General features: G+C 38.1%; 3 protein-coding genes across 4 annotated transcripts; 2 read left to right on the plus strand and 1 right to left on the minus strand.

Annotated features, from left to right (window-relative positions):
- Positions 1-13,996: 13,996 nt before the first annotated feature.
- LOC127443955 (SPARC-like protein 1) lies at positions 13,997-35,863 on the minus strand. The gene is made up of 10 exons (XM_051703044.1): positions 35,725-35,863; positions 34,912-34,967; positions 29,020-30,045; positions 24,284-24,386; positions 23,805-23,926; positions 23,300-23,420; positions 18,408-18,544; positions 17,930-18,078; positions 15,543-15,691; positions 13,997-14,510 (listed from the first exon to the last, which is right to left on the minus strand). Exons 2-10 carry the CDS (start codon positions 34,963-34,965, stop codon positions 14,482-14,484), a joined length of 1,890 nt encoding a protein of 629 aa, XP_051559004.1. The 5' UTR covers positions 34,966-34,967; positions 35,725-35,863; the 3' UTR covers positions 13,997-14,481.
- Positions 23,942-49,834, plus strand: scpp1 (secretory calcium-binding phosphoprotein 1). Of its 2 annotated transcripts, XM_051703017.1 has the most exons (12): positions 23,942-24,005; positions 24,231-24,388; positions 31,379-31,605; positions 31,708-31,791; positions 46,070-46,124; positions 46,258-46,305; positions 46,393-46,455; positions 46,636-46,665; positions 46,770-46,805; positions 46,936-46,974; positions 47,861-47,926; positions 48,003-49,834. In XM_051703017.1, exons 5-12 carry the CDS (start codon positions 46,071-46,073, stop codon positions 48,495-48,497), a joined length of 831 nt encoding a protein of 276 aa, XP_051558977.1. In that variant the 5' UTR covers positions 23,942-24,005; positions 24,231-24,388; positions 31,379-31,605; positions 31,708-31,791; position 46,070; the 3' UTR covers positions 48,498-49,834. The 2 variants fall into 2 exon arrangements, with proteins under 2 accessions (XP_051558977.1, XP_051558976.1); XM_051703016.1 differs by lacking the exons at positions 23,942-24,005; positions 24,231-24,388; positions 31,379-31,605; positions 31,708-31,791 and adding an exon at positions 45,665-45,951.
- A 1,849-nt stretch (positions 49,835-51,683) lies between these two features.
- tnip2 (TNFAIP3 interacting protein 2) lies at positions 51,684-56,718 on the plus strand. The gene is made up of 6 exons (XM_051702956.1): positions 51,684-52,418; positions 53,726-54,019; positions 54,220-54,309; positions 54,478-54,756; positions 54,922-55,038; positions 55,256-56,718. Exons 1-6 carry the CDS (start codon positions 52,098-52,100, stop codon positions 55,496-55,498), a joined length of 1,344 nt encoding a protein of 447 aa, XP_051558916.1. The 5' UTR covers positions 51,684-52,097; the 3' UTR covers positions 55,499-56,718.
- The last annotated feature ends 8,384 nt before the right edge of the window (positions 56,719-65,102 follow it).

The following is a 65,102-nucleotide window of genomic DNA, read 5'->3' on the forward strand; positions in this document are numbered from 1 at the left end:
AGAGCGAAAGACCTCTCAGGTAAAACTAGAGGAGGTGGTGTATGTTTTATGATCAACAAATCCTGGTGTGATCAGAGGAACGTACATTCCATCGAGTCTTTCTGTTCTCCTGATCTGGAATTTCTTATGCTTCTGTGTCGACCATTCTGGCTACCGAGGGAATTCACAGCGGTCATTATCACTGCTGTGTACATTCCCCCACAAGCCGACACAGACCGGGCACTCAAGGAACTGTATGGGAGTATAAGTGAGCAGGAAACCGCGCACCCTGAGGCCGCGTTCATTGTGACCGGGGACTTTAATAAAGCCAGTTTAAAATCAGTCGCACCAAAATATCACCAGCACATTAGTTTCAACACACGAGGGGACCGGGTTTTGGACCATTGCTACTCTCCGTTCCGGGATGGCTACAAATCCCTCCCCCGCCCACCATTTGGCAAATCGGACCACTCTTCCATTCTGCTTCTGCCCGCTTACAGGCAGAAATTGAAACAGGAAGCACCCACACTCAGAACGATCCAGTGCTGGTCGGACCAATCAGATTCTACGCTACAAGACTGTTTTGATCGCACGGACTGGGAGATGTTCCGGTCCGCCTCTGATGACGACATCGAGCTTTACGCTGATAGCGTAATGTGTTTCATCAGAACGTGTGTAGAGGAAGTGATTCCGACCAGAACTGTGCGAATCTATCCGAATCAGAAGCCGTGGATCAATAGCGATGTTCGCGCGGCACTTAATTTGCAGACCTCCGCTTTTAATTCCGGGAACACGGAGGAGCATAAACAAGCCAGTTATGTCCTCCGAAAAACTATCAAAACAGCAAAACGCCAGTACAGGAGCAAGATTGAAGGACAGTTTAACACCACCAACTCTAGAAGCATGTGGCAGGGAATTAACATCATCACGGACTTTAAAGGGAATAAAAACTCCGCCATGAACACCGCTGCCTCTCTACCAGATGAGCTAAATACTTTTTATGCTCGTTTCGAGGGAAATAACACCGCCCTCGCGGAGAGAGCTCTCGCGGCCGAAGCTACAGAGGTTAGTTCACTCTCCGTCTCTGTAGCGGATGTAACACGATCCTTCCGACGGGTGAATATCCGCAAAGCCGCGGGTCCAGACGGCATTCCGGGCCGCGTCATCAGAGCGTGCGCGAACCAGCTGGCTGGTGTTTTTACGGACATTTTCAACCTTTCCCTCTCTTTGTCTGTAGTCCCCACATGCTTTAAAACATCCACCATTGTGCCTGTTCCAAAACAATCAAAAACAACTTGTTTAAATGACTGGCGTCCTGTTGCTCTGACCCCCATCATCAGCAAATGCTTTGAGAGACTAATCAGAGATTACATCTGCTCTGTGCTGCCTCCATCACTGGACCCATTGCACCTTACCGCAACAACAGCTCCACTGATGATGCCATTGCATCTACAATACACACTGCTCTCTCCCACCTGGAAAAAAAGAACAACTTATGTGAGAATGTTGTTTGTAGACTACAGCTCAGCATTCAACACCATAGTGCCCTCCAAGCTAGATGAGAAACTCCGGGCTCTGGGCTTAAACAGCTCGCTGTGCAGCTGGATCCTGGACTTCCTGTCAAGCAGACGCCAGGTGGTTAGAATAGGCAGCAACATCTCCTCATCACTGACCCTCAACACTGGAGCCCCGCAGGGCTGTGTTCTCAGCCCACTACTGTATTCCCTGTACACACATGACTGTGTGGCAACACATAGCTCCAATGCCATCATTAAGTTTGCTGATGACACGACGGTGGTAGGTCTGATCACTGACAATGATGAAACAGCCTACAGAGAGGAGGTGCACACTCTGACACACTGGTGTCAGGAGCACAACCTCTCCCTCAACGTCAGTAAGACAAAGGAGCTTGTGGTGGACTTCAGAAGAAAAGACAGAGAACACAGTCCAATCACCATCAATGGAGCACCAGTGGAGAGAGTCAGCAGCTTCAAGTTCCTGGGTGTCCACATCACTGAGGAACTCACATGGTCCGTCCACACTGAAGTCGTTGTGAAGAAGGCTCATCAGCGCCTCTTCTTCCTGAGACGGCTGAGGAAGTTTGGAATGAACCGCCACATCCTCACACGGTTCTACACCTGCACTGTGGAGAGCATCCTGACTGGCTGTATCTCCGCCTGGTACGGCAATAGCACCGCCCACAACCGCAAAGCACTGCAAAGGGTGGTGCGAACTGCCAAACACATCATCGGAGGTGAGCTTCCCTCCCTCCAGGAAATATATACAAGGCAGTGTGAAAAAAGCTCGGAGGATCATCAGAGACACCAGCCACCCGAGCCATGGGCTGTTCTCACTGCTACCATCAGGTAGGCGGTATCGCAGCATCAGGACCCGCACCAGCCGACTCCATGACAGCTTCTTCCCCCAAGCAATCAGACTTCTGAACTCTTGATCTCCCACGATCAAAATACATCAGCCCTGCACTTTATTACTCTTTTATCTCACACCGGACTGTCATAAATTATATTACTGTTATTATATTATGTCTCTCTTAACAATTGACTATCAACCGACAGCCTGAATGTCAATACAGTACAATACTGTACATTCTATATATATATATATATATATATATATATATATATATATATATATATACACTATATATATATATATATATACACTTTTATATATTTTTATTTTTTAATTTTTATTGAATAATGTGTATCTATATAGTATCTATATAGTAAAAAACAAACAAAAAAAAACAGCATATTGTATACTGTACAGTGTATGTTATTATTTGTATATTGTTGAGTGTAATTATGTGTATAACAGATGTTTAAATTGTGTTGTGTTAATTTGATGTTTTAAATTGAGTGTAATTATGTGTTTTAAGTTGAGTGTAATTATGTGTATAACAGATGTTTAAATTGTGTTGTGTTAATTTGATGTTATTGTAAATTGGTATATGTCTCATCACTGTCACGACTGCTATGTTGATCGGAACTGCACCCAAGAATTTCACACACCATTGCACTTGTGTATATGGCTGTGTGACAATAAAGTGATTTGATTTGATTTTTGATTTATTAAAGCCATAGATGTTGGACAAAATAAAAATGTTTTCCTTCGACTGGATAACAGTGATTAACCATCTACCCTCATTAGAATAATGTGACTCAAGTACAGTAATGCTAACGTGGTGGTTAAATAAAATCATAATCCCTGCAGAATAATTAGTACCATGACAATAAAGAACTCTGCCTCCCCATTGATTCGACCAGAAAGTTTCATCTTTAGAGCTTGAGTGCAAAAAAATAGACATCTTTACGTTTCGACTTGCAAAATAAAAATAAAGCTTTGCGTTTAGTTATCTCTTGAATTCCCCTAACATTAAGTGAAAAACATGTTAGCTTCATTGACATGGAAAGAACAGACAATAATACGTAGAACACAATAGAACGTATGAACGTATTAAGCCTACCTTTTATAGGCAAACTAAAACTTCGATCTACATGGTTTAATAAAAGAAAAAAAAAGAACTAAGTGCAACCCTTGTCCCTCCATCCTCAGCAAATCCAAACCTAAAGTTTAGCGTTTAAAGTTAAGTAGAACCCTTAAAAATAAAAGTCTCTTGTGAGGATGGTAAACCCCACACAATGGGGCTCTATGTCATTTAAGAGTTACTTAAATGCTGTCCACTGTGATCTTTTTCCCATCGATGATGGCAGCTGAACCCTGAAACCCTGCACGTTTGCCTTCAAGTCTGGCTTGACTTACAAGTGGCCATAACTTGTTTCGAGCGTCCCTTGCACGCTGTGTCAAGTCCTCAGTTATCCTAATGTTATTTTGCTTGAGAATTTCAGAGTGTTTTGCGTCTGTTCAGATGCGGTCACGGTGCGTGCGGGAGATGAACTGTATAATAACTCGACGAGGTTGAGCAAACCCTTTCTTTCCAAGCCTATGGGCGACGTCAATCGAGGTTTGGAGAACATCAGCGAGGCCAGGTGAAACACAAGCTAATATTTCCATCACGGTCATTTTTAAATTTTCACCCTCCACTTCTGAAATACCAGCAATCCGTAGGTTCCAATGTCTCTTGTATGTCTCTAGTTCGTCCTATTATTCCCAGAGTTGCTTGTTTTCAGTCATTAAGGATACAATTTGATCCTTCATCTTGTTAGAATTGGTGATGGCACAGTCAGCCTTGTCAGAAACCAAATCAATTTTAACTCCGAGTTCATCAATACGGACAGAGTTACAGGACACAGATTTTTCGATCACCAATAGCTTCTCCAAAAAATCGTCCTGTTTTTTCCCCAACCTCTCAATTGCCTCCAAGAGAACTGCATTTGATGGCTCCGTGACTTGATATCACATTTTGGAGTGGCGACTCTTGGTCGGAGTCTCTGGGAAAGCCACTAAATCTTTAGTTGTATCCTCTTCACCAGAAGTCTTTGCGTAGTCATGTGCACGTTTTACTGCTATAACGTCTTCCATTTGCTTTGAAAAGTGCAGGGTAAGGGTCTTGATGAGACAGATTTGTTTTAAGCGAGAGAAGAGGACTCCGTCACTTTCCGCTTAGCAATTAGCAGGCCAATTTTCAAAAAAGTGTAAAATAAAAAGACATCCTCAAGACAAATCACTTAAAACGTAAGGGATCTTCCTGTTCTCAAATTAGGAACATTTAAGAATATGTATGATCAAATGAGGATAAATTTGATCAAGAATTGCACAAAAGAGCTACAAAAGATACGACTTACACCGGTGCCATCTTTGCCCCCGACCTCCGGAGGACTCACCCTTCCAAACGAGATACAGCCCTTGAGTGACGCAATCACGCTTTAAGTGATGTACGTACTTTGAAAGCGAAGAACGTGAGATCATAACTGCCGCTGTCGCCGTTGAGAAAGAGATATTTATGGATTTAAAAACACGAGATGTTCTGCATGTGTGATTGCTTAATTTTTAAACAGGAAAGGAGGACTGATTTGGTAAGTGCTTTTTGCATTGTTATAGCAACATCAGGCGTTTTCTAAATGTAAATTAGGCTGCTTGAGCATTCAGTGTCAGATCAAGTTTTGAAAAGTAGCGCTGCGTTCCATTCAACTCGGAAAGTCGGATTTTACAACTTCCTTCTAGGAAAAGTGCAATGGAATGCATCTTGAAGTCAGAATTACAACTTGTAGGCTTGTGCCGAGATGCAGGGGCATGATGTCACACAAACTTGTCGACACTCAGGGACATATACAAAGTAAGTGATAAACATTCACTTTATTAAGTAATATCGATAAATGAGTTCGTTTCCACATTACATGATATTAAAGCTTGTTTAACAAACGCCTGCAGAAACAGGTGTATAAAACATTATAATCTCTTTTGATAATTGTAAACCTGAAGCACAAATGCTAGCTCTGCAGCCTTTTTTAACAGTTGGGTTGCTAGGAGACATCTCTAATGAGAGTCAAACACCTGCTAAGCTAAGGGGAGCGCTGCAGTTTTGTTTCCTTAAACGTCATCTTCCGAATATCGGGGAATGGAATGCATTTATGGTCGGAGATATCAAGTAGGTATATCCCACATCCAACTTGAATGGAATGTAGCATAACCATGTACACTGACGAAACGAAATGTATTGCAAGCAACATTTAAATCGCAATTATTATTAGATATATTTTTCCAGGTATTATAGACCTCCTTCGTAGATTCATGTGAAAAATTGATTTTTGATGTTCATTTAAAAAAACAGCTATGCTGCAGTTAAAATTAGGCTTGCTTGAGCATTAAGTGTTGTTTCAAGTTCTGGCTTTCCTGCGTGGATGTGTTTTTAAAATGTCAGTTGGTATTATTAGTTGACTGCCACGTGATGTATGTTAGGCATAGCATCTTATTCATTGTGAAATTGTGTTTTCTTAATGGCATGAATCGCACAGAAGGCCTAGACTTAAAATGCACGGCCCACAGCTGATTTAGGTTGATAAATGGTTAGAATTTCATTCACTCAAACAAACAAAATTCATAACAAAATTCCATCAAATTGAATTAAGTTTTATAAAAATTCAATTAATAAAATTGTAATATATTGAGGTTGTATTTATTTAATTTTGTTTAAGATTACTCAATAAAATTTCATGGAATTTTGTTATGATATTCAAATGCATAAAACTTTAATATAGGCACGTTTTTGGAGTGTGCTCTCCAGAGGATCATTTGATTAGACATTTTTAAACAAACATTTTTAGATTTAGCTTTTTGTTATTTTTGTATATATTTGCTATATTTTAAAGTGCTGACATGCCACAGTTTCAGACACATGAACAGGCAAAGGCTAAAGAAGTATCTTCTGGCTGCAGCCTCTGCTTCACAACGGTTACCAGAAAGTGAACATATACATATCATGCACTCTGCTTTAGGTGTTTAGGTTTGTGTGGTTTGTAAGCCCAGAGACTCTTTAGCAGAGACGGGTCACTTCTACTAAAATGAATGGGAGAAATTGGAACGTCCAATGGTCAACAGATGTAGAATATAGCCAATCACCTTTTAGATACAGACATCGCATGTCAATCAACTCAATGTGCAATGTGCATGCGCATTAGCTATACAGGGCAGGAAATTTGTTTTGTTTTTTTACCATAATCTGAGGTAAAGAAGCACAATTTATGATACCAGTGTTGTCAGATTTTACTGCTAATTTGAAATATGTTCTTTGATCGTAATCTTGACCAACCCTTTTGGAGATTTTGGTCTTTCCCCATTCAAGTAGATAGGAGCTGCACTGGCATGCCACTTGTTTACATAGAAAAATAGCTCCCCGGGAGCATTCCAAAGATGGCCGCTGAGTGAACTGACTTGCTAAAAATGTAAATGCAATTTTCAGCAATGTTAAATCTTATGGTAAAGTGGAAATCTGTGCCCCCTTCAAAATTTCAGATGCCTCCTCGGGTAAATTATCCTGGCTCCGACTCTGACAGTACCTATCTGTTATGCAGTACCTATTGAACTTTTAGAAATTTAGAAAAGTATTTCTAAACCTCTTAACTCTTTGGTCCTGCTGACGGGTCCAAAACGGAGCACTATGTTGTGAAATAAATGTACACTTAAAATGTTAAAGTCCCTGGATACAAAAGTCAGGCATATGTGGTTTTGAAAGCTTAGAATCTGAACATTTCATGATAACATCACTTCTGCATTTATGTTACATAAAATAACAAAAATGGCCTGAATACAACCGCATCGCAAATGAGCACCTCCCAGAGGTAATGTCGTAGAAAAATTAATATGAATATAAAAGTCTTTGCAATAGCACTTAAATAGGCAAGTCATAAATCAAATGAAAGCTCTCATTCTCAGGAATGTGAATGTACAGTTTGTTTAGTTGCCCTAATACCACAGTTTGAAAGATTTTCAAAAGAATCACAAAGTGAAATATGTTTTCTGTTAGATATCAAAAACAGACGTCTTTTTATGCGCCGATCACTGCTGCTGTAAGTCCCAAATAGATAATAACTTTATATCTGCTCTTACCTTAGGTAGTTTTCTTCAAAATGAGCCATTTCTTACTTATCTGTGAGCTTGCTTGTGTGAATAATCCAATGTTATATCTTAGATGTCCAGAACAAAATATGCAGTCTAGCAGGAAAAGCATGCTTAACAAACGAAAAATGTGTTATTGACTATCGATGACATTTATTTAATACATCATCGCAAAGGGGAGGATATCAGATTTCTAATCACACCTAGACTGAGCTTCTAGTCCACTCAGAGGCCGAGATATTCCATGAAACAATGGGGGTGGTGCATGAACTGAAAGTCAGACTGAATGTCTATGAATGAGCACATCTGTGAGGGCTGAAATGCATTAGAGCGCCACCTACATTTCAGATCTGCATATTGTAATGGAAGGTGATAGAGGGAAAATAAATTTTCCTAGTACTTGCTGCCATCTATTGGATTAAAATAAGACTTTTTGGAGGGAGATAGATGGAACAGAACCAGAATTACAAGCCAACAAATTTAGGACAAGAAAATAAAAATAACAAGTAATTAAATAGTTATTTATATATATTGTAAAAAATAAACAATATAAACTATGAGTCTTTTTATTATTATTATTTGTGGTGTTTTCTCCACAGTATGTGTGAATAGTGAGCATTTAAATTTGAGTATGAAAAATTGCAGATGGCGGCCCAAAAATGCCCCATAGTTGATCCCTTTTCAGAAATATGCTCTAGTCAAGCTCAGGCACTTAAATCTTATTAAGAATAACTTGATTAGCCTATTTACACAATGGCAAGAAATTTTAATGGATTGGATGCCTGACAAAATGTAAATAAAGAGCTAAAGTTAGCCTGTGAGGGATTGAGAGCATGCTTACAGGAGGGTGTGAACTTGAAGTATATTTTGAAACATTTTGAAACATCTTTTGGAAATTTGATAGTATCATAATTTCTGTAATATTGTAAAGCAAGAAAGAAAAGTTTAATTGTGAGACAAACCAACTAATACCAAGAATTTATCAAATCCACTGCTGATTTTTACTGATGTTTAATTATTAATATTATTACTTACTGATGTTTGTTCTGATGTTTTCCCACCAAAACTTATGTCACTTCCTGGAGGATGAAAGGAAATAGGACATGGAATAACCTATGAAATGATTAACAATTAAGATAATATTCCTAAGAAAACATGTTTCAACTTAAGGATATTTAATTACAGTTAGAGAAAGGAAATAAATGAAGAAACACCTGGAATATTTCTTAATAAATTGGCAGTTTGAATTTTTGAATTCAGTACATATAGCTCCCAGGGACATGGAAAAGTCAGCTCAAACTATTTCAAACTAGGGATATTATTTAAAATTCACCCCTGTGTTAACTTTTGATATTGTGATACAAGAAACCTAATTAATATAATTTTAATATTTAAACATTGTGGTTTTGATATTTTATACAATATATTAAGACATTATACATGAAATGGACATGACGATGTAGAAATTACCCATAACACATCAGCACATACATTGAAATCATAACTGTAGTGATGTGTTTCAAGATGTTGTTTGCACTCGTCCTCTCAATGGATCAATAATTTCATATATTTTTATTTTTCTAATTTCCTGACCTTTTGTGATAAGCCCTTATCTACAATTAATGTTAATTAAATTAAATTAAATTAAATTAAAAGACATGAGGACAAATCATCCACTGTTTGGCCATTGGGGAACATTTATGCACATAATTAATTAATTAATTCAATTATTACAGTATATCTGTTAGCTTTAGCCTACACCAATTACATTTTTTTATTATTTATTTTTTTTAACAAATTTAATTACTGATGTTTTGCTGCCCTCTACTGGAAAAGTGTTAGAAGAGAGGTACTGTCACAAACGCAGCCTACCTCCTTTTAAATTCCTAAACCCTATTTACCCAAAGTAATCGAGTCTTTGATGTTCTTAGATTGAGTTTTTAGAGTATTATCAGGTACAGAGAGAATGTATAAACAAATCACTTTGGGCCATTTGTGAGTGAGAAAAAAAATGGGGTTATTTTTCTTAGATAAACATCTGAGAGATCACAGTGGCTTGTTAAAAAGCAAATAAACTAGAAGTGAATCCTATATTTTTTTTTACTTCAGTTGATTGGAAACAAAATGCAGTAATGTTCAACAGTTTGGCCCAGATCATACAGAAACAAAAGAGTTAATTTAGCCCCAAAGGACTTTTCACCAAGATAAAGGGGAAAAAAGCTACTTGGGAATATTTTCTTCGGATTCTGAGCAATGATAAAATATGGTAAAGTATAAACAACACTTGTATGAATGCCTTGCATTACACAAAATATCAAAGCAGTTACAATTTATTTAAATTAAAGATAACACAAGCACACTTTTCATTCAAACATTTAACAAATAAATAAACATAAATATACAGTATTTCGACACTTCTGGTTGTCAAACCATGGGACATGTTAATGTGATTAAATACATCTGTGGTTGCTCTGCTAGGACAGATGTGTGAACTTCTGAGGAACTGATTCATTAATCCACTAATAATTACCTTCATACCAATTGATTAAAACTAATAGCAAAAACAGCTCCATAAAATGTTGGTTCAGAGAAAAGTCTAGCATAACTTGTATGCAAATGAAACTTGATTTGATCTCATGCAATTAAATTCATATACATTTTATAAGTATAGCTTAAGTGTCAAAATAATTTTTGTGGTCACTGTATGTACAAGTGCTGTTTGAATCCAGTTGACCAGGCCCTGCATCAAATGAAATCTCAGCATGAATATATTCCAGATGTAGTTAAAAAACACATTTACAAAGAATCAAATAGGCAGGCCAGTGAATTGTTCTTCTCCATGATTTAGCTGTTCCCAAGAAAGTAATTTTAGTCTTTGGTTCTTTAATCCAATTATTTATTCATTTGTAATACCATTCAGATGGGGGACTGCAAGCCGACACAGTTTACAGGAACACATCCAAGTCATGAATAAACTATCAAACTTCAAAACTCTCTTGACGACAAAAAATTTATCTTCTGTTTGATGCCATCTTCTCCAGAAACTTGTGTCGCCATGAATCACTACTAATTAATTGGAGAGCAAAACAGCATATTTATTGGGTGGGTGTAGCTTAGTGGCTTGGGCTAAAAAAAAAAAAACTAAAAAAAAAACTGCTCAACAATTTAAAGTATACAAATTTGTGTTGTTATGATGTATTTCTGTATTGAGGCAAAAACCAAGACTACAATATTGTTGTTTTCAGCAGGGGCAAGATCATGAAAAAAAGAATACAAATGAAATAGAGAGTAAAATTAAATTTATGTGGAAATGATAATGTTATAGCAGTATGACTTCCACAACAGTGCAATCAGAACCATATATAGGAAAAACTTTATATAAAATGTTATATTAATAAAATATAATGCACATATTTTTTTGTTGTTGTTGTTCCATTGGACTTCCATTGTTTACCTCCCCCCAGCACCCTTCCAGCACCAGATGATCTTGATGTTAGTCTGTTTTATACAACCCGACAGAGATGGAGGCTGTGGCTATGTCTACATTAATCCGGATCCATTTGAAAACTGGGTTTTCATTTCAAAACGCTCTCCGTCCACACTAGCGTTTTCAAGCGTTTTCCAAAAGTTGCTCATCCACACTGAAACGTCTGAAAATGCTTACGTCCTTATACTGCGCATGAGTAAAACGTAAGACGCTTCGACATGCGTAATTTCCGTCAGGCGTTTATTTACTTTCCGCCTCTTTGAAACGTTGCGGCAATGTCGAGGAAAGGCACCGAGTTTTTTAAATGGACGGACAATGAGGTGGAGTTGTTGCTGCGGGTAACGCTAGACTATAAAGTTGCAAAAGCGAGTGAAAATGTAGACTGGGAATCATGCCAAAACAAATACGGCGAAATATTGGACCGCTTCAAAGAGCACTATCCTTCTGATGATGCAGCTTACCCCTACAGTAAGGACGATCTCACAAAATTTATTACACATAAAACTTATTATACATGACTGCATCACATGACTGAAAATGCGTCATCGATTTCGGATGTCTCCATTTTCAGTCCACACTACAACGCGAAAGCGGCGTTTTCAAATTTATCCACTTTGGAGTGCGTTTTCAAAAAGCTCTGTTTTCACGAACAAAAACGCCGTCTCAGTGTGGACGGAAGGCCAAAACGGAGTGAAAAAGATGCGTTTTCAAACGAAAACGTATTAGTGTGGACAAGGCCTGCGCATGCAAAATCTGTAATTAAACTGTTGAAATGCAACTCTCTTATTCTGTGTGGTGGGAAAAACTACTGTTTTGAAGATACTAACAGCACTGCTCAGACGTTAAGTGCTTAGAAGTAAATAAAATAATTAGTGAATTTATATTTTCCAAAGATTCCCCTGAAATTCAGGCAACCATGTATTGCTTAATTTATTCCTGATTGGTCATGTGGTTTTTTTCATCGTAAGAAATGAAAAAAAAAAATAGATCATTTTGAGAGTGTAAAACTAGTCTACTGTATACATATATTTAGAGCTTATATATGTATTAGTAATTTAAGAATGCCCAAGCCCATAGCATTGGTTTTCTGCAAAAAAAAAAAAAAAACAGATTCAATAAATCATATTTTTGGTGTTTTATTGCATGAAAACTGGCTCTCCTGCATTTGTTGTGTGGACTTTTCAGCTTTTTTGTTTTATTGGTCTCAGTACAACTCTAATCCTAACAGACAGCCTATAAAAGAGAAAACTATGATGATATTTTACAAGGTTTATTAGCATCACTGTTTTTGGTCACAAGGAACATTGCCCTACAAAAGCATTACGCTGGTACATCTTTAGTTTGTTCCTGCTTACTTTATAATCTCATCTTCGAGGTTAGTAATTACTGTTAGACAATGGTGTGCAATTTCTCAGTTTTAACTTATTTAAGTAAGTTTGTCATCAGTTTTGTCTCTTTTTTTTTTTTAACTAGAAAACTCTATGATATAAATTTATCACTGTCCTTAAATGATAAAGCACTGTCTAATACATTTTGAGGCATTCACTCTGAGCAGAGAAGACACCTGTGTTTGTTACATTTCATACATAATCATTCTCAGCAGTCACATGGTCATTGAATTGTAATGCACAATGAGTCATGCAATCTTGACAGCAGATGACACTGTAATTTAATGACTTCCTAAGGTTCTTTCTACATTTTCTACATTCTAAGTTTTTTGTTTTGATTACAGTGGTCATACCCCACACATTTCCTTTTCTGTCTGCCAACAAAAGCAAACATACAGGAATAGTTTTCACATTTATTATTTTGTATACTTACATTTTACAACTATAGTGAGTAAGCATTGTAAGTGTGTATAACATAAAACTTTCAAGGCTTGTGATAGAGGACATAAAAATTGTAATGCATATTGAAAGGGAACTTTAATAGAGGTGTTAATAAAACCATTACAAGTGTTTTAACAAGGAATTAATGTTTAAAACTCCTTAAACTCGGCAGGTCCAAAGGGGGACTCTATATCGTGAATTATGATTACGCTTAAAATATTAAAATGTTAGAGTTCCGAATACATACGTCCGGCATATGTGGTATTATTTGAAAGCTTAGAATCTGAACTTTTCATAGAGCACCATCACTTTTGCATTTATCTTACATAAAATAACAAAATAAGGGCTGAAAACATCCACATGGTAAATAAGCGCCACCTAGAGGAAATGTAGTAGAATATTAGTATGAATATAAAAGTCATTCACATGGACAAGTCATATCAAATGAAAGCTCTCATTCTCAGGACCGTGAATATATAGTTTATTTTGCTGCCCTAAAACCACAGTTCGAAAGATTTTCAAAAGAATCACAGAGTAAAATATGTTTTCTGTAAGACATCAACTACAAATGTCTCATTTATGCGCCGATCACTGCTTCTGTAAGTAGCCAAAAAACGTTATATCTGCTTTTAACTTAGGCAGCTTTCTAAAAAATAAATAAAAAAAAGAGCAATTTTTGGTGGTTAAATAATCCAATGTTATAGATATATATACACACAAAGGGGATGATCTCAGCTATCTAATGACACCTAGATTGAACTTCTAGTCTACTCAGAGACCGAGATATTCAATGAAATAATGGGGATGGTGCACGAACTGAAAATCAGACTGAATGTCTATGGACGAGCACATCTGTGAGGGCTGAAATGCATTAGAGTGCCACCTACATTTTGCATATTGTGATGGAAGGTGAGAAAAGAACAATTATTTTTCCTAGTACTTGCTACAATCTAGTGAAATTAAATAAGATTTTTTTAATGTGAGATAGAGTGATCAGAACCAGAATTACATGCTTACAAATTTAGGACAAATTATGCAATTAGTCATTTGCAATTAGTCCACAGTACGTGTGAAAGGTGAGCTTTTAAATTTGAGTGTGAAAAATTGCAGGCAGCAGTTCAAAAATGCACCAGAGTTTAATGGGTTAAAATTTATTTTATATGGTCATAAAAATGTGTGTGTATAAAAACAAATCTTTAAATCTCCTGATTTATTCATTAAAACTATTATAGCAACATAATTTATAATACATATATACTAATAAATAGGCAACAAGCACATAAAAGAGTGCCACTTTTTATTCATGACATTTTCTAATATTTTATCAAATGTAAATTCTGTTTTATTTTTATTCACTATGTAGACTCCTCACTGGAATGCATACAAACACTCAAACTAAAACTAACGTTTTTATGGTCATTTAAACAGTGTAAATTATCAACTATAATTACTGTTTCTGTAATTTTTTTCTGTAACCATTTGCTAAACATATAATGCATAAAATAAAAAATAAAGGTTTTTAGACAAACTTGTCCTTCATCTTGATCATTACACATTAAAGAAAACAGTAACATCTCAGTTAATAAATCTCCAGTTATACTTTTCCTTGAAGTAGACAGCCAATGCACTTGTTTAGGCACTCAATGATGTTCAAAACAGCAGATTGGTATCCATATCCTCTGTAGGAATTAAAGAATGGATAGAGTTGAAATTCCATTAAGGTTTTTCATATACACTCACTGAGCACTTTATTAGGAACACCTGTACACCTAATTATTCATGCGATTACCTAATCAGCCAATCATGTGGCAGCAGTGCAATGCATAAAATCTTATAGATATGGGTCAGGACCTTCAGTTCATGCTCACATCAACCATCAGAATGAGGAAAAAAATGTGCTCTCAGTGATTTCGACCGTGGCATGATTGTTGATGACAGACGGGCTGGTTTGAGTATTTCTGTAACTGCTGATCTCCTGGGATTTTCACATACAAGACTCTCTATAGTTTACTCAGAATGGTGCCAAAAAGGTATTAGGGAGGCCAGCAGGGCGTGCTCACCCTGCGGTCTGTGTGAGTCCCAGTGCCTCAGTACAGTGACGGGGACTCTATACTGTAAAAAGGCACCGTCCTTCAGATAAGATGTTAAACGGAGGTCCTGTCTCTCTGTCGTCATTAAAAATCCCAGGGCACTTCTCGTAAAGAGTAGGGGTGAAACACACCGGTGTCACACCCCTACTCTTTACGAGAAGTGCCCTGGGATTTTTAATGACGACAGAGAGTCAGGACCTCCGTTTAACATCTTATCTGAAGGACGGTGCCTTTTTACAAAGTCCTGGTCAAATTCCCCCCATTGGCCCTTCTCAATCATGGCCTCATAATAATACCCATCAGTTAATTGGCTCTATAACGCTACTCTCTCCTCTCCACCAATAGCTGGTGTGTGGTGAGTGTACTGTAACATTCATTCATTCAAAAACAAAAAAACATCCAGTGAGAGGCAGTTCTGTGGACGGAAATGCCTTGTTGGTGAGAGAGGTCAACAGAGAATGGCCAGAGTGGTTCGAGCTGACAGAAAGGCTATGGTAACTAAGATAACCACTCTGTACAGTTGTGATGAGCAGAATAGCATCTCAGAATGCACAAAACATCGAACCTTGAGGCAGATGGGCTTCCTTGAAAGATATATAAGGGTAAGTCTATGACTCTTACCTTCCTTAATTCCAAAGCAGCTGCACCACTCCCTGAAAGAGACCTGCTTGTCTTTGTCAGCATCACACTTCTGGAAAAAAGCTGAGGTGCAATGTTCCATGGGTACTAGGGGAACTCGCAGAGGAGCCAGCTCAGAGTGAGAGAGGAACCTGTAACAATGTTCCCACAAATAAATATCCACTGATGAAAAATTATCTTTAATGTTATGATTTAACTGTACAGCTGGAGATCAAGTTTCCATTTGCCAGTCCTATGAGAGTAAAATTAGCTAACACAGGTAGAAAATATAATCTTGTAATGCACATTTGAGGGAAACGGAAAATATATTTGAACCACAATGTTCATGTTAACTACATTTTAAAGCAAAGACTGATTGTTTCTCCTGTCCCAAGAGACATCATGCAAAGGCAAAACACAGTAACTACAGTTACAAGTGAAAATGAGTCTCTAAAACCCGGTGAGATATGTCCTGTTACAGACAAGACAGAACTATGCTCAGATTCATGTAAATATCTAATCAGTGTAACATTTTGCTGAACTAACTGATAAGCTGTAGTTTTCAGTGTTGGTGTAGTTACTCCACGTTGCCTTTGTAGGGCAGTATAAGCACACTGTTAGTAGGCTGATTTCCTTGAAAAGTGTAAATATTCTGTTGCTTTGTGGCACTTTCAACATTGCTCTGGAGTGCATTTCCCGTACAATGAGGTAGCTCACTGCTTAACCACCATTGTACGATGCATCGTTGGAGAAATTAACTAGCTAGTCATGACTGTTTCCTGAATCCGTATTAACTATGTTACACATCCATCATTCGAACCACGTTGGTTCAACAGTATAGAGCTGACATTAATAATGTTATGCAGGGGTGGAGTAATAACTTCAGCAAATATTAAATTATAAAAGCTCAATTACTTGTACACCAGATAGCCGTTTAATGCAAGAAAGCTGCTGAAGACAGGAAAGCTACATGCACTGTGTAGATACATAAACTGCAATAGGTGGGTTTCTCTCTGCATCAAACTTCAGGTTTTCCCCAAAGCACTTGAGCACATATACACATGCACACTCTTCAAAAACATATAAACGACACTTATGCATCAACATGGACACATAAGCTGTGTTCTCCGACAAAAACCATGTGCGATAAAGTGCTTTCTCTTAACTGCCTTTTCAGAACTGTGCTTTTCAGCAAAATCCTGGAATAAGCTGTTTTCTTATGTGAATTAAAGATATATATGGAATACAATATATAAAAGCCTCAGTGAAGTCAAATGATGTCCACACAGCAAACTAACACACAGCCGTCCACTTCTAACCTCATGTGGACGGCTATAGTTCCAACCACACATCTTTGCGTTGCTGTTTGCGAGTTTTCGTTGGAACAATGGTTTTGGGAAACACCAAATCGTTGAACTTTGTTGGTAACGATGGAACTTGCAGCCATAGTTTGCTAATGATGATTTTGAGAAACGCACACCAGTTTGTGTGAGTGGCCCGGAATTGCAACTTTGTTTCAACCGATAGCGTGAGCTTGACGTCGGCACAACTTGGGGAAACCTATGTGGAAACGGATTATTTTTGCAATTTTATTTGGTGCCAGTTGTGGAAGAAATTACGCACTGCATCTTTAAATCCTTTGTCAAATATACAAACCACAGAGCTTGTCTTCAGCAGGAGAATATATTGGAACCAAGTCTGTCTTTTACTGGAAATGTCACTCAACCACATCCTTACACCATCTAAAAATATTACTGAAACTCCTCTATACGTAAGTCATAGTTAGAATAGTCTAAGCCTCAGACAAACCGCCCCACAAACCGCCCCTGGACCATTGAATGACCGTCTGATGTAGACTGTGCACAAAAATGTCAAGCAAAAATCATAAGATCGGACTGACTGGCTGGCTTTAGGAAACATCCAAGATTCAGGATGAACGTCCTCCAGTTTACAAGATACCAGGCTGCTAATTATCACTTTTCAGGTAGAACTAGCTTTGTCAAAGTTTGAGACATTGAATCTATGAAAGATATTCTGAATTTTGTTTGAAGCACCTACAGTAGTAGCAAGTAAACTAGATATCCATCTATATTAATAGTTTCTACTCAAAACTAGAGTCAAACTGTGTATTTCCCAAGGTTAGGAGGATGGTATCATCAGTTTCAGTTTTACAGAATGAGCTGATAGACCAGATTTTATGCCAGTAGTCAAAAGTGTGGTTCTGTAAGATTAGAGTTTGAAGGACATTTGCCAACAAGGTAGGTGACAAGAGAATCAGTTGGCTTTACTGACAGATATTTGGGATTTTCATATGAACCCTTTTTATATAAACTGAAGGAGGAATATGGCAAGAAGGAGAAATTGGTGCTGACAAAAAGCGCCAACAGTACCTGTCTGAAGGATGCTGGTCCATCTGTGCAAATTGCCAGTGCACTGGATAGATGTACATGTTGTAGTTCTTCTCAAAGTCCTGCAGTAGAAGCTCAATGGAGTGATCGCCTCCATGAAGAAGCCTCTCACTCTCATAGATCTTCTGAACCTGTGGCCAGAGCATTTATTTACCAAAAAAAAATAACAATTAACATGTCTACCAGTGTTTAGAGATTATCAAGAGCTATTTTCTACTACCTGAAGGAACCATCTGAAAAATGGAGCTTGAACCAACTTAAAGTTGTTTGCAGGCCTTAGCTAGTTTAAGCTGCTCTATCTGATCCCCAGCCTGACAAGTGCCCAAAACCACCTAAAACCAGTAAAACAAACCAGCCTCACCAGCTTGGCAAGAGCTGAGTGGAATAAATCTACTGTTTGTCTCTTTCAGATAGCCATCTATATGAAATGTTGTTTTTGCAATATCTCTGAGAGACATACCCTGATTCTTTGTTTGGCTGTGAGAAAGCCAGGGGACATGAAGTCGTGTTCATAAAGCTGCAGAAGTACATTCTTCAGCCAATCCCGCATGCGCAGAGGAAACTGGATCAGCTCTGACTCTTGGCATGGAGCAATAACTGCCAGAAAAAATGAACCCAAAATAAATATTCGCTCATGTACCTGATTGGATGTTAAAACATCATTCAGCAAATGCTTTTGTGATCTTTATGATTTAGAACAGTGGTTCTCAACTGGTGGGTAAAGACCCAGAAATGGGTCTGTTTTGATAGGGTCATGGACAGAAGGGAAAAACCATGTTACAGTAAATCTTAATAATAAAATGCAGCATATAAATCAAATATTTACAATTGCATAATAAACAGATTTTTAAAAAGGAGGAGAAAACATTTCCTTTGTTGTTGTTGTTGTCAAAGGCTGCACGTCCAATCAAAATCTACAGTGTTTGACTGTAAATTCCTGGCAGAAGCTAGCCGAATTAGGCAGATGCCAACATGGACAGGTTGCAGGGGTGTGTCCAGATGGGTGGTCTGAGGTGGCCCTGGCCACACCTAGAATTTGATTGGCCACCCTATGTGCCATCCCAAATTCTAAACTGTGACTGGTCAATTCCCAAGTCAGAGGCAGTGCTTTTATAAATCTAGGTAAAGCCTTGTTGGTTAAATCGGAGTGAGGAGAAGTATCAATAAATGATAGTTAATTGTGTGGACTCTGCGTACAGTAATACGAAAATAAATATGGCTTGAGCAAGTACTGTAGATCACGCCTACAAAATAAGGTGAGGACCATTTCACTATAAACGATGGTTCCATTCACTACAAACACTGTACAACAAACTCTATGATAATTTTTCCTGTCACCAGTGCTTGGAGTAAACAGGCCAGTACTCTCTTCCCTCCCAACTAGGCAAAAACTGTAATGCTGTAATCTTCTGCATATTTCATCTTATTCTGGCCAAGAATCGTTCATTCAGATATGATTTGTCTGACTGACATGTTATACTAATCACACTCCACTTTCTTACATTATATTTTGGGGTGTGTATAACATCGGTGTGCATCAGAAGTAGTCTGTCAAACATGCAGGGTTATCTCATTTACTTACAACTATCAAAGTTCCCTTTCGTAGGAACTCGAGCTGCGTAATTGCATTGGGACACACCCTGAGTGTCACGTGGTTTGATGCCCTTATACAATCATGCCAACTGGCTGATGGCACTTAAATGACGCCCCTAGGGAGCTACGTCATGGTCTACATAAAGGTGCTCACTTTCGCGCCATCGAGATTTTCTGTTCTTCAGTGCATGATTTTGTTTAAGCCCATGTTTGTTCCAGCGACTCACATTGAAGCGAGGATTATTAATCCTCCCTTTTGAGTGGCGAACATGTAAGGACACTGTTTATACAGTGTAAATTTCAGAGCAATTTTAATGTGTTTTTTTCCAAACATTACATGGGTCCGACAGGTACAGCTGTGCTTTTTGAGGCTCACAATTTCTCACCATGAGGCATTATCCCCACTTGTTCCAGTTCCACAGCCTCCAGATTTGGATCTTGGGTTCGTCCTCGTGTTTGTAGCCCTCCCCGACCAACCATACAACTCAAGTATGGTTTTCAACTCTGGTCTCTCTCCTGGAGAAAGTTCCTTGGGAGATTCCAGTCAGAACAGACATGTTATCTCAAGCTTGGAGCAGCATTTGGCACCCCTGGCCAGACTTGTGGAAGTTATGGGTATGGCCCCTCATCGGGGCGCTCTTTTGAATGATGGGTTATCCCCACTGTGGTTGATACCATTCTGAATGCTAGAGCTCCATCAACTAGGAAGCTTTATATGTTCAAGTGGCTATTTTTGCTTCTTGGTGTACAGCACGAGGTGAAAATCCAGTTCACTGCCCTGTCAGTACAGTGTTGGATTTTTTTGCAAGAGCATTTTGGGGCCGGGGTTTCCCCCGGCAATGCTTAAAGTCTATGTTTCCGCTATAGCGGCTGAGCATGCAAGACATTCTCTTGTCTCTCATTTTCATCCCGTCGGCGTTCCTTTATGGGATTTATCTGTTGTTTTAGAGGCGCTCTCGGGTGCTCCGTTTGAGCCCTTGGCAACAGTCGCTGATAAGTTTTGGACTCTTAAAATGGCCCTGCTAGTAGCATTGGCATCGTTTAAAAAGGGTTGGTGATTTGCATGCCCTGTCGATCAATCCCTTATGTATGGATTTTGCGCCAGTGTGTTCAAGAGTGGTGTTAAGACCTTGTCTGAGCTATTTATCCAAGGTCATTTCTACATAATTTTGCTCACAGACTATTAATTTTCAGGCTTTGTATCCTCCCCCATTTTAGTCGAAAGAGCATGAAAGACTGCATATGCTTTGCCCAGTTCAGGCGCTGTGAGTTTTTATGTCAAGTTTCATCCAGTGGCATCAGCAGCAACAGTAGAGCGATGGGCTTTGTTCCATATTTCTGCACATTTTGCAGTTGAACTATTGTGTACCCTACGGGCAGGACCTTAGATCCTTTGAAGCAATTAAGTTCAATGTGTGAGCTGCACACCATTGGTGAGGTAGTAATAAATAATAAAAAACTATTTAAACATATCTAGACTATTTTATGTGCATAAAACAATAAAAACATTACATGAACAAACAGTAATGAACCTGAAATCAACAGCAATGACATTACTAGGTGAAAGCTAACAGGTCAAAACACATTTACTTTTAACCCTTACTTCTTAGTAATAGTCCATCACTTATTTCTTAGCTGAGGTGCATATCTTACTGTTGTAATGTAAAACGAGCACATGCTCAAAATGTTCATCTGTGAGACCATTGCATTTCAGTTATTTTTATTTTCATTTTTTTTGGATTTTTCCCCTTTTTCTCCCAATTTGGAATGCCCAATTCCCAATTGCCCAATGTGCTTTTTTTTTTTAAGTCCTCATGGTCACGTAGTGATTCGCCTCAGTCCGGGTGGCAGAGGAAATCCCAGCTGCCTCTCCGTCTGAGACCATCAACCCACGCATCTTATCTGGCATTGCCACGGAGACATAGCGTGTGTGGAGGCTTCACGCCATCCACTGCAGCAACCATGCTCAACTCACCACAAGCCCCACCGAGAACGAACTACATTATAGCGACCATGAGGAGTTTACCCCATGTGACTCTACCCTCCCTAGCAACCGGGCCAATTTGGTTGCTTAGGAGAGTCACTCAGCATGCCCTGGGATTCGAAATAACGAGCTAGCAAACTCCAGGGGTGGTAGCCAGCGTATTTTACCAGTGAGCTACCCAGGCCCCCGTAAGAATATGATAAATTATTAACAATTTACTGATGCTGCCTTGTAAATATATAATCATGTAATCTATAAAAGGTAATTGATTTTTGTAATCTGATTATGTATTCCAGATTACATGTAATCCATTACTACCCAGCACTGTTGATAGTATTACGTCACGCCGAGTATCTTAATCACTCCAAAACTCCACAAAACTGTAAAGAACTACCATGTGTTCAATGTTATGTAATGCCCTGTTCTTAAAGAGACATTAACCATATTAGCAGTGTCCATAGTATTTATGTCATTTTAAGAGACACAACATATATTAAAATTATATTGAAAAAAATTAAATGCTATTTGGAATCTTCCGTGTTTTTCAGTATTAACATTTGCTAACAATTAATCAGCTATTTAACAAAATCACATTCGACTATTGAGATTCTGGAAAATGTACATATTATTATTATTATTATTAAAATTATTAATATTATTATTATTATCATCAGGGATACTGAGTTACACTTCATGCTACCCTTGAATGAGTCTGCCTGACATGGGCCATACAAAAAAGTCTGGACACGCCACTAACAGTTTATATGACATGCTGTCATCCTTAAAAATCATTACCAAAACTATGCAAGAGAAAAAAATAACCTAGACTACATTAAATACGGCTTTATTGGCATAGTGGATAAACATAGATTGTGCTGGCCGTTATGTGTTTTATTATTGACTTAATACATATAATTAATAAAAAATAACACATTTTGGGGCCTGGGTAGCTCAGCAAGTAAAGATGCTGACTACTACACCTGGAGTCGTAAGTTCGAATCCAGGGCATGCTGTGTGAATCCAGTCAGGCTTCCTAAGCAACCAGTTGGCCCGGTTGCTAGGGTGGGTAGAGTCACGTTGGGTTAACCTCCTCGTGGTCGCTATAATGTGGTTCTCACTCTTGGTGGGGCACGTGGTGAGTTATGCGTGGATGCCGCGGAGAATAGCGTGAGCCTCCACACGGCTAGGTTTCCGCAGTAACGCGCTCAACAAGCCACGTGATAAGATGCGCGGATTGTCTGTCTCAGACGCAGAGGCAGCTGAGATTCATCCTCACCACCCGGATTGAGGCGAGTCACTATGCCACCATGAGGTCCTAGAGCGTATTGGGAATTGGGCATACCAAATTGGGGAGAAAAGAGAATAAAAAAAAAATAATAATAAAAAAAAAAAAAAAAAGAACAAATTTTGAGGATTTTTATTTTGTGTGTGTGTGGTTTTTTTTTTTTTTTTTACATTTTCTACAATAACCAAATTTTGTACTTTGTTCAAGGTTGCTACTTGAAGCAAAACCAATTGAGAACTACTGATTTAAAATGTATATCAGTACACTAAATCCAATAAAGTCTGTTATCAGATATTTGTACACAAATATGATGTTTAAATAGCACACAATGCTTTGCTTTCTAGATGAGACACTCTTTCACAGACATCGCAGCAATGCACTTGTTCTTAAAGGTTTGCTAAAAGTATTAGCCACAAATGGCATCATGGCTAGCTAAATTTAGCCTCGCGTATGCTATCTGTAAAATAAGCATGTAAGAAGTGTTTCCTATATTTGCAGGATCCAGTGTAGTCCAGGTGAAGTCTTTGGCCCTTTTTGGTGCACTCAAGGATACACTTGGTGGCAAAGAGCTGACAGGATGTGTCATATGTCTTATTGTCAGTTCCACACACCTGCAATAAACAATTCACAATACCAATAGGTTATTATTAGCAGATTGTTTTATCCAATACAATTCATCTTACTATAAATATCTATTAATTAAAGGCTTGATCATTAATGGAACAAATACAGCTTTATGTAACATAAAACCTGGGCTTGCAACAATGGCATATTGCCAGTTTCAATTTAGAATCTGTACTTTGAAGTGCTGCCTGACCAGACTGGGTTAATGGCCTTGTTCTGGCACATAACTGTTATAGTTACAAGAATGAGTGGGATTTTCCTGTTCATAAAAAAAAAAAAAGATTTGTTCAAAGGGTTTTAAATCAGTACCAGCAGAAATTACAGCAGTTTTATTGTTCTCAGTTAAGTGTAGCTTCAGTGACAATACTTACACGTTCAAACTCATTTACACTGGGAGGACATGCTGACGGCTCCTGACAAACACAGCTGGGCTTGTTCTCATCATTCATTTGGCATGATTTGCCTCTTTTACAACGGAGGTTCTCACATGGGTCTGGATAAAACAATGACAGTGTGCTTGGTGTGATAAACAGTCATATTCTGTCCGACTACAGATACTCAGCAGTTTTACTGTAAGTACTATATCTTCAATTCAAACATCTATGACTTACTGCTTTAAAGGCTATAAAATAGATATATAATAAAGATTAAATCCTGTAACCACCCTTTTAAAAGTGCTAACATTCCTTTGGCTCTGTTGGTTTGGACAGAGTATAAACCAGGGGCTACGGTTCTCACTGACTTGTTAAGCCGGGTTGTTTTAACAGTCTATGTTAAATAAAAACTCTGCTCAGCAGATTCCTAAAAAGAACTCGGGGCTGTGGAGACACAGGGCTGAAACAACACTCACCGGCTGGCACCTCCTGTCCACTGGGTTGATGGATGGGTCTAATGTCAGGGTAAAGATCCATTGTGGCCCTGATCTGTAATGGATTCATCCCCAACAAGCGAGCCTGTAAAGAGGCAAAACCAATACTTATCATTCTTTGCTAATGAGTTCTTTCTGTTGATTCATGATCCACTCTGAAATGATACTTTTATCAGTTTTTAAAATAACTTGCATTAATATTTTACATTATTTGTTTTACTTTCAATGTTTAAATCCCCTTGAGTTGAAAACAAATAATTCCTTTGAATGCTTTTACTATAAACTCTTTATACATATTAAATAGCTTTTAAACTACTATTGCCTGTTCAAATCTTACAGCCTGATTGTGTTTATCTAGAACATTTGCACCCATTTTATGGGGCCATAACTACCATAGACACTGAGGGGGACGCATACAGTACTAACCAGTTTGGGTTCATCAATGGTAGATTCTTTAACCCTTTAAACTCTTGTGCATTTTTGGGCTGCCTCCTGCAATTTTTTCACACTCAAATTTAAAAGCTCATATTCACACATACTGAGGACTAATTGCAAAAAGGTCACATTTTTCAGAAACCCCCCCAAATAAAAATAAATAAATTAAAAACTCAGATAAGAAAAGTCTTATTTCATTCAAGCACTAGAAAAAAATATTTTTCTCTATCACATTCCATCACAATATACAGATCTGAAATGTAGGTGGTGCTCTTATGTCGTGTTTCCCAACCTTTTTTCTGCCACGGCACACTTTTTACGACTAAAAAAATTCTACGGCACACCACTATCCCACATAGGCTAACCATCATCAATATTATTCCTTTTCAAGAACTTGTCCATGTTTTCTGTCCGTCTTAGTAGTGTGTTTACTTGTAATGTTTGAAATTCGGCTATACAAAAAAACAAAAAAAAACACAGGTCACATAAGTAGGCTACGCTGTGTGAGGTCACAGGTGGCAAGAGCGCTAAATGGGTAATGAAAAAACGTCCTGGTTACTTTCGTAACCTCTGTTCCCTGATGGAGGGAACGAGACGTTGTGTCGATGTAGTGACACTAGGGGTCACCCTTAACAGGTTATATGACATGCTGTCATCCTTAAAAATCATTATCAAAACTTTGCAAGAGAAAAAAATAATCTAGACTACATTAAATATGGCTTCATTGGCATAGCGGATAAACATAGATTGTGCTGGCCGCTGTGTGTTTTATTATTGACTTAATACATATAATTAATAAAAAATAACACATTTTGGGGCCTGGGTAGCTCAGCAAGTAAAGATGCTAACTACCACACCTGGAGTTGCAAGCTCGAATCCAGGGCATGCTGAGTGACTCCAGTCAGGCTTCCTAAGCAACCAATTGGCCCGGTTGCTAGGGTGGGTAGAGTCACGTTGGGTTAACCTCCTTGTGGTCGCTATAATGTGGTTCTCACTCTTGGTGGGGCATGTGGTGAGTTATGCATGGATTCCGCGGAGAATAGCATGAGCCTCCACACGGCTAGGTCTCTGTGGTAACGCGCTCAATAAGCCACGTGATAAGATGCGCGGACTGTCTGTCTCAAACGTGGAGACAACTGAGATTCATCCTCCGCCACCCGGATTGAGGCGAGTCACTATGCCACCATGAGGTCCTAGAGCGTATTGGGAATTGGGCATACCAAATTGGGGAGAAAATGTGATAAAATAAAAAAATAAAAATAAATAAAATATAACACATTTTGAGGATTTTTGTTTTAATTTATTTATTTTTTTCCTACAATAACCAAATTTAGTACTTTGTTCAAGGTTGCTACTTGAAGCAAAACCAATTGAGAACTACTGATTTAAAATGTATATCAGTGTAGTCCAGGTGAAGTCTCTGGCCCTTTTTGGTTCCCTCAAGGCTACACTTGTCCATGTTTTCTGTCTGTCTTAGTAGCATGTTTACTTGTAATGTTTTAAATTCGTCTATGCAAAAAAACAAAACAAAAAAACACAGGTCACATAGGTAGGCTACGATGTGCGAGGTCACAGGTGGCAAGAGCGCTAAATGGGTAATGAAAAACGTCCTGGTTACTTTCGTAACCTCCATTCCCTGAGGGAGGGAACGAGATGTTGTGCCCCTCCTGCCACAACACTGAACTACTCACTGAAATGGCCGGGACTTTGACTCGGCTCCTCAGCACAAAACCTGAATGAGTGGTTGCAAGCCAGCTCCTTTTATACCTGTATGTCCGGGGGAGTGGCATGCAAATTCCACTCGTCAATTCCCATTGGCCTTTTCTCAAAGATCAGAGGTGTTTGGGGCTCCCAAGGACGGCCCCTAGTGTCACTACATCGACACAACCTCGAGTGAGTGACAATTAGGGAACAACAAATTTGCTTCTTTTCTAATTTGTAGATTTGTTCTTGCAATGCCACAACAAATTACAGGGCTGCAAACTCATGAGGGGCGAAAAAGTTAAGACAATCACTGGTCCAAGAACATTTTTGCTGGGGATATTTTTTTTTAAGAATAAGCTAAAAACACCAATTCCAGCTATTTTAGTGATTCAAGTTTATTCAAGTTTACAATTGTCCAGAATTAGCTGCAAAATAAAGAGTATTTTGGTGAGGCTTGCTTCTGTTTCACAAATTTGTTCAATTTTATTAACTGATTAGTTCAGGGACCCCTTTTGGAAATGTCACTAGGTGGCGACAAATGAGCGTCTTATGTGCTATGAGTAAGTCAGTGAATCATTTTGAGTCATTTATGACCGAAATCTACCAAGAGACTTTATAGTGTTCAAGCATTAAAAGAACAAAGAAGATCTATAGTCTTCCTTCAGTCTGATCATTATTTTTCATCCAAAAAGACAACAATAATAGTCTAATAATAGTGAGTTTCAATTACGTCCTTACCTTCTCCTTTATTAAAACTTGCATGGCTACAAATCTACTGACTTCAGTATAAGAATTATAAACACAAAGCAGATCTACGGTTTCATTTTCATATAGTAGCCTATTTAAACTGCTGAGCATGACTTTTATCAGAAAAGACCACAATAATAGACAAATAATAATAATTTTGAGTTTCAATAATGTTCTTCATTGTGAAGTGCATTTCACATGAGTTGAGTCAAGGCATCATCGCTCCATTCAGCGCCAGCATCAAGCACCGCACTGCCCTCCACATGACTAGAGTTGCAGAAAGTGTCACAGAGGGGCTATTTTACGAGTTTGCCACATAAAAACAATAAACATTATTTGAACAATAAACACTGAAAACGTATTTGGAAGAGAGAAAAATGGTTGCAGTTGCTTTGATAGCAGAAAGTAATAAAAGGACTTGTTTATGTTTAGGTCTAAGCATTTTCTTGGTGAATTTTAATTAGTTCAATAACTGGGGTCTCTGGTATTCGTAAACGATAAGGTAATATTTAATTAAAATAAATTATGAGACATTCAATGTCTCTTCACAAATTTGGACAGTTTTTAAATATTTCTTGTTGCTTAGTACTCTCAAAGACATTATTGGTGAAGCAAAAATGTGTGTGTGAAAAACACTTTGGTGTAAAGTGGCGTCAATTCATAGACTTCAATATATTCTGCAGCGCTGACGCGAGTCATGTGAAAGACCCTTAATGCCTATAAACATCAGTCACTTTTGCACATTAATCATTGCTCTTCACAATCACAAAAGTGACCGATTATGGTTTCAAATTTCTCCGAATGGTGAGGAGATTGGATCCCTGAAATTATTTTTTTTTTCATGCATTTATTTATTTTGTGGAATTTTATAATTTTCCACGGCACACCTGACAGTCCTTCACGGCACACTATTGTGCTGCAGTGGTTGGGAAACACTGCTCTAATGCATTTCAGCCCTCACAGATGTGCTCGTCCATAGACATTCAGTATAATTTTCAGTTCATGCACCTCCTTCGTTGTTTCATTGAATATATTAGCCTCTGAGTGGAGTAGAAGCTCAATCTATGTGTCATTAGAAAGCTGAGATCCTCCCCTTGGCGATGTTATATAACATTTTACATAATTTAATATCAATAGTCGAAAACATATTTTTTTGATGATTTGTTTAGCATGCTTTTCCTGCTGGATAGCTTATTTTGTTCTGGACATCCAAGATATAACATTGGATTATTCATCCAAGCAAACTCACAGACAATTAAAAATTGGCTCATTTTGTAGAAAACTGGAAAGGAAAGAGTAGGTATAAAGTTTTTGGCTACTTGGGGCTTACAACAGCAATGATCGGCACATAAAAATGTTTTGTATTTGATGACTTACAGAAATCATATTTCTCTTTGTGATTCTTTTGAAAATATTTCAAAATCTGGTATTAGGGCAACAAAATCAACTGTACATTCACATTTCTGAGAATGAGTGCTTTCATTTGATATATGACTTGTCCATTTAGGTGCCATGTGAAAGACTTTTATTTTAATCTAAATATTTCTACACCATTACCACTAGGGGGCGCTAATTTGCGACGCAAATGTTTTGAGGCCTTATTTTGTTATTTTATCAGTTCAGATTCTAAGCTTTCAAATGATAACTCATATGTTTGACTTATGTATACGTGGACTTCTGTAGTGATATAGCTCCCCCCTTTGGTTTGTTACAGTTTAAGGGGTTAACTGTTATGATTGAGCCCCTCAGTCCTGAAAATTTGGTTAAAATCTTTTCTAAAAGGTTTTACAATGATAATTATAACAAAATTTATGTGTGATGCACTTTCGTACCCCTTTCCCATTCTTCCTTTTGGATTTTTGTGCAGTATTTTCAGTGGGTTCCACCTCTTTCTCTGGATCTCTCCTTTGATCATGTTCCTCAGTTTCCTCCATTGCATTGGCCTGGTCACTTTGCATCTTCTCCACCTGCTGGTTCTTTTGCTGCTTCTTGGCTTTGCCCTTTCCATGGCTTGTACTCTCATTCTTCTGTTTCTTCTTCTCTTTCCTTGCCTTCTCACTACTAGAAAGAATAGCAGTCTCAGATTCAATGCTGTTCTTCTCATCCTGTTGATCATTCTTCACATTTTTGTTGGGTTTTTTGTCGCCCAGATTACTTTTGACATCATCAGAGCCTTGAAGTGGCTCTTTCAGCTCATCTTGGGTTTGTTCTTTTTCTGCTGGCAATTCCTGCTCAGACTTTTCCTCTAGAATGTCCTCTTTGGAGTCTTCAGAGTCTTTGTTGGATTGCTGAGAATCATAATCTTCCATGGCTGTGGGGATCACATCTTCTACTGTTTCCTCCACCTCTTTCTCCAGAATGTTGGTGATTGAAGCTTTAGCCTCCTCGAGCTTGATAGTCAGTGGCTTTGAGGCATCACGGTCAGCAGCATAGTCCAAGTCCATTGGTATCTCTGCCTCAGTACTGCCGTCAATCACCTTTCCATCCTCGTCCTTGTTCTCACCACCCCTATTCTCTGCTCCATCTCCTTCCTCATCTTCCTTACTCTCCTCCTCTGTCTCCTTCACATCTTTCTTATCTCCTGCATTGTCTTCTTCATTCTCCTCAACAGGTTCGTCTGCCTCCTCAGAGTCCTGCAGGAGCTGAGTCATTGCCGCTTCACTCAGGAGCACAGGGGTATTCTTCTCACCTCCCTCTGAATCTTCTAGTACTTCTGCCCCTGTTTGCTTGAGCGCCACATGGCTCTCGTTCTCCTCGCTCGAGTCCTCATCCACTGGGTCCTGAGTACTGGACTCGAAAGGCAGATACGTGGGCAGAACTGCATCTTTACTCTTGTGAAGCTTCACTGACTTCACTGACTTGTTGTGCAAAGGAAAATAATTGTAAAGATGTACTTTATTTTACAATGACAAAGTTATATTTAGAAAGTTAACTAAGGAAGAGTAACTAAGAAATTTGAGTAACAGATAACAGATTGACCATTTTCTTGAGACAATTCAACAAATTTTATATTGTAACATGCCTTGGATCACTTGAAGTACATATGAAATTATAGCCTGATCTCATTATTATTCATAAGTATTTGTTTGTAACAAAATGTACATTTTTGTATGTTTGAACAGATGCTGAAACGTACACTGTAAACCCTAAAGTTGTAATTACTGGAAATATCAAGTTGTCTTAATTAAGTTTTACTTGAAATGTCAGGTTTTGGGCTCATAACTAAAATATTTAAGTTCATTGAACTTATTTATCTTAAAAATCCATAGACTTAAGATTTTAAGCATCAATAAGTCAAACTTTGGTGTACAAAATTGAGGCTATAGGGAATACCTATAATGATTTGTGCTTTAATTATTTAATTTTGTTTCCTTGGTCAAAGGGAAGTTATGAGGGCATTTAAATAGTTGTAATTAAGAATATAGAGGTTTTAGCTCTTTGTAGTATTATTTATGTTGTTTTATTGCAAATGGTTGTTTTCACCATTAGTGTGATCAGTGTCCTATTTGGTCAAGTTGGACCCTGTTGACCTTAATTTTCTTTGTACATGTGCAGTTAATGTGAAGGTATATTCATTTCTTTGGATAATTAAGTATATTTAATGACTGACCTAGAAACAGTTATGATCTTTAATTGAGCTGTGCTATAGTTTGATCTAAAATTGAATTAAGTCAATTAAAATGATTAACAAAAGTAAAAACAATAATATTTAAATAGAAAATCTGAATTAACTTGCTTCTAGTTTCCTTAACCAAAATAGTTAAGTTCATTCTATATGAACACCAAGTTAATTGAACTTAATTATATATGTTTTGGGGACACCATTACTCAATTCAATTGTGGAATGAGTTTACTCAGTCAAATGAATAGTCAACTTATTTGGATTTTTTAATTTTATTTTTTAATTCGAAGTGTAAAATCCAACCTTTAAGAATGACCTGCTGTTCTGGAGTTTGGATGTGTTTGGAGAAATGCTGATTTTTTCCATGTGGCTTACTTTGTACCTTGACGAGAATGTTTAAAAGGAGAGTAAAAAACAGCAATTTTTGCTTACCCTGCTAAAAAGACCAGTTTATGCATGAATTTTCATGTTGGTCTAAGCTGTTTTTGTGTGTGTGTGTGTGTGTGTGTGTGTGTGTGTGTGTGTGTGTGTGTGTGTGTGTGTGTGTGTGTGTGTGTGTGTGTTTCTAGTTTGGTGTAGGTCTTGCTGGTGGACCATCATAGCTATGCTTCTCACCAGCAAAACTTAGCTGGTGAAGCTGGTCGACCATACATGTCTTGCGGGTTAACCTAGTTAAAACACCTGATGGGGACACCAACATCATCCACAATACAACTTGCAGTATGCTGATGATCAGCCATGCTGGTCTTTTCAGCAGGGTTGATTTCAAATGTGGCTTTCATCTCACTAGTTCCAGGTAAAAAAATAAGTAGGACAGCACCCTGATTGAGATCTACGTTCAAAATGACAACTTTCCAATACAGGCTGACGTTCAGTACTTTGTATTTACACTCTACAGAATCAACTTCTGAGTGAAGGGAGAATTACCCAGACAACAATCTTGCTTCAGCTGGATATCAGTCTTCTCCACACTGAGCTGCAGGTTGGTCAACTCCATACAATTACATTGCTGCTCATGTAATCTCCCTTCAACCTATTTCTTTTCTTCTTTTTTTTAGGTTTTCTATGTTTCACCACTCATAAAGCTGTAATTTCCTAGATGAATGCTACAATTTTGTCAGTGGAGTCATGCATTGTCTTTTTAACTGTACCTCTATAGCCTGATCAGCAACTATGTTGAGAGTCCAGAATTTGCATTACATTCTCATTGCATGGGAAAACATGCCTTGTTATTTAAGAGAGTCATTTAGTAGTTTTAAATCTACCCAATTACCTCCACACCAGCCATGGGACTGTGGCATTGATTTACTGCCCAGCACAACTCCATCTGAGAGTAAGCAAATATTCCTTTTGGAAACGTACGCGTCACATTACCAGAGAGCACGAGGATGTGCTACGCGAACATGGTAGTGCAGCAAAAGGTGAGCTAATAGGCTATACTACCATTCGATATTAAATTAATAGATAAGTAAGGTATCTTGTTGTTTTGCCATCATGTCAGTGCAGCTGCCAGCTAGATGCAGGCCTGGTTCTGCAGGGTTGCGAACGTTAGAGCACCCTCAATTGAATAAGGAAGCTTAATAATACTGTATATTGGCAAAGCATTTTTCCTTAAATCCCGGCGAACACACAAAAAATCCCTGCATCAAAACCAATAAACGTATGATCTTGCGGATCAGTGTGTCCTAATTTGCAGGCGGAGCATTCTGCTTTCATACCTCCACTGTACAATTGAGCATTTGATTGTTAAAGATTTCCACTCTCACATAGAGAATTTCATAGCGGAATTATCTCATTTAATCGACCACCTGTTCTAGATTAGTGGTTGCGGATAACACCTTCGACATCGCTTGCTGCATTCATGCGCAGAGAAAAAAGCTATAAATGATTTTACATTAGGAAAAAAAATTTTTTTTCTTAAACGAAGGCAGTGTAATTTGTGAATTAAATAATTTTTATTTGTTTTGGGATCATTAAGCATGATTTCATCTAATATATATAGGACAAAATACCAATATTTTGCATTTGTTAAATCCATGGTTAAACCCTGCTTTACATATAAAGAGTGCATGCACAAGACATGATCGTTTGATGCATATAAAGTCCAGATTCACTTTATGCTGCTTTAAAAATATCAAGGAAAAACAAAGGGGGCACATGGTATCTACTAATATAATAGCTAATTATTATATAAATAACCACAGTCCCTTAGATTGCATACAATTCCAACATATAAAATTGAAGGGAATAGGCTATTAATCAGGCAACAATACTGAAAAAGTGAAAAACATTCACTGCTCTTTTCTGGATAACTTAATATGCCCTTTAAAACTAAACACAAAATTAGGATGAGAAATTGCACATTTTAATTTACAGACCCAAAGTCTGATAGCATTAAATCAGAAACCTATTAATGTATCAAATCTACAATATAATCATTCCGTGGAGACAACTGTAGGACAATTATGAATTTCACTTTTACCTGCAATATTTTTCCTGGTACCAATCCATGTTTTCATCATTGCCATAAATGACCCAAACAAACTTTAAAGTTGAAAGATTGTGGTTTTCTGGTCGGTTGTATCACTCAGATCCAGTTTAAACTGAAAAGCGCAAATTTGCGCAAATGCGAGTTTCCGTGCCAACACACATATGTTTTATCACTTGCAGAGGCATGTTTGATGACTTGTTTAAAGTAAATAAAGGTAATTAGATCTGAAAACAAATGTTATGGCATTATTTTGAAGATGTTCAATGACATATGTGCTAACAGAGAAATATTTGACCTATTACAAATGATAACGAAGGTCTGGTAGACCCGATTATTTAACAGCCATTGTAAACCAGTCCAAAATAAACAGCAAGAATTTATATAGGGTACTAAAACACAGCAAGACAATCACATAATTTCAGACGTGTACATTACTAAGCATTTGATAATTTAATAAATGTTGGCCTATAGTCTATATTTCACAGGGGCACCTCAGCCCATGTGGTCAAAGGGGCAATTGCTCGGGCCACTGTATAGCGACCCTCTGTGTACGTGCTTGGAACCAAGTATACTACAGAGAAATTTAATGTCGGAGCGGGATTTGAGCAAATGCTTTTTTACCGGTGAGCATGTGCAGTACTTGAGCAGAGCATCTGTTTGGGCCATGAGCGGTTGAGTGGAGCGCACACACATGGAGCGGGTTACCGCTCCGCTTTGCTCACATGCTCAGGTATGGGAAGCATTTTATTAACTGCTAAGCTTGTGAGTTCCTTATCTTTTGTGAGTTGCTTTGTCTGTCAGCTAAATATCATTGGCAAAACAAAAGTTTACACCAAGAAAGTGGAATATGTCTAACATTTCAAAGAAGTTAACAGGAGTTGGAGAATTGGCATTATAATATTATCTGGCTGCATATGCACAGAACTCTATTATCAATTGGTATACACCTATCTAGTGTATACTTGGTATTTCTGGAGTGGAGCCATGGATGAGAGCAACCTGAAAGGTGGATTCCATTTGGCTTGATACTTCAGAAGTTACAAGCTGACAGACAGAGTGGGCAGGTGACATTCCTTGAAACTAACCACTCCTTGAAAATGTTGATAAAGTTAACCCTATTTTTTAATGGATCATTAGACTGATTAATCCAGACATCACATGTTACAATAGGTTTCAACTCAGATTTCTTGTGTGCTTAAACAGTTTCCAGATTCCTCTGTATTCCGGATTTCTGGTAGCTTTAGATTTATTTGGTCCAGTATAAAAGTTGAAGGACACTTTTTGAATTCCTGGTATACATCTTTCTTAATGCTAGTTCTTTTGGAATATGTTCTTAGACATGTCTTTTGTGTTGGTGTTTGGCCTGATTTACTTTGACTTTTGACTTGATGTTGTGGCTTTTGTATGAAATAATTTTAAGGGATGATTTTCAATAGCGTTTTTGAATGAAACTGCTCAATTGAGGACTTTAAGACATTTAAGATATCCAGACATTACAGCATAATTTCCTTTAAAGCTGCTTTGAAATGATGAGTATTGTGAAAAGCACTATACAAAAAAACTTTACTTGACTTATAAAAACATTTCTGAATGTTTGTATATTTTACTTACATTTGCAGCCAGTGCTGTGGCCAAAAGGCAGAATAGAATCAGGTGTTTCTTCATTTCTAGAAAAAGATCAACAACAAAAAAAAAATTTCAATATGAATCAGAAATGTACATATTTGACATAATTCTCAGGATGTCACAAGCATCATATTTGTTCTGTCTTAAAACATCTAATTCACTGAAAATCTAAAACAGTCTCAATCCATGAAGATGCCATCTTTTCTTCCATATTCTTACTGTCTAAAAAAATTCTGCTTTACTGCCTTACAAGCCATTCTCACTGAGAGTTCAGAGTTCTCCATTTGTATGCTGGACATACTTCTGCCATGACACCCCAGAACAAATCAGCTGCCTCAGTTGTCATGGCAACAGGGCCTGAGAGATGAGTCCCACTCAAAAGTCACATTCAAAATCCGGAGGTGCAAAGCAAACATCAGAGCGTACCAGACTGGAAAAAGAGTTGACTAAGTACACAATTTTTTTGCCTCCTGCACAGAGACAAAATACCCTTTATAAGCCTTGTTGATGTGGACATTGGCTCTTTTGCTGAGGTGCCCAGACATGAAGATATTCCATGACTGAAGATGATAATGACAAATTTTTTTTAATTATTTTATTGAATTCCACATTTTTAAATTTCCAGCAATTAGAAAAAGCAAAACAAATGAAAACGAATTTTCATTGATCATTATTATTCATGATCATTATTATCAGCATTGCATTAAATTATTATTCTGTAAGTAATGTAAACAAATCCTAGAACAATCATCCAATTATCTCAATTAACTATGCATTGGAATAAATATTGAGACTTACCTGAGCTGTGAAGTTGCAAATGAAAAGGGGAGGAATCTTTAAATGTCCAGTGGCAGAGAGTCACCGAGAGGCAGTCAGTCAAAGCACCTCTCACTCCCTAATGCCTCCCTCTCAGCAACTGAAGTACATCAGATGCCCTTCGTCTGGAATGGGGCACACAAAGAGAAATAACCAACTGAAGCTATAGTGGGGATGGGATGAGGATCATAACTATGCAGAATGACACTGCAGCAATTTTACCTAGCTTAAACATTAAGGGAAAAAAAATAAATAAATAAATAAATAAATATATATATATATATATATATATATATATATATATATATATATATATATATATATATATATATATATATATATATATATACATTTGCATTTTGTTTGGGGGGGAGAGACCATACTTTGTCCTTTATTCCAGCATGGCAGATTTTTGACAGACATTGACAGACAATTAAAACTAACAGCAGGTATTTAAAGCCACCTCTAGATGGTGCTCACTTCTTATTTAACTATGTATCTTTGCCAACCTGCTCACCTGTTCACCCTGTCATCACATTATTTTGATAATGATTGGTTTGGATTTTGAATTGTTGAATTGTGCAGTGTTCCACCTATTTCTGTTGTCACTGAGCATCAGCAGCTTATCAAAATACAAATATTTATCTTAATATTTTTTTCTGATCAAATGTTATTAGATTACTTCAGACATTTAAAACCTTGAATGCTTGCTCAGTCACACTGTACTCCAGAAATCAGCCTAGCATGCTCTAAATCAGTCTTAAATAACTTGAAATCAATCTGAACTATTCTGGAAATCAAACTCAAACATTACTGATGATTCCCTAGCCCTGAACTAGTTGGAAATTCCAATATCAAGAAATCTGTTCTCTTTAAAACACAACTATTCCCAAGCACTTCCCTGATCCCTGACAGATGGTGGATAAAAGTCCATTGCCCTACAAAGACAAAATACAGTAACTATGCCCACACTGAAACTGAGAAAATGGCTTTAACCTTGTGTGACCCTGCGTCCACATGCGTGGACATTGTATTTTGGCTTCGCTATATGCAACGCATAATTTCATTTAATTTAAACCAGCTGATCTCAGTTCAGGACACTCTGGTCTGTCAGTAAAGGGTTAAACTTTCGACGTATAGAGTCATGTGACAAAACAACATGGCAGCAATCACAGCGGAGTTTGTCTTTGGGAAAACCATAACTACATCTGGTAAGAAACCTAATTACATTACATTGAAACCTGTTTGACTCAAAAGATTAGAGTCTCTAGTTTCATCCGATATGCAATTTAAAAAATTTGAGCAATTTATCACGAAACACCACACTTATTAACACAGTGTACACTATTGTGGACAATAGCACTAAGTTTTCATTAGAAATTGTATTTTTACTGTGCATTTTCACATTGAGAAAAAAAATGTTGCTTTCAGAGGCTTTATATGGAGTTAGGGTGAAAATAAAATGCATTTCGAACTGTCCTGAGACCAGTGCAGACAGACAGCACACTGGAGGTTAAGTCATTCACTAATAGGGAGCAAGGGAGCATCCTATAGCTTTCCTATGAAGCCAAGTGCATTCAATTCAAACTTCAGATCAAAAGTGCAGTTTCAGGCTGCAGATGATGTTTGAACCACTAAACATCATTGACAGATGGAGACAGAGCCATCCTTAGGGCGGTGCAACTGGTTTGAATATTAATCATTGAGATTTTGTTGCCAATGCAGAAAAAAACATTGTAATGCAAAAGTAAAATCAAGTCAAATAATTTGGTAACACTTTCTATGAAGCCCATAATAATGAATTTTTTTTTTATTTTTTTATTATTCTTGGGTGTTTTTAAACCCAAGAAGATTAGCTACATGTGTGATTAACATTAAATAGTTTCTGATATATTTTAACCTTGTAGCTTTACAAGTATTTGTTTACTGAATATAACTTCCAGCATGACTTGTAATGTCATTTAAGCACTAAAAAACATCTTCTGGATGTTTATAAGACATTGCTTTTGTCACTTTACTTAAAGTATACCTATTATATATATTTATATATATATATATATAAAATAGGTATACTTTTTTGTGGCCGAATCACAGCAGTGCTGATTTAGGGCCATATAGCACTCTTGCTCATGTGATATTGCGCATTCACAACAGTTCAATGAACAAGTAAATTGTTAAAAATTAGGAAAAACTGAGTACGGTCGCAAAAACTGCATTTATGCATGAAACTACTTTCTTATGCGACGGATCAGAATCTGCCATTGCTGGTTCAAACCAAATGATGCGTCCAAGCCCCTCAAAAACATCACTTTAGAACTACTAGTATCACAGCTTGGGCTGTTTCTAACATTTTATTGGAGAAACAAGGATGTGTTTGTGTGTGTGTGTGTGTGTGTGTGTGTGTGTGTGTGTGTGTGTGTGTGTGTGTGTGTGTGTGTGAGAGAGAGAGAGAGTGAGTGAGAGAGAGGGATGGAGCATGTGCGATCACCTGTTGATGATGCTGTAGTCTGTTAGTCAGCTTTCTGAAGATAATGCCATTTTGGTGAAATGCATCCTATTTTCTCAGTGGAAAAATAGCCGTCCAAGTGGGGGTATTCCTCTATGTTTCACGGTAGCCAGTGCGCAAATTTTTTTACTATAGAAACCGCAATCTCTTCTGCCATTTTGTCCTGTCCAGTGTGGAAACTCCGCTAAGAGGTAAGCGCCTTGAGTTTGAGTAATTAATCAGTCTGTTGTGTCTCTCAGCTTAATGCTGAAGTTGTTAGTTTAAAGCTGTTTAAAGCTATTTCCTAGCTTTAGTAATGTAGTAGTAATAAGAGCGATCACAGAGTGCTGTTGAATAGAATCACTGAGTGACACTGACTCACTTCACGTCACCAACTGGCTCATTTTACACACAAAAATTGTCTTTTGCCTCCACCTGCTGGCTAAAATATGTAATATCACAAAATTAAATGTAAAGAGAGAGATGGCTTTTAACACATCAGCACTGCTCTTACACTTTAGTTTAGAATGGCACGAACACAAGCGGAGTGATACACACAGTGAAACATCTGAGTGCTGATGGTGTGAGACCATCAGCACTCATGGAATGTCTCTTGTCCAATCAGATTCGAGGACCGGAACTAACTGTTGTGTGTGTATATATATATATATATATATATATATATATATATGTATATGTGTACAGTTGAAGTCAGAAGTTTACATACACTTAGTCTGAAGTCATTAAATCTCTTTTTTTTAACCATTCCACAGATTTAATATTAGCAAACTATAGTTTTGGCAAGTCGATTAGGACAACTACTTTGTGCATGACTCGAGTCATTTTTCCAACAATTGTTTACAGACAAATTGTTTCACTTTTAATTGACTATATCACAATTCCAGTGGGTCAGAAGTTTACATACACTAAGTTAATTGTGCCTTTAAGCAGCTTGGAAAATTCCAGAAAATGATGTCAAGCCTTTAGACAATTAGACAATTAACTTCTGATAGGAGGTGTACTGAATTGGAGGTGTACCTGTGGATGTATTTTAAGGCCTACCTTCAAACTCAGTGCCTCTTTGCTTGACATCATGGGAAAATCAAAAGAAATCAGCCAAGACCTAAGAAAAAAAAATGTGGACCTCCACAAGTCTGGTTCATCCTTGGAAGCAATTTCCAAACGCCTGAAGGTACCATGTTCATCTTTACAAACAATAGTATGCAAGTATAAACACCATGGGACCACGCAGCCATCATACTGCTCAGGAAGGAGACACATTCTATCTCGTAGAGATGAACATAGTTTGGTGCAAAAAGTGCAAATCAATCCCAGAACAACAGCAAAGGACCTTGTGAAGATACTGGAGGAAACAGGCAGACAAGTATGTATATCCACAGGAAAACTAGTCCTATATCGACATAACCTGAAAGGCTGCTCAGCAAGGAAGAAGCCAATGCTCCACAACTGCCATAAAAAAGCCAGACTACAGTTTGCAAGTGCACATGGGAACAAAGATCTTACTTTTTGGAGAAATTTCTTCTGTTCTGATGAAACAAAAATTTAACTTTTTGGCCATAATGACCATCGTTATGTTTGGAGGAAAAAGGGTGAAGCTTGCAAGCCGAAGAACACCATCCCAACTGTGAAGCATGGGGGTGGCAGCATCATATTGTGGGGGTGCTTTGCTGCAGGAGGGACTGATGCATTTCACAAAATAGATGGAATCATGAGGAAGGAAAATTATGTGTATATATTGAAACAACATCTCAAGACATCAGCCATGAAGTTAAAGCTTGGTCGCAAATGGGTCTTCCAAATGGACAATGACCACAAGCATACCTCCAAAGTTGTGGCAAAATGGCTTAAGGACATCAAATTCAAGGTATTGGAGTGGCCGTCACAAAGCCCTGACCTCAGTCTGATAGAACATTTGTGGGCAGAACTGAAAAAGCATGCGTGAGCAAGGAGTCCTACAAACCTGACTCAGTTACACAAGTTCTGTTTGGAGGAATGGGCCAAAATTCCAGCAACTTATTGTGAGAAGCTTGTGGAAAGCTACCCAAAACGTTTGACGCAAGTTAAACAATTTAAAGGCAATGCTACCAAATACTTACAAATTGTGTGTAAACTTCTGACCCACTGGATATGTGATGAAAGAAATAAAAGCTGAAATAAATAATTATGTCTATTATTCTGACATTTCACATTCTTAAAATAAATTAGTGATCCTAACTGACCTAAGACAGGGAGTTTAAATGTATTTGGCTAAGGTGTATGTAAACTTCTGACTTAAACTATATATATATATATATATATATATATATATATATATATATATATATATATATATATATATATATATTACAAATATATACAATACATTACAATTTCTGCAGATAAAATTAAATATTGCTTGTGTTATAATGCATTATACTCTAAGGTATAAATAGGTTGTTATTATAATGTATTATAATTGTGGTTACAATTATTTATGAGAATTTATAACATATTATAAGTTGTATTATGAGACATTACTAGTGCATAATAATGCCTTTACAATGCACTATAAATATGGGCTTCATAGAAAGTGTTAACAATCATTTTTATTTGTGCTATTTTTATTTGTTTTTTGTATTCCAAATCAGCTTTACAGAAAATCAGCTGTGATGTCTGTAATGTCTCAAAAACATGAATATCAAAACTTCTGGAAACATAATAAAGTCAAGCCATTTTTATTTGTATAGCGCTTTTCACAACACACATCATTTCAAAGCAGCTTTAGAGTAAACAATGCATAAAAAAAAAAAATGAAACTGAAATATCTATAATGTCTTACAGAGATCATTGTGTAGTTTGATTAAATATGATTGTAAAATGTGTATAGAAAATAAAAAAATAAAAATAATAATTGTATTTAGAACCCCTGTGAGCAAGCTGAAGGCGACTGTGGCAAGGAACACAAAACTCCATAAGATGCTGATTAATGGAGAAAAATAACTTTGGGAGAAACCAGGCTCGTTGTAGGGGCCAGTTCCCCTCTGGCTAAACAACATGAATATAATGCCAATATTAGTTATTTATGTGCAGTATAAGTCATGGTTTAAGATTAGTAAACTAAGTAAGTGTTAAGGTCCAGTGTTTTAAAAAAAGAAAAAGAAATACAAATAAAATATTTTTTTAAGATCTTTAAGATTAATGACTAATGTCTTTGAAGTCCATCCTGGATTAACTGCAGAAGTTCACATAGATGCATTGTTCTTTGTTAATTGGCTGATGAAGGCTTTTGTTGGCAATTAAATGATAGTCTGTGTATTCCATTTCAAGAGTGTAGTCCATCAATAGACAAAGGTGATGCAGGAAGAGATAAATGATGAGATGCATCACAGTTCAACCTGCAGGGCAAGTCCAAGGTTCAGGCAGTGGAATATGAAGTATCCGATGTCTTACAGTTGGAGCTGGCATCAGTTCATCCTCTGAAGCCAAAAAACTGAAGTGATGTCTAGCTAGCACCGGCTGTATTTTGTCGTCATCTCTCAGTGACACGTAGCAGTGGAGTCCGACAGGAACAGAGCTGGATCTAGTAGGCTCTGGTAACCTCGGGATATGAATTGTTGAGACATGGGAAAAAAATAGAATAATATTAGCATAGATTCCATTCAATTTTATGCAGAGTATAGATCATGATGGATGTTTCTGGCTCCGGCAGACCAACTAAAGCAGCCTAATTGTGAGTTGATGGATAAATTAGATGTATGCCTGGCTAAATAGATATGTCTTTAGTCTAGACTTAAACTAAGTGAGTGTGTCTGCAACCCGAACACTGTTAGGGAGACTATTCCATAATTTAGGAGCCAAATATGAAAAGGATCTACCTCCTTTTGTGGATTTTGATATTCTTGGAATTATTAACTAGCCAGAATTTTGTGATCATAATGAACGTGACGGAATATAGCGTGTTAGAAGGTCACTTAAGTACTGTGGAGCTAGACCATTCAAAGCTTTCTATGTAGTTAACAGAATTTTAAAATTAATATGAAATTTAACAGGTAGCCAATATAAAACCGATAAAATTGGGATAATATGATCATATTTCTTGATTCTAGTCAGCACTCTGGCAGCTGCATTTTGAACCAATTGAAGTTTATTTATTGAACTTGCTGGACATCCTCCCAGTAATGCATTACAATAATCCAGTTATTTTAATGATTTTTTTTTTTTGGCATCAGCAACAGAGAGCATGTGTCGTAATTTAGCAATATTTCTCAAGTGAAACAATGCTGTTCTACAAACATTGGTAATTTGATTTTCAAAGGAAAGATTCAAAAATCACTTTCAAATTTGAAACATAGTTTGGTAAGACATAGGGCTTTAGCCTGTTGTGTTGTGTCTATCCCACAGCACTGTGTATTTATTTCATAATAAGTGTGAAATATGATTTTTTTTTTGCACTTTGCAAAAAAAGTGTTTGCACTTCTTTATCTCTGTGTTAATAACAGATTGAGTCATTTTGAAGATTTCATAGTAAAGTCTCAAGTGTTAGCTTTCTAAAGATACCTTGATTATGTGTGTAATCAGAGGGACTCATGAGCAATAAACCTTTTATTTGGGGTATGTCATTTACCCCGTCCCTCACCAAAGTGGGGGCGCAAGGTAACAGGTTAATACGCAGTTTGATAACTGCCATTTTAAAGTTTCTTTGGACCTAAGGATAGCGAGTAGTTAATAATATTAAGAAGAGGTTCTGAGATTATTGGGAATACCTCTTTTAAGAGCTTAGTTGGTATTGGATCTAACATATATGTTGTGACTAGATTTTTTGATCAGTTTTGTTAGCTCTTCATGAACTATGACAGCGAAGGATTGAAGTTACTCGTGAGCAAAATTATGAGATACTGTTTTCTGAGGTGCTGTGACAGTTGATTGCATATTCCCAATTTTATTTCTGATTATTTACATTTTATCAGTAAAGAAATTCATGAAGTCATTACTATTGTGCTGTGACGGAATATCTGGTTCAGTCGATGCATTATTCCTAACCAATTTATCCACAGTACTGAATAAACACCTAGGATTGTTGTGGTTATTTTCTATGAGTTTGCTAAAATATGCTGACCTGGCATCTTTTAGTGCCTGTCTGTAGCTCCAGACACTATCCTTCCATGCACCGCGAAATACCTCTAATTTTGTATTCTTCCACTTGCGCTCCATTTTCTGAGCTGCTCTCTTGAGAGCATGAGTGTGATCATTGTACCACGGTGCGAGGCTTTTTTCTTTAATTTCCTTTAATCGAAGGAGGGCGACACTATCACGAGTGCTAGAGAAGACTGTATTTATATTTTCTGTTATTTCATCAAGTTCTTCTAGACATTTTGGTTTACTGAGTATGTGAGACTATTCTGGAAGATTATTAGTGAAGCTATCTTTAGTGGTTGAAAGAATAGTTCTACCTGAATGATAGCGTGGTGTAGATTGAGTGACATTAGCTGATCGCAGCAAACAAAAGACGAGGTAATGATCTGAGATGTCATCGCTCTGCGGTAGAATTTCTATAGTATCAACATCAACTCCATGTGACAGAATTAAATCTAGCGTATGATTATGGCGATGAGTTGGTCCTGTCACATTTTGTCTGACTCCAAGAGAGTTGAGACTGTCAATAAATGCTAATCTCAATGTGTCATTTTCATTATCTATGTGAATGTTGAAGTCACCAACAATTAAAGCTCTATCTACATTAACTACTAGACCAGATAGAAAATTTGCAAAATCACCAAGGAAACCAGAGTATGGCCCGGGTGATCTATATACAGTAGCAAGCACAAAAGACGACAGAGATTTTTTTTTTATTTATATCTGACGGTGTCATATTAAGCATTATTAGTTCAAAAGACTTAAACCTGTCCTCTGAGTAACACCAAAAACTTCACTATAAACTGTAGCAACACCTCCTCCTCGACCCTTCAGACAAGGCTCATGTTTATAACAATAACCTGGGGGAGCAGATTCATTTAAACTAATATATTCATCTGGTTTAAGCCAGGTTTCAGTCAAACAGAGTGCATCCAAACTATGATCTGTAATAATATCATTTACAATTAGTGCTTTGGTTGAAAGAGATCTAATGTTTAGTAGCCCTACCTTTATATGATGTTTATCTTCAAAATGTTGTTTTTTTTTTTTTTTTTTTTTTTTTTCAAGTTTGACCTTAATAAAAAATTGTCTAAATTATTTAGTGAAAGTTTTGTGTTTGGTAGTTTGGGGAACAGACACAGTCTCTATGTGATATCTAGGTGATACAGTCTCTATGTGTTGTAGTTTATGTGACCTATGTGATGTCTAAATTTGATGTTTAAAAAATCTGAATTTCTATAGCTTGGTGTTATTTAAAATTTCACAACTTAGTCCCACTGTCCACATATGAGGATATATATTTTTAGGAAAACTATTTGCTCTACATTTTTTTTTTTTTTTTTCCAATATTTATTAGGTGCTACTAGTTAACAAATCAAAAAAGGAAATGGAAAATGCATACAGCAGTCATGCTTGGGTCTCAGGAGGTTAAAGTGTTTTGAGTTTTTTTCTCTGAATCATAGTTGATCAAAAGCCATAGGAAAGATCACAATCTAAGAGACAGGATTTCGGTCTTAACTTAATTTTGACAAAAAAACAAAAAACAAAACAAACATTTTATTTTGCCTTTGCAGGGCTATGCAGTGTAAGTGTTATTTTTTATGTATATATGAATTGCTTCTAACTCTCAGATCACAGATCTCCTTTCTCTCACTCAACTTTCTCATATCTACCCTAAGTATCCACATCCACCCTTTCTCAGGAAATCTTATTATAAATTCAAGCAAATTCCACTTTAAATTGCTAGAGCCGAAAATTCACGTTAACCACTGTGCATTGTTTTATATTTCCTCTACTCAGTTATCAGTAAACATCTTGGTGTGCCGTTTTTGGCTACGCTGTGATGATTACGAGTCTGATTATGAGGAATGTTTGTAAAATGGAAATATTCCTCTCTCCACCAACACCAAAAAGAAAAAAGAAAAAAACATAAGCACTCCAAAAATGGAGCACAGGAAATTGTGGTATTATTCATTGGTATAGGGATATTTATGTAGGAATAGAATGTTATACAAAAATATCAGTACAACATTGCTTGTTTTAGACAATATATATATATATGCATATGTTGATTGTCCGCTATAAACCTATAATATTTTACAGTAATAAGATGTATACTGCTTGTGTACTGGGGAAAAACGGAAGATTGGAATGCTCTCATATGGACTTCCTGTCCCAGTGTGGGATCAGACAGACTCTTACTCAGTATTTAGAGGCCACACACCCTATAGTTTAGCATCCTAAAATAGACACGTACAGGAGAGGAAGTTCGGGTTAGTGCACACTAGTGTGTGTCAATGCATATTGTAAACATTCTTAGTGTGGCACTCTTATTTTCTTGTTTATATTCCCGCTTCAGTTAACATGCCCCCGCAGCCGTCTGAGTGTGGAGGCACGAGTAGAGTGTTGGCGAGCAGGAAGTGATGCTGTTACCTTAATGAAGAGTCAGGTTGATAAATAGCTCGTTCTCCAGACATACCGTACCATTAAATCCAGCCTTTAGCTTTAACTATAAACACAGTACTCTCTGTTCATTTAGTGGATTACTTCTACTTTCTTCGACTTTATTTTTACACTGAGAGAAAAGAAAGGTAAGGTTTTCAAACCTAGCCCATACATTTTTATTTAGAAACAGAAATGTTAAAACTTAAGAAAAAAAATACTCTGAACACTATTTTATACACTTAAACTCAAATTTCTTTATTTTAGAATGAAACCTGCCATATTGATTCTGTTCCTGTTGGGAGCAGTCTGTGCTAATCCAGTGAGTATACTAGAGTGAACAACCTAAATAAACTTAAATAACAATCAGTTCAGTGGTGATCTGCAGAATATTGTTGTGCATTACAAAAAGGAAATGACTTTTTCTGACTTTCTTGTGTTATTTTCTTGTGTAGATCTTGCATAAAATGGCTATGGAGATGATTAAACATGCATCCAACTCTGTAAGTTTAAGCTTAACTTTAACTTCAATAAATACCTGTTTGTATTAACTTTTAAGAGTTTTCTTACGATCTTTTTATATTCCACAGTCAGAAAGTTCCTCAATATCTGAATCTTCTGAACAGAGCAATACCTCGGAACCTTCCAAAGAGGTATGCTTTCAGGAAATCTCAGTCAAATTCCATGTCACATGTATGCAAAAATGAACTTAGATGTGTATCTAGAGGCAGAAAAAAAAACAAAATACTGTACATGTTTTCGTAGTGTATTCATACAGAAACTACTACACTTTGCCAAAATGATTTCAAACCTGTACTTTTTTTTTAAAACAGAAGTCCAAGGAAAATACATCTGACAGCAATGTAAGTAGAAACATTTGAACTTAACAAATCTTATTAGAACACATTTTTAAAAAAAGGACTTATAAGGACATGGAATCACTTTTATTTTTTGATTTTCTTGATAGAGCTCAGAATCACTTGAATCTGAATCAGCTGAACTGGTAAACTAACAATTAATGTTTACATTCAAATATTATCTTTTCACAAATTTGCAAAATCACAGAACAGGTGAATCTAACTGAAAATGTTGTACCATATTTTATATATATATATATATTTCTCTGATTCAAGATCCCTAAAGAGAACCAAAGGCACTCTGTAGAAAGTCTGGTAAGTTTTTACCCCTAATATATAACAAAATACATGCTACATCAAGCCTATATATTTCAGAGATTTTTTTTTCCCTATACTTAAAAAGTGAAAATGTGCAGCTCATATCTGATCTGATCCTTAAAAATTATTTTTGATGGTGCAACCTAATGTAGTCATGTTGATTCAGCCATAATTATTATTTTTCATACTTAAAAAAACCCCAGCTTTATGGTTATATTTAATAATATTTATACATACATACACTCACTGAGCACTTTATGAGGAACACCTGTACAGCTACTTATTCATGCAATTATCTAATCAGCCAATCATGTGGCAGCAGTGCATAAAATCATGCAGATATGGGTCAGGAGCTTCAGTTAATGTTCACATCAACCATCAGAATGTGGAAAAAAAAAAATTTGATCTCAGTGACCGTGGAATGATTGTGTCATGATTGTTGGTGCCAGACGGGCTGGTTTGAGTGCTTCTGTAACTGCTGATCTCCTGGGATTTTCACACACAACAGTCTCTAGAGTTTACTCAGAATGGTGCAAAAAACAAATATTGTTCCTAATAAAGTGCTATGTGAGTGTATGTTTATTAAATATATGGTTGTATATTATTGTTACCAAATGAAGCCAATTTTTTATGTTATCTGTATATGTTCAGTATACACTGAAAAAAAAAGTTAAATTAACAAAATGTGCTTTACGTGGTAACATCTCAATTTTATCCACGTCGAAAAATATTATTTAAAATTATTATATCAATCTGACTGTATTACTGTAGGTTACATAAACAAAACTAATTTTAAGGGTTAAATAATGTAGAAATAGCTCCTTGAGGTAACAAGTATCCTATTTTTACAGTGTATTTGTTCTGTTATTATCTTTACCTATAGACTGGAATAAGTGAGACTGCAGTGACATCAGATAACACTCAAAGCAGTAAAGAAAAATTTCGTAGGGTAAGGAACAACAAAAGTGCATACAGCAATGTATCTCAGGAATAACGACTAATATGCATATGATAAATTCATACAGGGCTGGATATACACTCTCAAATGGGTCCATGCAAACTACACCAGCAAAGTGCCAGCAACCAGTCAACTAGATGAGGATGACCAAACGGATGATGTACAATCCACTGACAACACAGACAAGTCTACTAGTGCTGTATCAAAGAAAAGTGAAAGCAGTGAATCAAGTGAGAGCCAGGAAACGGTTGCTCTGAGCAGCAATGGCACCAAGGAAGAGGATAACAGTGCCAACACAAGTGAAAGCACTGAACACAGTTTCACTGTTGATGGTGCTGAATTTAGTTCCAGCAATAGCAGCAGCAGCAGCAGCAGCAGTAGCAGTGAAAGCAATGAGACCAGTAACAGTGCAGTGGATGACAACAGTCACTCAACTGAGTGTCTACCTGGGACTGACAGCAAAGGATGTGACAGTGAGGAAAACTTTCCCCAGGATATCGGTGATGATGGTGCCACTGACCCTTTCAATGGTTTCCTAATGCCCGATGAAACTGAGCCCTAGCAGCAGTTTAAAAAACATACATTTATATGACTCAATGCTCTGATATCTGCAAGTGGAAATCCCAGGAACATATTAGAATGGGAATGTGTTTTTAAACATTAAAGGGCAGGTATTTAAGTACATTTTTGGCTATTCTAATATAAACAGGTCAATATAGCCTAGAGTACTATAGTGTGTGTGTATATATATATATATACACACACACACACTAAAGTATTTTAGCTTTAAATTACCTCAGTCTACATCTTTATCAACTTTCAGGAATATTTACATGTATTTACAATACAAGTTAAGCTCGATTGACAGCATTTGTAGCACAGTGTTGATTACCACAAAATAAAGAAGCAAAAATCGAGGTTACAGAGAGGCACTTACAATGGAAGTGAATGGGGCCAGTCAAAAGCATTAAAATACTCACTGTTTCAAAAGTACATCCACAAGCTGCAAATAATATGTGTGTTAACTTGATTTTAGTGTGATAATATCACTTACTAACATTTTCTATGTAAAGTTATAGCCAGTTTTACAACTTAGTTGCCATGATGACGTTACAATGTAAACCCTAAAACAGATGTAAAATTTATGATTTAAACAACTTTACAGCTCAAATAATACACACGTTTTAACAGAAGAATTAATTTAAATGCTTTTATAAAATTATATGCATCACATTTCTGCCTTTTAAATTCTCCAATAATTGGCCCCAATCACTTCCATTGCAAGTGCCTCACTGTAATCTCGATCTTTGCTTTTTTTTTTTAAAGAAATTATTTTAAAGAATTTCTTTTTTTTTTTTTTTTTGGTAATCAACATTATATCACAAATGCTGTTGATTGAGCTTAACTTGTATTGAACCCAGCACATGTCTTTAAAATATACTGTACTCTATAAAACATTTATTTTATTTCATACTGAACAGATTTTTTTTTGTATACTATGCTTTTTATCATGTTGATTCTTAAGCCTGGTATTGTGTGCAGTATTTGTATTTATAGATTTTGTGGTCAGTTATTTATAATGTTGGTGTAAACCATTTTCAAATAAAGTAAATAAAGAAGCAATGGGCTGCATGAGTACTGTTTTTCCCAATGTGTTCACATAGCATTCGTAGCGCTAAAACGTACTGTGTGTTCCTAAGATCACGTTTCTAAAATGATGGGAAAGCCCTGCTATTGCAAGTTTGCAACAGAAGAGTAATTAGCAGTTTTTTTGCCTATAATTTCACAGATAGAATTGATACCTTTGTAGAAGCATGTCTACACAAAAGCATGCATAAAAGGCTGAAATAGTAGTTAAATAACAGCAGGCTATGCAAAAGCACTTTTTAACAGTGAGCTGATTTTAAAGAGTATTGCATAATCACTGCATGAAGTGTTGATTGACGTTTTATTTTATTTTTTCCGACGTCAAGATTTTTTTGCTAAAATGTATATGTATGTTAATTACATTTTTAATCACCTTTTTATTCACTAGTTTTAAATGGTCCTACAGTGACAAATGCATTTTTAAGAGTACACATATTCTTTGAAGTCTCTTAATTAATGAAGCTGCAGGCATAATTATTATAAAATATTTAAAATGTTGTTTAAAATAGTTTTAGATGGTGCACACCACACCATGGGTGGGACATGGCAATATGTTTATAATTGGCTTGTACAGTAAGCACACCATTTCTATCAAACCCATGTCATTGCTGATCTGATACCACAAGATGGTGGCAAACTTTAGAGAAAAGTGGTGGAGTTTCCCTGTGCAGAACATCATAAACTCACATAAACATTGCATGCTGAGCGGGACTTTCTGCTGTTTCATATGTGCTGTTTTTGGCAGAGGGATAAAGACACCTTACACTAAGAATGAGGGTTTAGACGTAAGTTTGTTAATTACTGTATAATTAAAATGACTGTTTTATGGTGCAATCTTCATTTAACAAAGAAGGCACCACTGGCATTCATTGTCTAGACAATCGACATAATGTGATCTAAGATAATGACATGGCATTATGTGGCTATTATGGAAATTGTATAAAACAATGAAAGGTATCTCTAATAGACAATAACAAGAAGAGATGGTCTGAGATGAAAACTTTAATAATAATTACTTACATTTATATAGTGCTTTTCTAGACACTCAAAGCACTCTACATAGAGTAGAGGGAATCTCCTCAACAACCACCAGTGTGCAGCATCCACCTGGATGATGTGACGGCAGCCATATTGCGCCAGTACGGTACGCTCATCACACACCAGCTTTTGGTGGAGAGGAGAGTAGAGTGATGTAGCCAATTCAGGGATGGGGAATATTAGGAGGCCATGATAGATAAGGGCCAATGGGGGGAATTTCTCCAGAACACCGTGGTACACCCCTTCTCTTTACGAGAAGTGCCCTGGGATTTTTAATGACCAGAGAGTCAGGACATCAGTTTAACATCTCATCCAAAAGGTGGCGCTTTTTTTTTTTTTTACAGTATAGTGGCTCTGTCAATAGACTAGGGCGTTATGACCCACACAGACTGCAGGGTGAGCACCCCCTGCTGGCCTCCCTAACACCTCTTCCTGCAGCAACCACAGTTCTCTTCAAGAGGTTTCCCATCCGTGTACTGGCCATGACCACCCCTGCTTAGCTTTAATAGGCAACCAGGAAAGAGCCACAGGGTGATACAGCTGCTAGCTAAAGCAATGGAATTCATTATATAGACTTCAGTGTATCACGTGTAAAGCAGCATACAGTATATGGGGTAAAGAAAGAAGAAAGAATTTAATATGATAGATTTTCCTGTTTTTGTATTGTATTGTATTGTATTGTATGTATGTATGTATGTATATGTATGTATTTATTTATTTATTTATTTATTTATTATGCATTTTTCTTAATTTACAGACACCTTTAAAGTAGTCATTGCAGCAGCTAACCACATGGTAACATAAAATGTTACAGTATGATGACAAAAACTAAATAAATAAATTAAGCAACATCTTAAAAGCTATAAAACGCCTTTACTTTTCAGATTTGGGCGTTATTTTCTTAACACATGCCTGTAGACTATCTATAAACCTTGCTAATAATGCCAGTGAGCCAAGTTCAACAGTTGCTCTGTTTACATGCTCTACAGACAGACATATGAATAGAGTAATAATTTTGACTGACGTGTGTGCATTTACACTGAAAACCAGCGAGAAGCGACAGCTTCTTTGATTTTAATGGGTGCGTTCTTGTTTGTCGCGTCGCGTCACTGGCAGTGTAGAGGAAGGGAGACAGAACTATCAAGTATGTAAAATGACAGCTAAAACACACATTACTCGACAATTAATAGTAATAGATGATGCCAAAAAAGGGGCTCTAAACTATTTTTCGACATTTATGTGGAGTACGTGGGAAAATATACCCTATTTGAGATGGGGGAAGTCCCCTCGAGGAAATCCCCTCTTCATAAAATAATTTCGAATTGAGTGTGGCTGTCACATAGGCTGAAGCTCTACGTCTTTAGTGTACGGCAGACGCATGTGTTGACACTCAAACCTTTTTACAACTTATGGGAAAATAGTACTTTATGTGCGGCGGTTGTGTTTTTTGTTTTAACGCAAAAGCGGATTATTCGGTATGGATGAGATAAAGCGGGAGAACGAGGCGCTGAGGGCGAAGTTACGCAGCTGCTCTACACTCAACACATTTTATCACGAAACACAACAAGAAATTACTCATTTAAATCAGATTGTTTCCTCCAAAGATGGAATTATTGCCGATTTGAGGGCAAGACTGGCAAAGTATGAGAAAACTGTGGTTATAGATGGAGAAGAACCGTATATTGTTGGACCGTCGAAATCTCTCATCGAGAGTTTGTGTAAGGAAATTTGCAAATTAAAGCAAAAACTCAAGGATTCACAGGCGGACGCTGCCCAGAAACAGGAAACCAGTAACACAGTAAGTAAAATCATTTTGTGATTTTCTTTTCCTACTCCTCTGCAGTCATCTAACCAACACACCATCTGTTAATTGTCTTTTTTCCAGCACAATTTATCTACATCACGCAGTGTTCTGACTGTTAAACGAAGAGCTAAACGCAGCGCAATTTATGGAACAACGCAAGTGGCTCGAGTCGCGTCTGTAACCGTTAACGTTGTTTTTAAAGTGGTCGTTAACATCGAACACGTCCTTGCCCTAAAAAAAAACGACGCAGCGACACGAATAGAGCATCTCGAGACGCGTTTTAAAAAGTTGATATTCTTTTCAACTTGACATGGCTCCTGCGTGATACGCAACTATGTATATAATCTATATAATAAATTAATAAATAAAACAAGACGCGCCGTAACGGTCAAAGACGTCCGTAAATAGACTATGCACAGTAGCGCCATCTTTGATTTTTGACGGGAATGAAAATGAGGCTGCGTGGGACAGACTTACCATCTATTTAATAACATGCACTGTGTTAAGCTTTCCACAACTAATGTTATCTGGAGTTTTTTGTCTACTGAAATTTCTTGAAAATATGTGTTTATGATGTCTCGTCAGCGGAACCATCCGAAAACACTTTAAACAACGGTACAACCCATTGAGACTTTACGTCTATCCCGCACAGCCTCCTGTTCATTCCTGTCAAAAATCAAAGATGGCGCTGCTGCCTTCATGTGCTATCGGAATTATCGTAAATATGAGTTTCCCCACTAGAATGTTGCACATGTATGACCCTTCATGTTGTAATTATGACTGGGAAACTCAGAGATAATGTTGATACCATAGTTTCTGAGATGGGAAGAGTAAACTTTCAACAGAAAGTACGGAAGAGTACAGTTTCTCTAGTGAATGACTTTTCATTTTTCTAAATACAGCTAATTGTTAGCGCTAATCATAGTCATAGTAATTTTGTACTAGTAATTACCACTTCAGAAGTGGGAAGTAGGATAATTCTGATAGCACATGAAGGAAGCATAAGGTCTATAGCATTTACATAGAAAAACAACAGCTTGTAGAGATGCAAACACAAGTTTGGTGTGAAAGGCCCCCAAAGCATTGTAAAGTTTATATTATTTGTAAAATACTTTAGTTTACTGTCTTTTTTCCATTGTAAGTAAATGATGGGTCATTCATACATGGATGCTTTAGTATTGAACGCTGATGAAACTACACTACATTTGTTGCCCTCGTTCGCCTGAACTGTGGGGAAATGGCCATGAAGGAGTCTTTCTCTAGAGTGCTGTGAGTCTAACCTGACTGTTCGCTTATTCTAGGAGATCCAGAGATTGCAAGAAAAGTTAAAGGAGAAGGGTCAAGAGCTGGAGATGATCAGGAAGAGACCCGAACAGGAGAAGGAGAGGGAGATCCAGCTACTGCGCTCCACCCTGGCTGACAGGGACAGGGCACAGGCCACCAGGGCAGTCCTCTGCAACTCTCTTGCTGAAGAAGCCACGCAGTTGAGGGCCCAGCTGGGGGCCACAGTACAGGTGTGCCAGGAGCTTTTGAATCGGTTGGAGAAAGAGAAAAGCAAGACTGTCACGACGGATCAGAGAGCTCAGGTTCATGAGGTGCGTCAGGGAAATGCAACATACCCATTTTCGCTATTGAAAGCTACCTTCCAGCACCCAAACTCTAAATTTAACTGCACTGTTTGGAATGGAACAGTATAAATCGACAGATACGACGCACACCAGGATCACCATGTATACACTTAGCAATTGATTTTTTACAATTATGTTTGACCTTGCTCTTTTTGTATCTTCACCAGACAACAGATTCCTCAGAGGTTTCCCATCTAAATGTCATTATCAGCAAGTTACAAGAGGAGAACGACCAGCTAAAAAAGAGAGTTGCATATGTAAGGACCACATGATGGAATTGTTATTTGATCACCAACTGACAATTGTTGTACCTGTGTCATACACAGAAAAAGTTACTCTGTAGCTTTTACGCAAAGTAACAAAAAGTGGAACTTGGAAAATGCCCTCTCATATTCTGCTTCACATTTTAATTCCATTCTTCTCAGGTGGAAAGTTTAAACTCAAAGTGGCAGAAGTATGACTCCAGTAGAGAGGAGTATGTGAGGGGGTTGTGTCAGAAGTTGAAAGAATCCAATGGCCTGGCATCTGCAGGTCCCACCATGACCCAGACTCCAACAGCGGGCAGTGCGGCTCTGATCCAGCAGGAGATAGCACAACTAAATGGCCTCATGGAGGAGAAGATGATTGAATGTGAGAGACTCAGCAGAGAGAGGGACGACAATTCAAGAAGAGACCAGGAGCGCATTCAGATGCTTGAGCAACAGGTCTTTATCAGTTTTCCACATGCACTTTTTGATGCACCAACCAGCTGAACTCGTAATTCATTTAAACAGGAAGTTATTGTATTTTCATTACAATAAAGATGAGATGTATTTTTGTTTGCCTTTCTGCACATTAACCAAATGCCATAATTGTTTGCTCTCTCACAGGTTCTGGCGTATATTGAGGACTTTAAATCGGAGAGAGCAGACAGAGAGAGAGCTCAAGGAAAAATTCTGGTCCTTCAAGACCAAGTTGGGCGACTCCAGCTGCAAATACGCACACAGGCAAGTCTGCATATTTCTACTAAATAACTCAACCATTGTGAGTTTCTCGAATCATTGCAGCGACTACAACTCCAGTAGCACACACTGTAAAAAATGTTTTGTCAGGTAACGTTAAAAAATATAATCTAAATTAACTGGTTCTATTCAAGTAAAAAAGTATTATTTACTACGACTAAACCAGTCTTTTAATAACGTGCATTGTTTCTTTGTCCCACAGAGCGTCCAAGAAGCTTCTTCCTCACGACGACTCCACATGGGCTTAAAAAAAGCTCCCCACCGACAGACCGACACCTCCGAACCTCTAAGGAACAGTCCCCCAGAAACAAGCTCAAAAAGAACTATCAGTAACTCGGCACCGCAGGGAGCCGCTGAACTGCAGTGCCCTCGTTGTCTTACTACGTACGATGACGAACACGTGACCGAATACCTAAACCACTGGGACGAGTGTGCCAAGCTGTGAGTCTCTGACACCTCACTGACTTTTCACAGGGCACAACAAGCACTGAGGACTGAATCACTACAAACTCACTGACTACGGAGTGTGTGGCAGAAAGGGTGTTGATGAAGGCAGAGGCATGTTGAAACAGGATGGATTCGGAGGAAAAGCTTTGTTTCATTTCATCGTTTCTTTTTGCTGGGCTTTTCGGTTGTCGACTTGGTTGATGTTAAGTTTGGTTGTGACACAGTGCTCATGATATGACTTAGGGTTGGTCATTCCTAGTTCAAGGGCTTAATCACATGGCTGTCATTGAATTCAAATGGTTTGTTTGTTAATTAATGATAATTGCTAAAGTATTCAATCTCAGACTGCTCACATCAAAATGGCAAGCATGTATGGTTAATAAGTTGGTGAGTTTCCCCATTTGTTTGGTGTCACAATTTGTCTAAGAGTCTTTTGTTTGCGTTAAATCAAATTTTTGCTTAATACTGTATGGCAGGTCTGTGTAAAATCCAAACGGATCATAAAATTGGTATCATATACCTCATTGATATGTATTCGGTTTATCAACTGGTTTGCACTTTTTGCTGTTTTAATTATTGCCAAATTCAAATGATAAAAGCACATATCTATTATATTTAATACATAAGCTTCTTTATTAGTAGACTTTAAAATATCATTTATACAATTTATTGTCATGGTGCTAGATGTAAAATGTAATGTAATGTTTGTATATATTTTTTTCTCTTGTTATTTGTAGGCTGGTTATATTGTTATTATTTGACTTGGGTTTGAATTAACATCAAATAATTAAATTTTTTACCAGGAAAAACAGAGCAGCACACACTATGAATAATCTGTTGATATCTGATCTCTTCATATTCATGACCATTTTTTTTTTCATGATATAAATATGTTATTACAAATAATAGGCTAAATGGTTCAACATGTGATTGCTTTCTCAGACTTCAAGGCACCTTTTGACTGTAAGGTACTTGTCAAAAGTACCCTCCCCCTCCTCTCTGCAGTTGAAAACATTCTAGTTTTAAGTATGAGAGGAAGTTCCCTACATCCTGGTAAACTGAGACGAGAAATCTTTGTTGTGTTTGACAAAATGGCCTTCAATTGCAGTGCATTTGAACAGTTTTAAGGGGTTTGAACCACTGAAATATCAAACTGAGACATTTAAATGTTATAAGAACAAAAGGATTTATTTTTGTAATAAAATCATATTTGCTAGAGGCCCTTTCTTTTCAATATATGTGATCATTTGACAAGTTGTGTCTGTGAGTTTGTTTGTACATGAAGTGCACTTGGCTAGAGGTAATTATTAGTTGGAATTAAGGAAACCAGACACTGAAATAGCTGTGTGATAATGCTGGTAAAATCATGAGGCATAGTTTGTCATAAAGCATTTAAACTGAAGTCCAATGGGATTTGAAAGAGTGTGTGTAGTGTACAAGTGTTGGAAAGCCCCTTCCCAAACAGAACTGAAAGGACAGGCTGTATATACTACAGCAAATTCTCAGCTGTCCTGAGGCCTGGAAGTGAATAGCACACTAGAGAAGCAGGCGATTGTAGGGTAGATGGATATAGCAGTGCTGGCTATTTAAAGGGGAGGAGGCTATAGCCCTATTCGGACGGGGTTAAATTTATATGGGGACGTGGGGTTATGTAATAATTACCAGAGCATCTCAGTAATTTTAATCCAATGCGAATCGGTCACGTCATTAATATTTACAGACCTTTTACGGACTGTGCGTTCCCGGGCTGGTAAAAATTACAGCATGTTTTACCTACTATAAAACGGCCTGTAAAAATAACATCTGGTAATATTAATCCAGTACAAATTGACATGTTAGTAAAAAGCCCATAAATTTGCACTTCCTAGCCATTCAGCCCTTTAAATATCACTGTTTCTTAAGTCCTTAAAGAGCCTGAAGTGGATGTTGATAAAGGTAACCAGAAAATGCAAGACACGCTTCACAAATTCAGTTCCCTTTCGATTCAGTTCACTTGACAATGCGAGAATCGCTATGGGGAATTCCTTCTGATGAATTAGTTGAAGCCCTTGTACAATAATGGCAATCCTGAGATTGGCAATGGTGTTTGAGTCCCACCCCTTTAGGCGCGCAGTTGGCCTATATAAGCGTGTGTGCGAACAGTTTGTTCAGAATTTTCTTACTTCAAGACAGCGACATCATCTCTCGTCTTGAAAGCCCTCCTTGCTTCGCCATCAAGATACACTTCTTCAGCGGATGGGATCTTCTCTGCAGACATGGACAGGATGACTCATTGCCTGTACCACTCAACGCAGGCAGTGAGAAGAATCACCCCTCCCCTGCAGTGTTCCAGCGAAGATTCTCTTCGCCATCAAAAATGCTTCTCGGTGAATGGACGTTCTTAACTGGCGAGACACCCCCGCTTCCCGCAGCGTTCCAGCAGGAGATATTGTATCCTTTTCATATATACGTATTAATATGTTGATGCACCACATAAAGAGCCGTTTGCATGCAACACGTCTTTTTCAAGATGTCGTTCCACAAGTGTTCTGCATGCGAGCAGTACATCCCGCCGTCAGATGAACATGAGAGCTGCGTTTGCTGCCTGCGTTTGCCAAAGCGGCTCACATAGAGACAGACTGCCCTCACTGCGAGAACATGAGTCTCCGGATGCTCCTCTCAAGGATCGCCCTCGTTCTGAGGGACAATCCCGCCTCCTCTGTGTTAGATCCCAAGGTTTCACATAGGGAGGCACACCGGTGCCTTGTGGTTGATTTGGATGAAGTCAAGGAAGATCCCGCGCAAGCCACACGATCTTCAGATTTAACGTCCATGCCAGTACAGTATACGCATGAGCACCGGCCCTCTAACGGAGCGCACGGCCTTATCACATTGGTGGTTTTGACAATGGGGATGATGTCATATCCCTCGCAGCATCAAATATGAGCAAGTGGTCCACAGAGAATGTCGCCGTCCCTTCCCCCAGTGAGGGTAAGGAGCGTGTGCATGCCACTGATGAGAGCTGATTCACGTCCCCTCGGGGTGGTTGAGGAGCTCGGTTTACAGCGGTCCCCTCCAGTCGAGCCGGAAGGAGATTTGTTGGCTGGGAGAAAGTGTGTTTTTCGCCCAGCTGACATTGAGACCTAGACTGTTCAAATGGTGAAGTATCAAGTCTCTGTGCTCATATAACAGAGCCTCTGATTGGACTATGAATAGCCAATCATCAAGGTCATTTAGAATGCGCATGCTGCTTATCTTCAAAGGGGCGAATGCTGCAGTGACACATTTCGTGAATGTGCGGGGAGCTAAAGACAGGCCGAAGGGGAGGACTTTGAATTAATATGCAGTTCCTTTGAACGCAAATCTCAAGAACAGTCTGTGATGCAATACAATTTGAACATGAAAGAATGCATCCTTTAGATATACAGTGCATCCGGAAAGTATTCACAGCACTTCACTTTTTCCACATTTTGTTATGTTTCATCCTTATTCCAAATGGATTAAATTCATTATTTTCCTCAAAATTCTACAAACAATACCCCATAATGACAACGTGAAAGAAGTTTGTTTGAAATCTTTGCAAATTTATTAAAAATAAAAAACGGGGGAAAAAAATCACATGTACATAAGTATTCTCAGCCTTTGCTCAATACTTTGTTGAAGCACCTTTGGCACCAATTACAGCCTCAAGTCTTTTTGAGTATGATGCTACAAGCTTGGCACACCTATTTTTGGGCAGTTTCTCCCATTCTTCTTTGCAGGACCTCTCAAGTTCCATCAGGTTGGATGGGGAGCGTCGGTGCACAGCCATTTTCAGATCTCTCCAGAGATGTTCAATCGGGTTCAAGTCTGGGCTCTGGCTGGGCCACTCAAGGACATTCACAGAATTGTCCCATAGCCACTTTGTTATCTTGGCTGTGTGCTTAGGGTTGTTGTCCTGTTGGAAGATGAACCTTCGCCCCAGTCTGAGGTCCAGAGCGCTCTGGAGCAGGTTTTCATCAAGGATGTCTCTGTACATTGCTGCAATCATCTTTCCCTTGATCCTGACTAGTCTCCCAGTTCCTGCCACTGAAAAACATCCCCACAGCATGATGCTGCCACCACCATGCTTCACTGTAGGGATGATATTGGCCAGGTGATGAGCGGTGCCTGGTTTCCTCCAGACATGATGCTTGCCATTCAGGCCAAAGAGTTCAATCTTTGTTTCTCATGGTCTGAGAGTCCTTCAGGTGCCTTTTGGCAAACACCAGGCGGGCTGTCATGTGCCTTTTACTGAGTGGCTTCCGTCTGGCCACTCTACCATACAGGCCTGATTGGTGGAGTGCTGCAGAGATGGTTGTTCTTCTGGAAGGTTCTCCTCTCTCCACAGAGAAACGCTGGAGCTCTGTCAGAGTGACCATCGGGTTCTTGGTCACCTTCCTGACTAAGGCCCTTCTACCCCGATCGCTCAGTTTGGCGAGATGGCCAGCTCTAGGAAGAGTCCTGGTGGTTCCAAACTTCTTCCATTTACGGATGATGGAGGCCACTGTGCTTATTGGGACCTTTAATGCTGCAGAAATTTTTCTGTACCCTTCCCCAGATCTGTGCCTCGATACAATCCTGTCTCAGAGGTCTACAGAAAATTTCTTGGACTTCATGGCTTGGTTTGTGCTCTGGCATGCACTGTTAACTGTGGGACCTTATATAGACAGGTGTGTGCCTTTCCAAATCATGTCCAATCAACTGAATTTACCACAGGTGGACTTCAATCAAGTTGTAGAAACATCTCAAGGATGATCAGTGGAAACAGGATGCACCTGAGCTCAATTTTGAGTGTCATGGCAAAAGCTGTGAATACTTATGTACATCTAATTTTTTTTTTTTTTCGTTTTATATTTTTAATACATTTGCAAAGATTTCAAACAAACTTCTTTCACGTTGTCATTATGGGGTATTGTTTGTAGAATTTTGAGGAAAATAATGAATTTAATCCATTTTGGAATAAGGCTGTAACATAACAAAATGTGGAAAAAGTGAAGCGCTGTGAATACTTTCCGGATGCACTGTATTGATGCAAACCAGTCCTGTGGGCGGATGTGCAATAAGATCTGTTTCTGAGTTAACATTTTGAATGGGCGTTTTGCAAGTGTGTGATTCAAGCATCTCAGATCTACACTGTGTGCCCAATTATTAGGCAAGTGAGTATTCTGATCTTATCATTATTTCCATGCACATTTTCCAACTCCAAACAATATAAACTTGAATGCTTATTGGATTCAATCATTTTCAGGTGGTATGTGTTTGTGTAATGAGGGAGGGTGTGGTGAAAGTGACTAACACCTTATATCAAGGTATGCATAATTATTAGCTTCATTACCTCAGGTAAAATGGGCCAAAAAAAGAGATTTAACTGACACTGAAAAGTCAAATATTGTAAAATGCCTTTCAGATGGATGCAGCACTCTTAAAATAGCTAAACTATTGAGGCGTGACCACCGGACAATCAAATGTTTTGTTGCGAATAGTCAACTGGGGCGCAAAAAACACATGGAGAAGAAAAGGCGCAAATTAACTGCAAAAGACTTGAGAACAATTAAACGTGAAGCTACCAGGAACCCATTATCCTCCTTTGCTAACATATTCCAGAACTGCAACCTACCTGGAGTGTCCAGAAGTACAAGGTGTCAAGTGTTCAGAGACATGGCCATGGTCAAGAAGCTGAAGCGTCAAGATAAAGAAATACATGAAGACAAATGTTTCAAAGGTTTTATGGACAGATGAAATGAGAGTGACTCTTGATGGACCAGATGGATGGGCCCGTGGCTGGCTATATTGGTCACTGAATATTTTTGAAAGGCCAAAAATTTTCTTTAATTGTCATTTTGTGTTACTTATTTGTTGCACCTACTCTAAAAATTGAGAATAAACAATTGAGTTGAGAGAAATTCTTTTTGTAATTCAGTTGCCTAATAATTGTGCACACTTATATATTCCCCTGAAAAAGACAAAACTAACTTTTTCTTTGTTAAACATTCAGGTTTGAGGTTCAATAACATTTTGGATTGACTGAGAGCATTGTGTTTGTTCAACAATAAAATGAATCCTGAGGAATACAATTTGCCTAATAATTGGGCACGCAGTGTAAAATGGGTCGAAGCCTGCCTTCTTTTTTCGGAATGAGAAAATAGCGGCTGTATAACCCTTTGTGGGCATGGCATTCCGGAACAATCTCTATTAGGTTTTTTGCCAGGAGATTGCGCGACTCATGACGGAACAGTGGACAATATAATGCCATTGAAACGAGGTGGCTGGCATACAAATTGGATTGTATAACTGTGTTCGATTGTTTTTTGCACCCAATCTGACACACACTTGAGTGCATCGGTTCACCCATTATAGGAGATAAAGCACCACTCGCCATAGGGAAGCGGTTGTGCATAGTGTGTGGGGTATGAGAAGAGTAAAGAGAAATTGAGCCCTTTCTTTGAGAATGTATGTGCATCTCGTGCAGCTGCAATGAGTGCTTTTCTTGTTGAAAGCATTTTTTATTTGTACCCAACATGCTGAAACAACATTTTGCACAACATCCCAGTCCTGGCAAACATTGGTGGGGAGGGGGAGTGGAACAGCGTGTGTTGAACCGGGTTTTCTTCGGATCTGGGCCAAGAAGACCAGTAGGCTCCAGATTCCTCTTCATGGCGTTGAGCTGGTCAGGAACGTGCCTGCTGCCTGGGAGGGTTTTTTCCATCAGCGCGGGTTTTGCACTGAGACGGGCGAGGCTTTTGCTTGGGCCATGGTTTACATGGTCTCATCAATGGCTCAGTGGCAGCTCTTGATGGTGCTGAGGTGGTGGGAGTTGGGTTCTTCGCTGGGCGCTTGCTCAACGCAGAGCGGGAGTGGGGCAGATGAGAAGAAGCGCTTCTTTACGGCAAAAAAAAAAAAAAATCGCTTGTGACTGCTTTTGCGCCACTATGAAGCACTCAGAGAAGGCTTCCACAGCATTGCCGAAAAGGCCATCAGGCGACACTGGTGTCGAGGAGGGCGGCTTTTTCCACATCATACATCTACGTGAGCTTTAACCAGACATGCCAGTCCAAAACTACCAGATTTACTCACTGCTTCCGATGACCTGCGCAGTGATTTTTGTAGCATGCAGCGCCAAGTCTGTGGGCGTGCGGAGTTCCTTAAACACTTCAGGGTTCAGGCCTTACTCATCTATATCTTTGAGAAGCTTGGCTTGGAAGACTTGAAGCACCGCCATGCTATGAAGTGCAGAGCCGGCCTGGGCTGCCACCTTATAAGCTTGTCCAGCCAGTGCGGACATCAGTCAACATGACTTGGAGGGGTGGGACTTCCATCCCATAGCGGTAGTTGGGCAGAGATGGGCTGCAACCGCCTCTTCAGTAGGGGGTAGCTTCAAATATCCCTTCTCCTCTGCATGGTCCACTTTCGTTAGAACTGCAGCTCCGATCTGGACGCGAGATGAGTATGGAGCGCACCACGTCATCGTGAGCTCTGTGTGGACCACTGGTAAATATGGTGCATCATCTCCCCCTTCAGAACCACCGAATGTGACCAGAATGTGCTCTCCAATAGAGTGCCGGAATTCGTTACATGCATACTGCACTGGCAAGGATGCTGCATAGGAAGATCAAGGGGCTTGCACCAGCACAAGATCCTCCTCTGATTCTTCCATATCTACCTCGTGGCCCCGCCGTGCCTCCTCATGTAGTCCCTCAGAACTTAACAAAGAGGAGGCAGATGGGAGGGCATGGGAGGTGGAATCGTCCCTCAGAATGAGGGTGATCCTAGAGCAGAGCATCCAGAGACTCAAGCTCTCACAGTGAGAGCAATCTGTCCCCATGAGAGATGCTTCGGCATAGGTGCAGCCCAGGCAGCAAACACAGCTCTCATGCTGATCTGGTGGAGCGATGTGTCGCTCACATGCAGAACACTTACGGAACGACATCTTGAGAAAGATGTGTACACACAAGTAGCTCTTTTTTAGAACTTTTAACATCCCATGGACAGATTAATATATAAAGGATACAGCTCCGGGACGCTGCGGGAAGTGGGTAGGAGTCTCGCTGAAGCACTATTGTCAAGGCGACAAGTGTCTGAAGCGAAGAACCCAATGCTGGCGGCGAGCCAGAGAGAATCTTTGCCGGAACATTGCAGGGGGCAGGTGAGTCTTCGTTGCAGGTGAGTCTTCGTTGCAGGTGCAGAGAGTCAGGCGACGAATCATCCTGTTGCATCTGCAGGGAAGTCCCATCCACTGAAGAGTGTATGTCGACGGCAAAGAGGGCTTTTCAAGATGAGATGTAGTTGTAGTCAAGATGAGACAATGCCAGTCTTGAAGGAAGAAAATTATGAAAAAATGGTAATTGATCACCTGCTTATATAGGCCAACTGCACGCCTAAAGGGGCAGGGTGGGGCTCAAACACCATTGCCAATAATAGGATTGGCATTATTATACAAGGGCTTCAATTAGTTCATCGGAGAAGGAATTTCCCAAAGGTGTTTACCGCAATGTCGACTGAACTGTAATCGAAAGGGAACCAAGCTTAACCCTTACGAAAATTAACCATGGTTTTACAGTAACCATAGTATTTGTAGTTAAACCATAGTAACCATAACTTAGTCATGGTTATTACATTCGTGGTTACTACTTTATCACTTTAGTAGAACCATGGTTATTATATACTAATATTACTGTAATAAAACCATAACTACTGGTAAATAGATGCGATGCAAACTTCTGGCAAACATTTGTGGTAAATTACAAGCTCATCTGCATGTGAAAATAAGTGGCAAATTTGCAGCAAATTTGGTATTTTGTATTTTATATTTGTATTTTGCTACATTGTTTATTATTTACAATTGTTTGGTTAGACCAACATCACAGCCAGGTAACTCCTCACCTTCCCCTACGTACATCAAGCCGCAAGCGCTCAGTTTTGATGGATGAAGAAAAGCATCATCCGAGTATAGTACACTATTATTATTATTATTATTTATTTTTTTTTTTTTTTGCATTTTCAGAGTTAACATACAACTTGCACTACTTACATTACAAAATGATGTAGAATAGTGCAGAAGTGTGCGGTTTGGGATGCACCTATTGGTTAATTGTTTTCAAACATGGTCCCTACAGTTATCGTTACGACATTAGTATAGTAAAAACACGGTTCGTTTATTGTGTTGAAACGAAACACATATTGCATGGGAGAGCAAAAGTTATTGCAAAGCAAATTATTGAGAGGGAATGCAAAACATTTAGTAGTAAGTAAAAATTGTGTCATTTACACCAGGGGTCGGGAACCTATGGCTCACGAGCCACAAAAGACTCTTTGTTAAAAATCAAGACTTTCTAGAGATAATTTTCCAATAGAAAGTTTGGGAGCAATTGCAAAGCTTGAAGTCAATGACACTGTTTTGATTTCCTTTCTTCCGAATTTGTCATACAGCCTACTCCTGGTGAACAAGGTTTGAAATGAACACCTGCCAAATGCAGATTTTTCATGCAGAGTATTTTGCTGATGTACCAGCCACTGTGGAGGGCGACCTGTAAGATTTCTCGGAGTGATATATTACAAGAAATTAGACACAAAGATGCGCGTTTGATGAAACGTGATTATATTTT

The sequence above is a fragment of the Myxocyprinus asiaticus genome, chromosome 7 (assembly GCF_019703515.2).
Source record: "Myxocyprinus asiaticus isolate MX2 ecotype Aquarium Trade chromosome 7, UBuf_Myxa_2, whole genome shotgun sequence".
In the NCBI taxonomy this organism is placed as follows: domain Eukaryota; kingdom Metazoa; phylum Chordata; class Actinopteri; order Cypriniformes; family Catostomidae; genus Myxocyprinus; species Myxocyprinus asiaticus.

What these genes read in the sequence shown, in the direction of transcription:
- LOC127443955 (XM_051703044.1), bottom strand. Translation starts at nt 34,965, where the DNA reads ATGAAGAAACACCTGATTCTATTCTGCCTTTTGGCCACAGCACTGGCT. An exon ending in AAAGGAAGAATGGGAAAGGG is followed by an intron (nt 24,387 to 29,019) that starts GTACGAAAGTGC and finishes GCCTCTTTACAG; the next exon opens with GCTCGCTTGTTGGGGATGAA. An exon ending in GTGTAAATGAGTTTGAACGT is followed by an intron (nt 23,421 to 23,804) that starts GTAAGTATTGTC and finishes TGTTTATTGCAG; the next exon opens with GTGTGTGGAACTGACAATAA.
- scpp1 (XM_051703017.1), top strand. Translation starts at nt 46,071, where the DNA reads ATGAAACCTGCCATATTGATTCTGTTCCTGTTGGGAGCAGTCTGTGCT. An exon ending in GAGCAGTCTGTGCTAATCCA is followed by an intron (nt 46,125 to 46,257) that starts GTGAGTATACTA and finishes TTTCTTGTGTAG; the next exon opens with ATCTTGCATAAAATGGCTAT. An exon ending in GTAAAGAAAAATTTCGTAGG is followed by an intron (nt 47,927 to 48,002) that starts GTAAGGAACAAC and finishes AAATTCATACAG; the next exon opens with GGCTGGATATACACTCTCAA.
- tnip2 (XM_051702956.1), top strand. Translation starts at nt 52,098, where the DNA reads ATGGATGAGATAAAGCGGGAGAACGAGGCGCTGAGGGCGAAGTTACGC. An exon ending in TAAAAAAGAGAGTTGCATAT is followed by an intron (nt 54,310 to 54,477) that starts GTAAGGACCACA and finishes CATTCTTCTCAG; the next exon opens with GTGGAAAGTTTAAACTCAAA. An exon ending in AGCTGCAAATACGCACACAG is followed by an intron (nt 55,039 to 55,255) that starts GCAAGTCTGCAT and finishes TTTGTCCCACAG; the next exon opens with AGCGTCCAAGAAGCTTCTTC.